The sequence below is a fragment of the Adiantum capillus-veneris genome, chromosome 2, assembly GCF_014529385.1.
Source record: "Adiantum capillus-veneris isolate H3 chromosome 2, ASM1452938v2, whole genome shotgun sequence".
NCBI lineage: Eukaryota > Viridiplantae > Streptophyta > Polypodiopsida > Polypodiales > Pteridaceae > Adiantum > Adiantum capillus-veneris.
The window spans coordinates 135,738,966-135,811,054 of NC_140932.1; the positions used below are offsets into that span (position 1 = coordinate 135,738,966).

At 42.4% G+C, this 72,089-nt stretch overlaps 1 protein-coding gene across 2 annotated transcripts; it reads right to left on the reverse strand.

Moving 5' to 3' along the window:
- Positions 1 to 24,255: 24,255 nt before the first annotated feature.
- LOC147463697 (serine/threonine-protein phosphatase PP1 isozyme 2-like) lies at positions 24,256 to 51,842 on the reverse strand. Of its 2 annotated transcripts, none has more exons than XM_086490290.1 (5): positions 51,686 to 51,842; positions 51,360 to 51,569; positions 25,237 to 25,796; positions 24,934 to 25,149; positions 24,256 to 24,684 (listed from the first exon to the last, which is right to left on the reverse strand). In XM_086490290.1, the coding sequence occupies exons 2-5, from the start codon at positions 51,535 to 51,537 to the stop codon at positions 24,670 to 24,672; spliced, it is 969 nt and encodes a 322-aa protein (XP_086346416.1). In that variant the 5' UTR covers positions 51,538 to 51,569; positions 51,686 to 51,842; the 3' UTR covers positions 24,256 to 24,669. The 2 variants fall into 2 exon arrangements, with proteins under 2 accessions (XP_086346416.1, XP_086346422.1); XM_086490296.1 differs by having other exon boundaries at positions 51,662 to 51,817.
- Between the last annotated feature and the right edge of the window lie 20,247 nt (positions 51,843 to 72,089).

Below are 72,089 nucleotides of genomic sequence, written 5' to 3' on the forward strand. Positions count from 1 at the left end.
TGCATGCTCTAGTATAGGTACCATGCATATAGATAGTAACTGCATATAGGTAGTATTAGATCAGGTATAATGTTGTATGTGAAGCCCCTAAGGTGTGCAATCTTTTGGTACTCTTGGAGCACCAATATAAACTCAAATATAGTTTACTATCACCATTGCAAGCACCATAGGTACAATATATACGAACTCCTCAACCACCAATATAAACTCATGGATCTCCTAGAATACTTGGAACAATGAAGAACACCTTCACCCTGGGTAGAAGCTAACATGAGGTCAAACAAGTACTTCAAGTATACATAAAAGCAAACAAAGGTGCATTGGGCCAAAGTGCATCGAATAGGTACTTCAACACTACCAATTTTGCTACATGTACCTTGTAGAAATATATTAGCTAGAAGATTACCTAGAGTACCTACATGTAGATGCTAGTAATACTACCATGTCAAAGGTGTTGGTGCTCAAAAGCACCAATGTGAACTCATAAGTTCTATAAGGGCCCTCCTAGACAACCAATTTACATTTAATGGTAGTTTAAAACCACCTTTGTAAATATTTACTTTTCATTGGGCAGGTGGAGGTTTATAGGAGATTCTAAATGCAATATTCACACATCAAGATCTCTCTCATATGTTTTGAGGCAGATAAGACAAAGCAAGATAGGAGTGCACAATGAAGGGTGTGGCTGCAAGTGTGATGTATGCTTCATAGAAGAGGTCCTACGAAATTGTGGAGCTATTGGGTACACACACAATAACATCAACAAATTGGATGAGATGGTATTATTTCCAAATCTAGATGAGTCTATGTTTCATAAGATGTCTTTCTTGAAGGGAGAATGTGATCAATGTGGATCGCAGCGGTTAGTGCTCTATCCAAAAAAAGAATCTAAAGATCCATTCCAAATTTTAGTAAATGTGTTTGAAGACGTCGCGTCATCCCATCAAGAGGGAAGGAAGGGCAAGGATCTACCAATCAAGGAAATGGGATGCGAGGACTTTACATCCTTCCTTAAAAAGCATCTAACCACCTACATCAAACACACTTTTATTGCCAGGTGGCAATCTCAACAAATCAAAGACTACATTCAAAGGTTTCCTAGAGACGTGGTAGTCTCTGTTATAGACTTTGCTGAAATTACTCTTTCAAGGAGAAAAATGAAATCCAATCAATGCATTGGTACTCTTCATAAGTCACAATCTTGGTGCACATCACCTATGTTCATAACAAGGTTGACGGGGCGTTAAAGTATATACATTTTTACATCTTTGATGACAAAGAGCCTGACACATTCTTTGTGTGGTGTTGCATGAAATTGCATAGTCTGTGGCTATAAGAGGAAGGATTCAACTCCTTGAAGAGACACTTGGTCTAATCAAACGGATGCGCTGCTCAATTCAAGGCATCCATGCCAATTTTTTGTGTCCAGGTATTCTAGATTCTCTGATCTCTTGAGCATGATTTCAATTTTTTTGTTTTTTCCTAGCCTTTGATACATGTCATTGATCTAGGTACTACTTTTTGAATGGCATTGAGATGCTATGGAGTTTCTTCACATCCAGCCATGGCAAAGGAGAGCATGATGGGGCTGGTGCAAATGTCAAAAGGGCTCTGACACATGTGCAATTGAAAACTTGATGCATGGGCACATGAAGTATGTCAAAGGAATCGGTTAGTTTCTTGAAACATAAATTTCAAGATGAAAACACTCAGTCAGAGGCGACCAAAGGAGAAATACAAAACAACACGAGCTCTAAGAGATTCTTGGGACAAAAACATTTTTCCAAATTCCTATTTGGTTAAGGGCTACTACTATGAGCTAGTTGATGGTACCGAGGATGTTTATTACATACCTCCTGACCAGCCAAAAGTGTTGTTGGCATTGCACTTGGTTTGATTCATCAAGATACCTTTGGAACCCTTGCATGGTGAACCACATAAGTTTAGATTATCTCTAGAGGTTTATATAAATGTGTACAACAGCATGCCAACAATGTTGTAGGTCTTTGTATCTTTGAGCCTAATAAACAATTGTTTTTCTGCAATTACTGTTTGCTGTACTTAAGTCCTCCAAACCTATCACAAATGTAGCCTCTTGATTCCTACTTTTCTCTTTCTGCAGTCCATGTGTGAGGTGTTTCTCTTTGTCCCACTGCCACTTCTCTTATGATATAAGAGTGCTAATTTTCAACATGCACATAAGGCACATGCAGTAGTGTTTTCATGTTGATAATGTTTGGGAGACTCTCTCTTTGTCTATAAAAGGGACTCAGAGACTCTTGGCTGTGTTTTTATGGTGGAAAATCCCTTGGTGGTGCTTGCATTTTTTAGCCCTTTTGCAAAGCATCATCTAGAAAATTGCAAAGGAGAGGAGGGTGTGTTTGTGTAGGAGGTTGCTTGGGGGGGTCCTTTCCTTGTGTGTGTTGTTAGTCTTTGTTCTGGACACTCTGACTTTACAGGCATATTTTAAAAAGGTTGACCTACATGACAACAAATTGTCTGTCTACCCATTTACTTAAAGTACCAACATGTGTACTTCAAAGTAATTTTAAACTTAATACAATTTAGATTTGAAACACCTGATTGCTTGTTCAAGTACTTAAATGGGGTATCCAGGTAGTCTCAAAGTACGAATCACAGGTTTTTAGTGCATTTTCCTATAATGTAGAAGTGTGTAGATTAGGTACTTAAAGTACCATTCATGGAATATATCTATAAATTAGGTACTTTAAGTATCATTGTTGGTAGTCTCCCAGTATTCTTCACATGTATCTGTCTATAGATAGGGTACCCTAAACTACCATTGTGAGTGGTTTCACACTTCCCTTTTGAAATACATGCATGCGCATCAAGTACACCAAGTACCTTAGTTGGTACCTGTATTGTTACTGGTGCTAGAATGCTAAAACACACCATGACTGTAATGACAAGAGTCCTCCAATGCTGACACATACCATGGTCTTAGAAGCCTTAACTTACCTGTCTGAAACACACCATCCACAGCCACAACCAAACACACATCACCCACAACATAAATTGGGTCCAAAGCACAAAAACTAGAGTCCAAAGCATGTTAAACTGACATAATGAAATAACTATAAATTCAACTTTTGTGTTGCCGATGAGTTATGGGTAATTGTACATTCGATTTCATATAACTGATCAAGATGGGCATAAAAGTGCATTGAAATTGAATACTTGACTATGAGCTATTGAGTTTCCAAATCAACGAAAAAAAATTTGAAAAGAATTTTGGATTTAGTCTGTTTCTTGCCAATCGTTTATGTGTATGGAGAACAAAATTGTGACAACCTATGTTGGTTTCATGATTTCCTAATGTAAGCAAGGGTTACATATTGTCTAGGGAGCCAATTCCGTAGCCTTGTATATCGCTCCGTCGAAGACTCTCTTTCTTACTCTCCCACTAGCTGGCCACGCTTGCCCATCTCCATCTCTTGCAGTAATACCCAAAGGCTCAAGATCAAACACACAAGCACAATCTCGAGTTCCACGGCGAGAATGCCCCCTAAGTGAGTTTTTTTTTTCTAAATGCTAATTCAAATGCTCACACACACATGCACGGCTTTTTCTCAGCCACTTGCCACACTGGTTTGGCTTGGCGCTCATAACACATGCACACCCTCTTTGTCGCAACTCGCCAACGGGTCTCGGCTACCATTTTTGGCTCGCACAGCCACGCAATGGCGTTTTTTGCAGTTGGCCCAACTCGCTATTATTACACACGCTCACAGCAGCCACCTCATGCTCACACTTTAGAAAATTAAAACACAGACACACACACGCCGGGTCACCCTGCTCTTGCCCACGTGCCCTGCCTGGCCGGAATTGGTGCCATGAAAACATGACACGCACAACAGGCCTGCTCCGGGCTCCACCGCGAGGCCTTCGCAAATCGGCCATTGCTAGAAAATAGCGTTGAACTCGCCGTCTTGGCCTGAGTTGGCTTGACTCAACATGCACACACACACACACACACACACACACACACACACACACACACACACACACACACACAGTTTGGCCCTAGCCTCAAAACACGATGCTGCACAGTCGGGCCCGTTACCTGGCTCTGTTGACCCTCTCAAACAGGACCACCACCATGCTGCAGGCTACTCCCAATTCTCTTAGCCTGCGCACATGCTAAGGGTCCCGGTGGCTTCCCGATCGGGTCATCAAGTTCACCGTCCGTCGGCATTATGCGCACATGCTCCAGCCACGACCGTGGTAAAGAAGGGCGATTACAAAAGTCAACTCTCCACACGAGTTGTCATCTGTCGCAGCCAATAAAACAGTTTCCCTCTAGGCAAACGGCTCTCGCCGCGGGTGACCGTTAAGGCAATAGGCGTGAAGTTCCGATGGCAATGGTGAGTCTCACGATGGCTAGGTGCAGGAGCGTGGCAGGCCTATGGTGGGGTCAGAGCTCTTTTTCGCCGGGAGAAGCCACCGCTGGTAGGCATGTGCGCATGCTATCTGCCTACAAAGCTGGAAATCACACACACCTCTCGCTTTGCTGGAAGCTCTGAATCCACCCGACTTTAGGCTTGGCTTCTAGCCTTGAGCACCCACACGAGCCCAGTTGCTCATACCTGCGGCCCGCTTGGCATTTTCAACACACACACCCTTTCCCTTTTTGCCTGCATCGAGACCAGTCACCAATTTTATCGGATTCACCAAGCCCCCAAATTTTTGCATGACCACCTGGTTGCAAATCCTCAATGCACATTTGAAGACCTTGAGCTCGCTTTCAAAGCTGCTTGCAATTCGCTTTGGCAAGCACATACAGCATCTCAGGTCGGCTGCCATGGAAAGATGGAATCTCTCCCACTCCAATTATGAGCTCCTACCTTCTTGCTACTTGGCGATGACATCCTGAAACTACTCGCCTGCGATCCAAACCACTTGAAGTGGGCAACACACTCCCACTCTGGTGGCCCCGCGTTGAGTCGGCCCGGTAGCTGCAGCTCGCAGTCATTTTCAGGAAATAAGAAAATTAAAATTAGAAAAATGAAAGCTTGCGTTCCCACCCTCGGCACTCACCCACCACACACATCACTCGTCCCTTTTCCCTCCATGTCTTCTTGTTCTCTGTGCTACTCACTCACACAAGCAGAACCGAATCCAACCAAAAAAAAAGAAAAAAACAAGAAAAAGAGAATCCGTAAAAATTTCCATTTTTGGGATTCTTGTAGGGAGGACTTCCGCCCATCTTTGACTTTCAGTAAAGGAAAGAGAAAACTTAGCTTGGCATTAAGCTAGGTACAATCTCACGATTGAGAGTGGAGAGTAAAATTTCACACTTAGAGTTGGTCTAAATTCTAAAAATTTAACATTTTTAGGCTTTGACTTGGATAATTGGAAGTGATGAAAATGGAGAACTTTTCTTTAAACCGGACACCTCCTCTCTCTATTTTTGTGTTTAATTGGTAACAGGAGGGCATATGCATTCAAATTTTGCGCATTCCATTATGAAGGTTGAACGTTTCGTATGAAAGCAAAGTTTTGTGATAGCTCAAGATGTTTTGATGCTTGGGTTGAATGAAATTTCTTCTCTTACACCAATGATTGAGATTTTGGCCAAAGGTACAACACCGGGTGTGATTCATAAAACAGAGTTCAAAATCCACTTCCCTGTCTTATGCTATGTAAACCATATATTCTATCAAGGACCAAAGGAGTGGGCTTCGATTCAGTGTGTGCTATGCTTGTGTAATCATGCGTAAATGAACTCTTATCCACAGATTTTTTGGCTTGTGCATAGTTTGATGCTCGAGTTCATTGGCATTTTCATTGCACTACATGAACATATCTTTTGGCAAGCATACAAGCTTCATTTGAAAGCTACATTGACACTAAGTTTATGCTTGGTCAAGAACGTGCACTAAAATTTAGACTTCTTGAATGATCAAAAGTGAGCATTAAAACTTTTGCGGTTGTGGATGATCATGCATTTTTAGTGCCTACTTTGAATGACAAAATGTTTAAAAGCACTAACAATTGAGCTTCATTTTGAAGGGTTTGGCAGGAGTGTGCTTTCATTGATCCAAGGAGGGGTCATCATTGCAAACTTTTGCAAAATTTGGCTACTTAGAGCCATTCCATTTCTTTGGACTAAAAGTTGTATATATGCTAGCTCATAGCTTGGTCTAAAATGTAAATGTTTTCATTTGAGCTAGTTTAGCCAACTTTTTGAGCTTTCAAGTACAAATTTCGCTATTAAGAGCCATTCATTTTCATTTCATCAAGTTGCAGTCATCTCTAGCTCATAGATTGCTCTAGAAATTGAAAATTTCATGTGAGCTAGTTGTTAGCCAACTTTTTCAATTCGGCTTTCAAGAGTCGCTTCATTTCATTTAAAAATTGCATTATTTTCAGCTCTTGGCTTGCTTTAAATCTTCACATTCATTTGAGCTAGAAATTAATGGAGTTTTGAATCATGCATGAGAGATGGTAAAAATTGTAAAATTTGGTTATGTAGAAGCTCATTTTATCTCTCATGGTTGTTATGTATGCATAAAATTGCTACTTTAGAGCATCATGTGCATAACCAAAGGCACTTTTTTCCCTTTGGCAAATTTGGGTATGCAAGACCCTAGCTTTAGGTCATTAATGTTTTTGTGTGCATTTGGCTTTCAATAATTGGCTTTTGTAGCTTGTGTTTACACTTAACTTCAAAAAGATTCTTTTGCAAATAAAAAGATCAAGAGGCTTCTCTACAAAGGGGATGCTTGCTCAAAGATGCACAAAGAGCATGAATAGGTGTAATCCTTCCATGATTTTGCTCTTTTTCATCTGTTCATTCTTATGCTTGGCTTAAGTGAAATTTTGCTTCTAAGCTATGGTTTTTTCATGTTCGAAAGCTATGCATCCTAAAGTTTCAACACTTTGCTTTGTGAAAATTAATTCATCAAAAAATTAGGTTAATTGGCCTTGACCTTAGGTTAATTTAGGTTCATTTCTCATTAGTCCTAGACTCTTAGTGATAGTCTTAATACTCCATTCATTTTTAGCATGACCTAGGGCTATGATTAGGCTTTAATCCTTTAGTCCAATTGCCATTAGCATCTCATGTTGGAAGAATAAAAAGGTGCTAAAAAAAGAATCATGAAGCAAAGAAGTGTCCAAAAAAGTAGCAAAAATGCTAGTAAGGCACATGAAAATAAAAATTCTATGTTATGTTGTGTCTATGAGAGGCCTAGCGCTTTATTGGCACTTGGTAGGCGAGGGGAATCACCTTGGCTCACTTGGTCAAGGCCCTAAATCGATGCCTTGAGTTGATAAGGGTTAGCCGTCGCCTTGGTAGACTAGTAGGCTTTTGGAACACCTTCTTAAGGGTTCAAGGAGCTAAGAGTCGCACCTAGACTTCCCTTAGGGTGGTAGCCTTGTGATGTGTTTTACTTTTTTCAATGAATGACAAAATCAAAACTTCCATGAGCTTCAAAAAAGCTTTGACAATGTACTAATAGATTAGGAGCTTTTTTATAGCCCATAGACATGATAGACTTGAATGATTTATTAAGATTGTTCACATAGTTTTTAGGCTAGTAAGTTTATGAGTTTGCATTAGCCTAGGGTCATAATTGATTGCTTGTGTTTCATGCATAAAACTAAAATTTCAAGTGGTTTAATCTTCACAATAGTTTAGGTGTTTTTTTTGCTTTATGTTGTCTAGTTTTTTTACCATGATTCACCCATTTTTTAGAAGCAAAAATTCACTTTACATGATTTCTCATTGTACTTCATGTTTTGTATCCTTTCTGGCCTCTGTTCTCATTACTTGTTCATATGTTTTGTAGCTCAATATTTCTTCCATGGACTTGCTTTCTACCATGTCACCGTGTCTTGCTTCACCGGCACATGAGGACGTGCGCCAAATTAGGAAGGGGGGAATGTTAGCAATGGCTAACATAAGCTACACCGAGCATGCATCAAGCGAGAGATATGCTATGGATGTCACAATATTTCCACTCACTTTGTATAAGTCTTGGGCTCACTTGGAGTTCCAAAGTTATATTTGGTAGTTTGAGGGCTCAAGCTTAAATCCATAGTAGAAGGGAAAGTGGTGAAAGCCCTTAAAAAGAAGCCTTTGTGTAAAGAGGCTTCATTCTTGAGTATCCACTCTTGAGGATCCACTTTTGAGAGCTCCCTCTCTCTAGAGTGTTCACTCTTTGGCCTAGCCTTGAGCTTAATGTCTATGCTTGAGAGGCTAGTGCTAACCATTGTAATTAGTGTAAGCTCTTCTTGATTAATCTAATTCTTATTTTCTCATTAGTCTCTTCTTCTCTACATTTCATCTTGTCATGAAGTAGTATTACACTTTCATTATTTCAGATTTGAGAGATGTATGTACTTCTTGATAGTAACCACTCTTATCTCTCTACGAGCAATTGATATGTGATATTTAGCATCATAAATTAGGGTGATTAAGTTGGGCCTTAATCTTCTAATTTGTGTGTGTGCCCTATTCTTTGCTTGTGTGTGTAGATAGGTTTTATGGAGCTCTAACACCATTCACCTCGTGTGTGTAAGCTATTGATGAAGTGCCTTAATCGACGTGTGGTAATTAGTGTGTGCTTATCATTAGTGTGTTTGGAGTTTCTAGTCTATGGCAAGTTGCGGACTTCGGTGGGCTTGATGTGTGTAGGAGATTAATTGATTAGTGATTAGAGTGATTTAGAGTTAGTGTTGCCATGGCTAATCTCTACTTGCAATGGAGAGGTGATCTCTTGAATCCTCTATTCCAATCATCTTAGGCTCGTGCTTCCATGCCCTAGCCGGGTTTTTGGATCCACGGATTTGATAATTGTGTGTGGGTTGCGATTAGGTCGTGCTACAATACCTCCCTACATCTTGCCCTCAAATTGGTGATGACAGGGCCAAGAATTTTGGATCTATAACTGAACAAGCCTGTATAGAATGCTTCTTCAAAACTATGCATGTAATAAGATGGTAGAAACATCACCCCAACATAGAATCCATGGAGCACTTCCTTTGGGGGTTGGCCCAATAGATCATAGCACGATCCCTTGTTACCTTCGAGGAATGACATCCATGCTGCATCTATTTGCTCTGCGTGGTGGAAAGTTTGCAAGCATGTGAGGAGCATTTTAGAAATTTTAACCAGCATGATGCAAGCCAAGTCTGAAATCCCTTTGAATAGTTGAATGGTCAAGGATAGTATATCCACCATATACCTCTCTATGGGCTGGTTATCATGTGTTGGTGGGAACCTGGGGTAGTTCAGCCAGGTGGGTCTCTTTTGCTGGATGATAGAATGTTGCTGCCAACTTTTGACTCTCAATACCGGGCACTACAGAGGATCTTGTTTGATATTTGATGGCATATTTGTATACAAGATGAGATACCTAGGGTGCCGGTTTAGCCGGATCTCCCGCCATTTTGGATGTGGGATTTTTGGATTGGCCTGGAAGTTCTTGAGCAATATGTCCTTTATTTGGAGAACTTCAAACTTTATGAGTGGGAAGGGGAGAGCATGTTGATGCCATGCTTCATTCATGTTGGTCGGTGTGAGAAGGTTGACATTGATCGAGTGCAGGATTCGATCTTTCCATTGCATTGCTTCTTTCTAGATATGGTCTCTGTTTCTTCTTCCACTTGCTTCTTTAATGTTGCTTCCTCCTCAGCAATTAGGCTTTTAGGTTGAGCTAAGGGTCCAGCTTCTTCATGAGAAATCTCTATTCCTAGGAGATTGGCCTCTTGAGCGGTATCTACTTCAAAGTCCATGAACTATAGGGCATCTTTATCTCCCATTGCGGACTCAGCTTGTTCTTGTCCTGTTACATGTGCCTTGGCAGCCTCTTGTGCTTTCCTCAACTCATCTTTGAGTTGCTTAATTTATTTTTGGGATCCCTCATCCCTGCTGCATAAAATAGAGGAAGAGTTCCCTTATTTGCATTTGCTCTAGCTTTAGCTCCATTTCGAGGTCTCCAATTTTCTGTTCCACCGCTTTATATGCCTCATCTGTTCCTAGTAGTGTGGACACTATAGGGTTGTCCTTGAGCTGATTTAGCAATGTATTTTGCCCTTGGTAGCAACCTTCTGACTGTGCCAGCTCAGTATTTCCAATATTTAGCTAGATTTGTAGTCGTTGTATTGTGGAATCTCTCTTGTAAAGAGTTGTTTGCTTTGTTAAACTGTTTCTCTTGCTGTTGATTATTTGTTTGAAGATCTTTCAAGTCCGTTGCGGACTTTTCAATTAATTTGGCAAGTTCCTCTTCTTTGAATTCCATGGATTCTTTCTATGACTCATTACAACTTTTCGCCATGTCGAGCCTTTCATTTGAGTGTTGCAGTTGTTGATAAAAATTGTGGAGTTGTTGGTGGCGAGCATAGATCTCATCTCTCAATTTGTCCACATGCGCATACTGGGCGTATTCATCTATGTCCTCCAGAATTTCCATGTTTCTTGAGTGGCTTGCTTCAGGTTGATCTACAGATGTTTCAAGAGCCTCGATTTTTGAATGGTTCATCTGGCTGATTTGTTTAGGTGTCTGGAATCTCTATTGGGAGGTCTTCATCTAGATTATCCACCTGTTCCTTTTCAGACTCCTTGGGCGGTTCAGCCTGTGTTTCTATGTTTCCAAAATTTGGAGTACCTTCCTTTGGTTATGGTTTCTCTCATTAAGGAGTGAAGTGTGAAACCCCTTCATCAGTGTTTGCTTGTTCTATTGGTGAGTCCTCTCTAGGAGGTGTATTCTCTTTTTCTTGTGCCTTGGACTGCTCTTGTTTTGACGTTTTTCTTGTTGATAGAGACGTTCTAAGCCCTCCATAGGGTTGTCTTTCATATTGTACATGGGATTTTTGGTTTGAAATTTAAACCTCTTGGGAGATGGTTTCCATTTCTCCTCAAAGTCCCCTTTAAGTCCCCTCTCTAGCTATTCCATCTCTCTTTCTACTATTACTGTTTTTTGGGTTGGTTCCCTCTATTGGTGCTGCAGGTCTTGGCCGCTTTTTGGGCTCATCGTCCTCTAGTTTAGCTTTTCCTTTTTCTCTCTTTTTCCTTTCCAAAGGAATATCCTCCTCCTCCTTTTCTTCTTCCTCTTTGTCTCTTTTCACAGCCTTTGCTACAGTAGCAATTTCTTGGCTTGGGACATTTAACTAATTTTGTACATAGTCTTGTGGCCACTGGTGGGGCTCTGGTCCGTACTTCTTCCTCTTCATCATGCTTGTTTAGTAGCCATAAGTTTTGCTCCGGGGCAGGTGGTAGGTGTTTTGTCTAGCCCGATAGCATGATAGGCTATCAGTGTTAGTACTTTTGGAGATCCAAAGAAAGTGATGTTTTTCGGATTTTTCACATGGGTAACAGTTGTGTAAATATAGTGGCATGGTTTACTTCAGTCGTCCCCTCTTTCTTTGATGTCTATGTAAATGTGGAATCCACGGCATGATTTGGAACCGTGTATTTGGGAGGTCACTTTGCAGAAGTGAAATGAAAGTGTTGGTGATAGAGCCTAAGTGCCCGCTCTATCTCTTTGTGCTTTAGGTCAGAGAATGAGGTTGATCTATTGGTGAAGATGTTGATTGTGGGCAGTTGTCAGTCTCTCATTGGTTTTCCGCCTATCTGTAGCTTTACTGATCTTCTGTGATGTTTACTTTATCGGAGATTCATTCAAGTCTAAAATGGTTGGCTTTCCTTCTTCTATGATGATGTGTAAGAGCTCATAAGCCCTCTTATAGTCCACATTGCCAATTTTCTCCCAAAGTGGCCTACTACCTCTTCTTTGGCAAGGTCTTGAGCTTTACTGATCTTCTGTGATGTTTACTTTATCGGAGAGTCATTCAAGTCTAAAATGGTTGGCCTTCCTTCTTTTGTGATGTTGTGTAAGAGCTCATAAGCCCTCTTATAGTCCACACTGCAAGGCCCCAGCTCTATGTAGTCTTTGAGGCCAATTTTCCCCCAAAGTGGACAATTGCCTCTTATTTGGCAAGGTCTTGAGCTTCCTTTGGCAACATTTGGACTTTCACTCTGGATCCTTGTGCACTTTTGAAGGTGCCATGGTAGACAATGACATGCTGACTCTCTAGTTGCTCCTTTGCAAGCCATGTGACATTTGCTTCTTTTACTTAGTATTCCTCTATCTGATATGGTGGAAGCTAGACTAACTTTTTCTTCATGGTCTTCTTCTTTGGAGTTCCTGGATTAGATGAGAGTGAACCTGGCAGATCATCATCCAATTTATTGGTCATACCAATTCCAACAAGTCCCAACCAAGTAGAAAAGCTAATAAGGCAAAAAAGAGCACTAAAAAAGCACAATTCTGGCAAACTTTATTTTAGCTACACCTAAGATGCAGATGGGTGTAAGTGCATGTAAATTTGTGCCAAAGTGAATGCATCGGAAGTGTATGAGTTGTAGGTGATATGCAAAACGTTTGATAGCTTTTGGACACTTGTGATGAGAGTTATGGACAAATGTGTGTCCACTTTATCGCTTTCAGAACTTTTGGTGAATGATGGAGTTATGTTGTTCCAAACTTGGTGAAACTTGCCAAGGTGCTTTATTTGACCCTTGTAAACATATCTATGTCCCTAAATGGCAAGTCAGGTCCTCCCTTTATCATTTCTATCTTAGGCGCACCTAAGATAGATATGACTGATTTTGGGCCAATTTGTACTCCTGGAAACTTGATCGGTTATGGAGTGTTGATTCTTGGTGTCTGGTGAATTTTGGTCTCACTTGACAGGCTAAAAGTCAATTTTGGTCACTTTTAGTCTCTTTGGTGCAGTAAAGTGCATTTGGAAGTATCTATGCATGAAAGAAGTGTACTAGTGTGATGTAGGCTTTGTGATGGGTAGGGGGGTCATGGCAATGTGAAAATGTGTGCAAAAAATACTTCTATCATAGCAAATAATCTTCGGTGCGCCTAAGATAAAGTTGTCAATTTAGTGTGACGTAGGCCCTAATCTTGCCTCATCTAGCTTCTACTAGGTTAATTATGAAGGTTGAAGCCCTTGGTTGTGTTTCTTGCACTTTGTGTCGTCCCCGATGAGGTTGAAAATCCTCTTTTGAGGCGAGCTTAACTTTGATTCATTAACCACTAGTTGTGTGCCCATTGAAGGTTGGTAAAGGTCCAATGTATTGTATAGAGTGCCCCCTTTGAGTTTGAGGTCAAATGAATCAATATTTTGCATTGTGATGCAAAATGTCACTTTGCAGTAAGGATATTGTCATTTTGCCCTATATTGATGATTGCGACTCCAATGCACCCCTAATTCTCCACAGTTTCCCAACATGATGGTCCCAACACATCTGTAAAAACTGGTCCAGATCTCCTTCCTTCATCTTCGGCGCACCGAAGATACTAAGTCAATTTTTCTGACATATTTTGCATCTTTGAGCTTAGCAATGTGTTTCCCCACTCATGATGAGCCCATGGTTCATTTTTGGTGCAATTTGGATGTCTGGTGTGGCCATTGTTGGTGTTTCTAATCATGAAAGTTCCCAGATTATCCTGTGTTGCCGTGCCCTCTACAGCTCTTGTGGTTGGCAATGTGATAATCAAAATGCTTCTAGACACAGTTAGAAACTTACCCCTCATGGATGGAGCGAGTAAGAGCTGGTAGGCGGTGCGTAGGAGAGTGTGAAAGGTCGTCGAATCCACAACTTGGAGCTCTCTCTCTAAAGGCTAGAATGCAAATGAGAGGGAAATACTAAAACGCTGCTAATATTATTATTTGGCCATATTTTTGTGGATTACTCCATTTTCATTATAATTTTGGCATGAAAACACACAATACAAGTAAAAACTGTACTATTTTTTTCTTTTTGACATGTATGTACAATATATACCCACACCTAGGGGTTATCATATTGCGTTTCCCATTCGCCTCGTTATTAGGGCATATCATCTAATTTTCTCAAAAATTTCCCATGTTAAAACACAATTACTAAACATTGCCCTTTTTCTCTTCCAGTTATACTCTTGGGTCCACATTCAGAATGTCCCCGTTCCCCCCCCTTGCTCCAATCCTTCGGGGCGACAAAGTACCATCCAGGATGTCCAATGCATGGGTTAGAAAGTCATGTCTATGCATGGCCCTGATTGGCCCTATAATGCTATTGATGTCAATGCAACTATGTTGTACAAAAGGTGGGTCTTGAGTATTGCACTCAAGGGTTTCCGATGGCAAGGTATCATGTGATTGAACTCTCTTGAAGAGTAAATCTTGTAGCAATTGAGCTCGTTCTTTTATTGTGTGATATTCACTATCCACTGTATGATGATTGAAAGTTGTGGTCACAATTGTAGCGGAGTGTTTGACTTGTGGTACCCATTTGTACCTAATGGAGGTTGACTTTAGTTGTGGAGGAGTCTTTGGTACCCATACATTGACTTATCTACTTCGGGCATTTGGGCTTCTGATCTTAGCTTTATTTTTCTACTTTGGTTGCCATACCCATTTCATCCTTGGTAAATGTGGTTTTTGTTGAGTATGTAGCCATGATGGGTTTACTATAGGTTTGTCGGCGATGTATATCAACTTTTTAGGCACCCAGATTTGTTGAGGTCGATTGATGTGCTAACTTTTGGGTATCCAAATTTGTTTGGTTTCATGCATGATAGGTTGATGAGAAGAAGTCCTTAGTGAATCAATAGTTGTAATTGTGTATGATGACTCTTGCTTCTTTGATTGGAAATCACCAAGAGCTTCTTTCCATTCCTATTGCTATATGAAAATGGTATCTTTAGTTGTCCTCCTTCAAGTGTGAGTTCCAAATTTTGGCCTCCTAATCTTGGATTTCTTTGTAGATCCTCATCCAAGGAACACCTAATATTAGGTCTTTGTTTATATGTTCATCCACTATACATATGAAAATATGCGGGCAAGAGAATCCATGAACCATAACATTCAAGTTGATTTTCCCTAGAGTTGGAGTGAATCTTTTGTTGCATCCCTTGACAATGGCTCGACAGTATTCAAGTGGTTGAGTAGTTTCTTTGCAATAAGTAGAATAGTTGACCTCATTGACTCATGCTCATGTATCTGCTAAAGCCTTGACTTTGTAATCCTCCTTGAGATTTACAATGATTCGCATATCAAGACCATCCATCCACTCATCATCAGTCTCGACCTCATCCTCTGCTTTAAAGGGTTGAATTTGGAGAGTACTGAGGGGTATAGCTTGAGGAACCGGTTGTCTTGCAGCTTTTTGTTTTAAAACTTGAATGTGCCCTTCCTCTTGGGCCTCCTCAATCACCTGCTATCATTTAAGCTTTCTTTCCTTGGCTGCATACATTCTTTGCAAAAGATCATTAGTCAAGGGAAGGTTATATTTGCGGAGTCGACATCCACTAATCCAATTTTCCATAATTTTCCCATCTAGGGTGACTAGTGTGAATGTACCACTTAATGAAACATCTTCAATGACAAAAGGACCATGTCCTTTTTTCTTGAACTTGGTATTTTTTGTTTCAACGAGTATACTAGGACTAAATCCCCCGGTTTCATGAGAGAAGTATCCCCCTGCTAGACCTGCGTGTTCCTGTTCTAAGATAGGAAGGTACTCCTGTTCATTGGCACACAGTCTAAGTTGTTGATCTTTCCCTCGTCAATAAAGCTGATTCTCAATCATTGTATAGTTGGTTGCCTTAGTTTCTATTGCCCTTCTTTGTCTTTTACTCATGTTTTTTGAGAATATTTTGTTAGTTAGATATTCTACCAGGTACCTACTCCATTGTGGTGTCACTAAAATCTAAAATAACGTGGCATGGGGTATGGAGGCTCTATCTTTACATTGAGAGCAATCATCCACATAATGATGAGCATCTCTCTTCATGGTAGACCAGTAAACTCCCAACCAAGTTAGCCAACATAAAGTTTGATCTCGTGCAAAATGTAGACCTACAACTATGGTATGAACTTGATTCAAGTAGGCTTCTTCTTCCTTAGGATTGATGCACAAGAGTAGGATTCCATCCTTGTTTTTGTGATACAACCTTCCAACGAGAAATTGATATAGGGTGAATTGCTCAATCAATCGTGGTGTAATAGGTATTGGAATTTGGGAATCTACGTGCACTATGGTCATTAAGGACACAAGATCTCCCAACCATCTTGGAACCATTTCCATAGAGAACAAATATGCATCTTGTAAGTCATCGTCTACCCCTTTGGGTGCTTCCCTGGTGGTGGGTTGTGACAAATGATCTGCTCTTTGGTGTGTAGTGCCTTTTTTTACTACAACTGTGAAGTCAAATTTGAGTAAAGATAATGAACCATCTTACTATCCTTCTTATATTGCACGATTTATTCACCAAATAGAGTAAGGCTTGATGGTCAATGAAAAAGACAAACTTGTTAGCTAGCAAGTAGTGTCAGAACTTCTTGACTAAATACACCATACCTAAACCTTCCCTTTTGGTTGTTGTATAGTTTATTTTTGTTAGGTTTAATTGTCGGCTAGCATAGGAGATAGGAAAATCCATGGTTCCTTTTCTTGGTTAAGCTAAGATGCAGTCAATAGAAAAACTCGAAGCATTTACATGCACATGGAACACTATGTTCCATTCTGGAGCTTTCAGTATTGGTGTTGTAGTCAAAGCTTGCTTAAGCCTTTGGAATGACTCCTCACATTTGTCAGTCCATTCAAAGTGAGTGACAAGGCTATATATGAGCTTAGCAATTACTGCATACATGTAGATAAATGTATGATAGTAACCACAATGTCCCATAAATGCATGAACTTCTTTGATTGATGTTGGCCTAGCCATTTCAACAATCATTGCCACCTTCTTTAGGTCTGTGGCTATACCATTTTTTGACACAATATGTCCAAGAATTTTGCCTTATCTAGTCATAGTAATGCATTTTTCAAGATTTAAGGAAAATCATATATAGACAGCATTTCTCAAAGACACGTTGTAAAAGTTCAAAGTGACTTTCTCATGTTGTGAGGTGCACACAAAGATCATACATGTATACTTCCAAGAAATTCCATAGATATTCCTTAAAAGAATGGCTCGTCAGCCTTTGAAATGTTGTTGGTGCATTGGTCAAACCAAAAGGCATGACTCAATAAGAAAAAATCCCCCATTCTTTGACGAAAGCCATTTTATGTTGATAGGATTTGGGGTCTATAGTCAATTGGTTGTATCCAGAGAAGCCATCCAAAAAGCTATAAGCTTCTCTACCAGCCATTCATTCTAGCACATAATCTGTTCTGGGAAGAGAGTAGTTATCACGTATAGTAGCGGCATTTACCTTCTTGAGGTTTACACACACTCTAAGTTTGCCATTATTTTTAAGAACTACAACAATTGATGATACCTTATTAGTGTGTTCTATTTCATAGATGAACTCAGTCCCTTTAAGTTTCTCAATCTCTTCTTTGATTTTTTGGCAAATGTCTCATTATGGGTGTATGGTCTTTGTCTGCTCGGCTTAGCATCATCCCTCATAGGGATAGTATGCTGGCATATGGCAGGATACACCCCTTTGAGATCTTTGTACGACCATGCAAAGACACCTCTATATTCTTTTAATGTTATGAGAATCTTTTCTTCCTCTTGCGACAGATCCATAGCTATGTATGCGGGTTTTGGATCTTCTCCAGGTTCTGCAAGGTCAATTCGCTTTGCATTTTCAGGCCCCTCATAAGATTTCCTTGGTTCTTTTGATTGTCACAAGGACTGCTCAACAATGATCCTATGATCTTGCAAAGTGTATTTTTTATAATAAGATGGAACATTAAATTTTTTTTTGGTTTGTCACTATCCGATTCCACCTCCATGGTCCACACTTCTTTCAAGGTCCATTTCAGCTCTTTGTATTATGCTTTACGCTCCGTTTTTGTCATCGAAGGTTCTTTTCCTTGGTCTTATCAGGCTTGAACGACTTTGGTTTTGTTTGGTTTTATCACTCTGAATGCTTCGTGTCTGGATATCTTCCAGTGATCTTGTCTTTTATGCAATCCACTACATCTACTTTCATCAAAAATTGAGTTTCGTTTTTCAGTGCAAGTTTTGCGATTTTCTTCCTTAAGTTTTTGTCTCGTTTTTTGCGATATCTTTGTTGGCGTCTTAGGTGTTGGTTTGGAAACTCAAAAATTTTCCTCCTCCTCCCCTAAGTAGAATTTTGGCTCTTACGTGCTCTTTTTCCAATTCTAGTTCCTCCGTTGTAATCGTTTTATCTTCCAACTCCTCCGTGGCATCATAGTATTGATCAGAGAAGACATGTTGCTCCTCGATCATTTTGATAAATACCATTTAGATTGGGACCATATCATAGCCCTCTTCATCCCAAAAGTGTGTAGGTGTAGATTTATTAATACACACATCCATTGTGGCCGAAATTTGGGTCCACTCAAAAGGTTTGAACAAATGTTCAAGGAATGGTTCAAGTACATAATCTGTATCAGAGTCCAATTGTTGTATAGGTGTCCTTAGGACATCCTTATAAGAATTTTCTTTATCTCGTGAATGGTCTTCCCAAGATGATTTCATATTTGAGTTTCTTTTCAAAGTCTACAATGGAAAAAGTGTGTTGGTAGTCAATCCCACAGGAATTGATTATCACATTCTCTAGTAACCCCATTGGTTTCTATATGTGTCCATAAACCAATTGCAGTTTCATTCGTGTTTGCGTGATTGTTGTATTTCCAGAGGCTTCCCAGACAACTTTGGTCACTATGGCAATGCCTGCTCTACTGTCTAAAATCGCCATGGTTGTTACATCATTGTATTGCACTAGAAGGGTAGTGTTTCCCTCATTCCCTTTACAGTATTCCCCTACCTTGTTCATAGGTACATAATTGACAAGCCTAGTTCGTGCCTCTTCGTTTTGAAATTTTTCCAAGTTCATTTGAGTTGTTCCCTTTAATACCATATTTTCCATGTTGGTTTGCGAATCTCCCCATAGGTGCGCATTCTCATCTAGGTAAGATAGTAATGTTTACAGCGTTCCAGCTTTTGTAAAGCCGAACTGCTCTGATCCCCAATCTCTATACAAGGACTGTTCATCTAGTTCTATGGGTGGTCTATCAAGAAGAAATTCTTCAATTGGTGCTGATTTAAATGTCAAACTCCCGTCTTTTTCCTCTCTAACTCTTTCCCACACATGGTTTGGCAAATATTCTTCGACTATAGGCACTTCGTCCCATCCTTCTTCACTATCAAGAACTATCAGTGTAGGTGTTTATGTGTCATTGTTCTCCCAGGTTTCCAATTCACCCTTTTCTTGAGCTTTTTCTCTCATGGCTTTGGTTTCAGGTTCTGCTAGTTTTCCTATGATTTTTAGCTGAGATTTCTACCTTTCCAGCATGGTTTGTGTGATTTGCACCAGGTTTTTGTAGGCTTCTAATTTGGTTGCTTCCATATCAGGAGCTGGATAGTTTTCCATTTGTCTTCTAGCTTTTAATCCAATTTGGAAAGCTTCCAAGGCTGCGTTGATTGGTTTGTAAATTTTATCGACCAAGACTGATCCAGCCAATTTTGGTGTAGGTTCCTTAAAATCTGTTGAAAGAGTCTGCATCTTTTCCTTAACCTCCTTCCGTATCTTTTCTTCAACTTCTATCCGTAGTTTTTGTCTCGAGTTCATGTTCGTATCATTTGCATCTTTCTTTCTTGGAGTTTTTGGAGGAATTGTTAGATTTCTTTGTTTCCCTTGGCTCGTGCTCTAGTTATCACTAAAACAGGAATTGTTGTTTCCCCTTTTGATGAACTACTTGGCACGACTTGAACTACATTTATAGCGGTTTTTCCCTTGTTCACTAGATTCCTAGGACAATCTTCAGGAAAGTGTCCACCATTGCGTCCACAAGCTCCACAATATGCCTCTATCGGTCTTACATTCTTATCTGGTTCAGGACATTCGTTTTTCAAATGGTCATCCGCTCCACAGTTATAACAATTTTCAATTTTTGGTTTGGGCATTGGCTTGATCATAGGTGGCCTAGCTCCTTGATTGGAATGAAGTAAACAGGTGTTGTATCCGCAGGTGCTTGGTACAGTGGCTCTACAGGTGCTAGTGTCGGTTGATTATACCACTCCTCTTCTACCCCCATTGTTACCGGACTCGTTTCAGGTATGGAGTAACAGGTACTACAGCATGTTCATCCATATGTCGCTCAGGCAACATATACTTGACTGATATAGCATTATTCCTCGGGAGTGGTGGTTGTTAACCTAATACTAGTTGTGGTCTTTCCATATTCATTGGTGATCTTTGCATTGGTGCCACATTCAGAGAGTACCTATACATGGGTTTCGCTTGTGGCCTCATGGGCACGTACTGGACATTTCCATCATATTTAGTCTTGTAGTAGCACTCGTTTGTCTCGTGATTTGTCCATTTTCCTTCAATGTCACACCATTTTAATAGTCTTTGTTGTCCTTGATTGGTCCCTGTCTCATGCCTCTCATTGGCATCCTTTGCATGTTGGTCATCATAGCATTCATGCATTTAAGCATGTCCTCTATGGCATTGGCAAAAGTTGCAACAATTGGTCCTACTTGTGCTAGTATTGTGGATGTAGTTTGCTCGCTCTGTGTATCTTTAGCTTTGATTTCCTCATTGAAGATATCGCACTTATCACTCAAGTCGTCACATCTAGACTACACACTTCCCAAGTCATGTGTTTCTTGCTATACAAAATAGCATGCAAATCTTTGTTTAATAGTCTTTCTAAAAATAGTGAGACAAGTATTTCATTTGTTGGAATCTCCAACTCCAGACATCTGTCTATATATTGTCTCATCTGACTCACGCTATCTTTGACAGTCTCTGCTTGTTTCTATTTGAAACTATAGATTTGTGCCATCGTACTATGCTTTATTTCCATTTTAGAACAAGCAACAACAAATCGCATTGCCAGAGTTGGTAGATTGGTTATCGACCCAGGAGGTATGGTCTGAAACCAGGTTAGAGCTTTGCCCTCTAAGGTCATCCCAAATCCCTCAACCTGTGTATGGCAGTCGGTTATGCGCTCAGCTCTCAAAACATGTCTGAAGCTCGCTAAATGGTCATATGGATCCCTTGATCCACTGAATTTTTTGACCCAATTTTCAAAGTATGCTGGTCTAACTCTACGGTTATGCTCAGCACCTGCTCTCTCTATCCTTGCTAGTGTTTCTCCCATTAGACCTTCAAACCAGCTGTTTGGCAAATGTGACTCATGTCGAATTCTCCTTGTACTAGTGTCACACATTCTTTCCCTGCTGTAGGTGTTTTTTGCATTACTACCCTTGGTCCCCCCCCATTGATTTGGTTGCCCTTGGTTGTGCTTCCTATCACAGAGTATCTAATAACCCAATTTCCCAAGCACTACAATTTGCCCCAGCTATAAAAATTTGTTCTGGCTATCTTAGGCGCGCCTAAGATGGCTACACCTTTGTGAGAGGGGAATTTCAATTTTTACCATATAGATGTACTCCCCACAGCTTGACAAATATTTTCCAAGTGTCAAAATGTCAAAGTTGTCTTTCTGGAGAGATATTTATCTTCGGTGCCCCAAAGATAAATCTCCACTGTTTCATTTTTTTTTTGCCCAATGTGACTTGGGTTGGTCTCTACTTATGATTTCAAAGCTTGTACAATGAGTTTCACAAAGCCTGAACAATTCACTAGTGTTTTGTCACCCCTTTTTGATCCTGTAGTCTGGTTTTTTAGTTTTCTTGGTGTTTTTACCCTTGCACACCTCCAAATTTGATCAAACTTGCTTATGAGCTATATTATGATCTAAATAAACTTTGTGAGTTGAAAATTTGGCAAACTACCCCTTCTGGAGAGAATTTGATCTTCGACGCGTGTAAGATAAATTTCTGTCAGATTTTGACCTTTTTCACTTTTTTTCTTTACAGATTGATTTTCCCACAAATTTTGAGATTTATCCACACCGTGGTTTCAAGTTTTAGCCTGATTTTACTTTTCTTTGTTAATTTTCTATGAAGTCTGCAGTTTTTTCCAATTTTGGGCTCGACCAAGTTTTTTTAATAATCCAAATGTTTCCAAAATAAAAAGGAGTAGTCTACTTAAGCTAGTCTACCACCTTGTAAGTTTAGTTGCCAAAATCAGTCCCCCTTTCTATCTTCGGCGCGCCTAAGATAGATCTGACTATGTTTGTGGTTTTCTCAGTGCACCTCAAATTAAATGCAATCCTGATGGTTTTCTACTTACCCTACTCCTACTGAACATGAAATAACAGTACTGAAAGTAAAAAGTTCAGTTTTTAGTCTGAAATACTCTCTACTTAAGTGATGCCCTTACCGACCTCTAACTCGTCTCAAGGACCCTCTTCCTAATCCGTCCTACTAACTAAAGCTCCCAAGGTCCTTACCGAGTATCCCTACTCTAAAGCACCTCCCGACCATGATAAAGTCAGGAAAGGTGTTACTCTAGCCAAACGTAGAGGAAGTAATGAAAATTCAAGTAAAATGCTTTGGATTTTTCTTTAGTTTAGGTTGCCTCGTCCCCGGCAACGACCCCAAAATGTCGGTCAACTGCCAAGCCTCACCAGTTTGAAGCTAGCAAAGCGAGAACCACATGCATAAAATTTGTCAATCCGTAAGACGTAGCTGCCCAACTGTGCATCGATGATACGTAGCTGACCCGGCTGATTTAGTTATCACAGATGCATGTTAATAGAGAATTGAAAAAAGAGGTTACGGTCTTATGTAAGGCAAATTGGAGCTACGTCTGTCCAATTTGAGGGGAGGGTACATGGAGTGCCGAGAAATTGGAGATTTGGGGTGTTCTTTAAAGTTTTTGGAAGTTGAATATTGGTTTAAGAATAATGTTTTTTATGTCTCTTGGTTCCATGATTTCCCGTGCAAGGTTTTTTTGATTGGCAAGTGCTTGTAATTCCTAATAGGCAAGGATTGATTTGGGAGATGGGAGTCACCTGGAGTTTGTGTTTAGAGGAGGAGTCTTATCTATAGAGATGTCCCACATTTTACCTCCCTAGACAATGGCATTTTTTAGCATATTTTAGGCACAAAAAGCAAATTACCTCGCATTAAGGTAGTCTATCTTTTGGATTATTATGTCAAGGTCTACTTATCTTTGGTAGCGACTATGTGCAATCTTCTCCCTCGCCTTATTAAAAGACTGCCGGCTATATCTACCATTGATGATCTAGAATAGACTTAATTTGTGACATGTACTCTTTTTCATGTTCTAATTTTGTAAAGCTCAATATTGGTTGAATGTCAAAAGTTAATGGAATGGTTAAGGAAATCAAAGTTTGTATTTGGAATGGCAATATTTGTATTTCTCATTCAATATGGAGCGGCAATCCTTGAAATTGAGTGTCAATTGAAAATTCGAGGGTGTCTTTCAAATCCTAACACTATTATTGAAACTCTGTGTTTTGGACAGCCGGAGTCCTCTTTATAATGATCCTCTACATTTGGGGTTGTTAGAGAATGGATCAAGTGCAAGTTACAACACAACAGGGTGTATTATAACTATTGCTGAAACTAAAATGGAGCTCATGGTCCCACCACATGCTTCTACAAACACATGTTGTCAAGGTGCAAGCTTAAAAACATTAAAACAATAGAACGCATTTTATACATTTAGTAATTGAATGAGCATGCATGTCACACACACACTCGCTCACACACGCACGCACTCACGCGAGGAAAAACATTATCCTGCATAGCAAGGCAAAGCATTCAGAGATTGACGCATAGAAGAAATCAAATATGGATGCATCTTCCTCAAAATACATTCGCTTCCCATTATGAAGGTGGCAAAACAATGTCACATTTATAATTGCCCTAACTACAACCTCTTGTTGCCACCACTTGTTCAGATACTCTCTGGGTTGACTATTTATCACCCTCCACTCCTCTAAATTCCAACCAGTCTATATTTTCTCTTCTTTGTATAGGCACGGTGAGCCTATACATTATGCTGTAGAAAAGAGCTGCTCTATGTAAGGCACAAATATCTCTACACGGTGAAGCTTGAAAATATCTTTTGACATTCTCGTCCTAATGAGAGTGCATGAACACCTGGGTAGAGAGACTCTCTGGTGCGACGTTTTCACGAGGATGAAGGTGCCATAAGCTTGCATTATCACTAATACGTTATTGGTGCGACTATGCCAAAATCAGCAGTCATATGCTGAATTGTATAGTTACATATAAGACAAATAATTGGTGCACATGTGAACATGCAAAAGGCACAACTATTTCTATAAAGTAACTGATAATTACGCATTGCTTGACCACTGCCTCTCTCAAAATTTATTCTTCAAGTACATGAACATAGATCTGGCAGTATCATTCTCATAAATTAAAAAACCTTCTTTTTGGCTAAAAGATAACGGAACTAAACAAATGCACAAGCTTTGTGTGGCAAGAGTGTTCATAAAATAGTAGAACCCTAGTCTTCAGCTCAAGAGAAAACTATGAATTCTCGGACAAGAGCTCGATTTTGTTGTAGAATGTTTCCAGAGAGTACAGATATGCTTCAAATTAGCGCATGAAAACCATACAACCATCCTGCCAAGCAAAGACCATAATATGTGCAATTCTTGTTACAATGATGCAGATCCAGGGGCTGCTCAAACCAGCTATGAAGTAAGACCCTTGGGTGTCAAAATTTTCTTGTAGAGCACAGCTATAAAGTAAGACCGTTGGTGCGGAAAGTCTCTTGAAAAAGAACACCCTCGTGTACCCACCGCAGCTAGCTTCTGCCACCCTGTAAACAAGGTTACCGGTCACGTTGGCATTGTAAACCAAAAAACAAAAAGAAAGGACCCATGTGAGGCTATTAAATGAAATAGCCCATTTTCAAACTAAAATCTCAATGCTTCAGATGCAAAAGTCAATGTATGCCTATCTCTTTTCTTCACTACCACTTGTTTCAGAAAGCCAAACAGGAAAGAGCTCATTAGCTACTTTGAACTCCTGCATATATTTGCTAAATATGTCAATAACTTGCAACCACCTTCTTTGGTGGTGTTCCTGTCCTAGCTCCACTTGCCCTGCCAATGCCCATTCTGCCTTTCCTTTCGGCTGGCTTCAGAATCTGGAACGAACACATTAGGGACTCGTCCACGCTCATCATGGCACCCGCATTGTCGAACTCCCCACAATAATTTGGGGCAGAAAAGATGGTCACCAGAGACCTGTTTGCAAAGAACTCGTACCCTTCTTCAACCACCTATAAACAAAATCACGTCCATTAGCATTGCTGATAGTGACTTCCATATTATCAAGGACTAGCGAGCCCTAGAATATTTGTGTACACCTGATGAGCCCGGCAAATTAAATCCAAATCATGCACCCGCAGAAATTCAGCTACTTTATCTGTTCCAAATGTGTGTGAAACACCTCTATCATTATCCCCCCAGCCAATGATGTCCTTCTCCGGATCCGACCAAAGCAAATCGCACAAAAGCCCCGATTCTGGAATGTCAGTCGGTCGTCCAATGCTTCGAACTTGATCTAAATTCTTCAGATCTGGAGAAAGTCCTCCATGCATACAGAAAATCTTGTCATCAATAAGAGCAGCCACTGGCAAGCAATTGAAACAGTCGGTGAATGTCTTCCAGAGGCGAACATTGAACCGCCTCTTGCACTCGTCATAGAAGCCATAAATACGATTGATTGACGCACACTCATGGTTGCCTCTGAGCAAGAAGAAATTTTCTGGGTACTTTATCTTGTAAGCAAGCATGAGACATATAGTCTCTAGACTCTGTTTTCCACGATCAACATAGTCCCCCAAGAACAAGTAATTTGCATGTGGTGGAAAACCACCATATTCGAAAAGCCTGAGTAGATCAGAATATTGACCATGAATGTCACCTGCCCATATTTACTGACATCACATGTTCAGATGCGTCATCAAAAGAAATCAGGAAAACAAAAGAGAGCACACACAAACAAACAGTAGTACAACATTCAAGAGTAGACCCTTCACAAGAAAGTGAGCAAAACTTTTGGAGCACTCTTATACAACATTCTTTTTAGGACAACTAAAGAGAAACTTTTACAAATTTTCCTTTGCAAATAGCTTCAATCTCTTCCCTATCACTTCCATACTGACCCACCCTGTAAAATCACATCAGATATAAGAAAAGTGACTGATAGGATTTTCTCCGCTTCTTAACAGCGAGCATTCTGACAAAACACATTTAACTGGATTGTGCAAGCGAAAAGATGCATATTGCAGATTAGCTAAACAACCCTAAAGACCATTGGAGATTAGCTAGACAACTTATCACGCTTGTAACATGCAGATAAGGTATCAATGACCTCAAAACAAATTAGAATCTGGCAAGGTCGACAATAGGGTTCCTAGACAAAGCTACCATGGCAGGGACACTTATCAAGTCAGTAATCAATCCAACTGAAGGAGTCCAAAAGTATAAGACCGTCCATCAGAACGGTCAGGTCAGAACACCTTCCATCAGAGCAGTACTGAGCAGGAGTCCACCGTCAGAGAGAGTATCAAAAGATGTGCTAGTCCTGTGAGGTATCACAAGTGGGATAGCTTGAACTGTGGCTCTTTTCTAGGAAGTTTTGGCAGATTCTTCAAAGACCTTTCCGTCTGCATTATGTGTAAACGATCCTTGCATGTGCCATGAGTTGTCTAATGGCAAACACTTTGCCAATACAATATTCTCAAAGAGGAAAAGATGGAGCGGATGGACGGGCGTGGCTGAAAAACAGCGGCAACACATGCAAAACCTCTCATCTTCAATGATGGAGAGTAGCAACCTCCAAATCTGACACACCCGCACAAAAACGCACAGGCAGAGAGAGAGAACTAGCAAGAGAGAAAAGCGCTAGCAGATGAGAGACACTGACTGAGAGTATGACCCGTGATTTTGGCTCTATACATTGGTGGTATGACACGATGTTATAGCTGTGTCCTATACATACGATTCCTGCCACATTGCTCGACTTCCCCGGACACCCTATGACTAAGAAACATAGGGGCTGAACTTAGAAGAAATAGAAAATAAGCCCCTAGGTAATGGCACGAGGCATCACGGAAGAGATCTCTACATACTAGCATAGTGGTCTCGTACGGTCCCGTACGTTTTGTACACGTACGATGATGTGCGGTACTAAACGAACTAAAATATATTAAGATGTACGACGACGTTACGTACGTTCAAAATAAAAAAACAAAGAATTCTTACATCTAAGGCTTAGGCCCTTGGGTTTAAACTTTACACTTAAAGAAACTTGACGTTATGAGATCTTCAATGGGAGCTTGAGAGGGAGAGACCCAATGGAGAGAAGATGGCGAGGCAAGACTCTAGTCTCTAGAGCTTGTCACTTGAAAGCTAGAACATGGAAGCATTGAGCATTGAGAGCTTGAGAGCAATGAGCATTGAGAGCTTGGAAGTGTTAGAGAAAAAGATGGAGAGGCATTGCTTAAATAGGAAGAGGCTAGAGCATGAGAGAGAGAGCATGGATGATGACTCTTGATGAGAGAGGGAGAGCGTGGGGGAGAGGGAGAGCATAAGAGAAGTGGAGCCCTAGCACATAGAATCCAATGTTTGAATGTGGCTTAAGTGCTTGAATTGGCGCTCCAAAACGGCCCCAAAAGTTGCCCTCAATGGATTATGGCCCTTAGTCAACAGGCAAGAGCTGCCTATGGCTATAAACAGCCATTTAAAATTTTTTGGGCTGCTCAGTATAATCCACTCACAATTGTGAGTTTTGCTTTATTTTATTTTTTTTATTATTTTTTAAAAAAAAAACGTACTAAACGTACGGGACGGTACGTGACCTGCAGTACGGAACGAGACGTTCCGTATGTCGTACGAAAACTACCCTGCTACATAGAAAATCCTCTCTTCCAATCTTACACACAAAAGAGGTGTGTTCTCGGGTTCCTTCTCATAAATCAGCCCCGTCTATGATGTTTAAGGGCTGAAAACAAAGAAAAACAGCAGCTTGTCGCGATTGAAACACGCTCCATAAGCACTTCTTCGCGAGGGAACTTGCACACTGGGTGCTGGCGACATCTGGTACACTTGGGACAGCCATGGGCATCACCGGCAACGTCTTCTTTGTGGCTGAAATCTGCAGCAGCATCTCCTCCTTGCAAAAATTGGTCTTCCCTCTGGGAGAGGGCGTGTGATGCTTTTATAGCTCCCTAGCCACGGCAAAGATAGCAGAGCATTGCTGCCTACGTAAAGATCGTGCCCATTTTATTTTTTATTTTTATTTTTTGGCACTGTTCTGCCAGAAAGAGAGAGAGATCGAGAAAAAAAACGCTGGCTGATTTGTTGCTTTTGGGCGGCCGGCGTATTTTAGAAATAGTCTGAATCTGCCCAAAAACTCGATAAAACCTTATAAGTTAAAAACAATGCTTCCACAACACTTCCCAGGCGTCCCTGGATGCAATCACATGCACAGTTGCAATGCAGACATAGACTTCCTCGCGAGAAAGCATCTTCTTTCCCGAAAAGCAATCCCGCTTTCTCAGAAAGCATCTCTGAGAAAGCATCTATTTTTCCTCAAAGTTTCCTCTGAACCCATCTTCATTCAAGTGCTTGCTTTTCCTTGTGCACAATTCCAACATGGTTGGGAATTTCCTCTCGACTATGGATATTCCCTTTCCGACGCACCCGCCACCCACCTTGTGACGCATCAGGAATACACATCACCTAGTCCTTTCCTACCGAACGTACGGTACAATCTCCTTCACGATGCTCTATGTCACCCATCCTCGAGATGTCCGTTCCCGGATGGTCGGATACTTCTTTACAATGCTCTCTGTCACCCACTCGATGTGACGCATCAGAAGTACCCGTTCCTGGTGGCCTTACAGATATTCCCGTTCTCAGTGCTCCCGTCATTACTCTGAATGACGCACTAGGAATATTTTCTACTCGGATGTCTCCAGTGAGAAAAAAGCCTCTCACTTAAAATTCCAATAATTCATTTAGAATTATTTTTCCTAGTGTTCCAAGCGAGAAAACTCTCTCACTTATAAATCCAATAATTCATTTAGAATTATTTTTATGTCAAATAAAGCCAATTTAGCAACATCCCTCTCACTTATAAACAGTTGTTCTCAACTATAGAGGTCCAACTGAACTAGTCCTTTCTCAAAAGAGAACTTAAAAACTAAATTAAACAAAAATTCAATAATTCAGTATTTACCTTACCGGTTCATGTCGTTCCTCTAGTACCTCGAGGATATCCTTCACCAATCATCAAACTTACAAGCCATGTAAGAACTCGTCATTCACATCCTTCCACAACAGATCGGAAGTTTCCTTATCTTAGAGCAAAACCCGCTCACCAAATAATAGGATTTCAGTCCTTGGATTCCTCAAGCACAGGTCGTAGCCGTCGCTTATTCCTTCCCTCGTAAAGAGAGTGTTCATTCACTTGTGCAAAAAGCACTACCATAGCTTCCATTAATTGGTTTAAGCTTCAAGCTTAGCGAAAGCTTTTTACTCTGCTTGAAATCTCGGAAAGATTCCTTTCTTTTTGCCGTCCTACCCGCAATAGCAAGTAATTTGTTGAAGAACTACCGGATACCAGATCAATACTTGACCTTCCGGCTAGTTGAGCAAACCAATTCATCTCATAAAACAATGTTTCAATCTTGATCCTACTTTCATAAATACTCGAGAGTGATTGTCCTGGCTAGACACATGCATATCTCGTGCATAAAAGCAATACGCAATTTATGAGTTCCTCAAAGATTTTACTTTGATCAAAGACCTGCCCTCTCACTTAAAGTTTGAGGGTCTTCTATTCAAAAACTTAGGAGTTAGATTGAATTCCCTTACTCCAAACTTTCTCTGGATAGCAACGTATCCTTCGAGGAGAGGTAACAAAAATTCGTTGTTTCGCTGTTCCATGGTTCCCGTCCCACTGCGCGGATTAGATTTTATATAGACTAAGGTGTACACTTTCAGGTTTTATTGTTGACTCCACCATCTGCTGCAAAGTATCTTGCAGATGCGTCTACAAAATTCAGGCAAAAGTCCGTCGTTGAATTTCTTCATCTTTCCTTCCTTAGAGAGGTTCAAGAGTGGAGCTATCTTGGCAAGAGTGAACCACTACTTGCTTTGACTCGCTCATGTTTCTATTGGGAAAACCGATTCCAATCTTCTTGGATGCCTTCCTCAAAACGTCGAGGAAAAAAAAATTGCCAGAAAATTCAGCCTTGAATTGAATCCAAGTCTTGTTGTAAGTTCCTTGCAGAGCTTTGGTATACCACAAAGTATTTGCAATTCCCCTTGAGGTGTTTGGTCACATGCCTCACCTTCGACGCTTCTGAGAAATTGCCATTTGCAAAGGCAACTTCAAACTATCAAATTAAAGTGGTAGCTTTCGGGGCATCTTCCCTTCGTCAAAAGTATCAAACTCGACTGCCTTCTTCATATCCTTCCCGGAATGACGGGATTTCTTGGCTATGGTTCTGGATTGGTTTTCTTGGATATTTTCTGAGTTCTGAAGTATCTTGAGCATTCCGCTCCTCGGATTCTCTAGATTCTTAAGCATCATGCTCTTGTCGCCTTCTCAGAGAATCCCAAGACTTGTGTCAACTTCTTGCAAAGAGAATATTTTTAAGAACTCTACGAGCTTTTTCCTGCAAGACTTAGGGTCCTACCTGCTAATTTCTCTCTTGGATTATCATGGCTTCTTCCCGTATCTTCCCAGAGTTGTCCTCCTTTACACAGAAAGAGAGGATCCCATGCTCTGATACCCCTGTCACAAACGGGAGCGCATAGCAATATAGAATATACTCGGGTAGATAGAATTTATCACTTAATACTGAAGCCAAAGCATATAGAGAGAAATAGAGAGAGAGAGAGAGATAGACAGTGAGAAGATCGACACAGTACTGGTCCCCCCCCTCGTAATAGTATCTTTATTACTGAGGAGAAGTCTATACAAGCACTTGAACCGACCGTATTACCACGTTCGTTCTAGAATAAAAATTCTTGGTTCCTGGAAGCCTCGACTTCCTATTCCTAGGGCAAAACCCTATTCCAAGGAACTTTCGTTCCTTATTCCAAATCCTCAAGAATCAAGGTTCTCGCCTCTGGATGTCACCTTCCAGACTCGGGGGATGGCATCCATGCAACTCTTTTCCAACTCTGTTTCCAGAGTCCTCTTCCTACAGAATAACTCTGCTTTCCCGGACATGGAGTCCTTCCCTTGGGAATTTCAACTTCCGAATCACATCTTGAGAGTCTACCACTCTCGGATCCGTGGATCTACTTCCCAAACTCAGGTACGAAACCCTTGAGCTGATCTGGCTCTAATTCCTCAGAGAGCTTTCTCCTGCAGAGGCTCATGCCTTCCTCTGGTCCTACTCCCTCCTCCTACTCCCTCACTAAGAGGAAGTACACCTGCAAACAAATACTTAGAGATCATAACATGAAAATTGTTACCTTCAAAGTCTGGACGCTCGAAACACAACTCGGTTCTCGAAAAGCAATTCCCCGGAAGAGATCTCTACATAGAAAATCCTCTCTCCCAATTCTACACACAAAAGAGGTGTGTTCTCGGGTTCCTTCTCGTAAATCAGCCGCGTCTACGACGTTTATGGGCTGAACAGAGAAAAACAGCAGCTTGTCGTGATGGAAACACGCTCCATAAGCACTTCTTCACGAGGGAACTCGCGCACTGGGTCATGGCGACATCTGGTACACTTGGGACAGCCATGGGCATCACCGGCAACGTCTTCTTTGCGGTTGAAATCTGCAGCAGCATCTCCTTGCAAAAACTGGTCTTCCCTCTGGGAGGGGGCGTGTGATGCTTTTATAGCTCCCTAGCCACGGCAAAGATAGCAAAGCACTGCTGCCCGGGTAGAGACCGCAGCTGGGTTTTTTTTTTTTCTTTTGGCACTATTCTACCAGAAAGAGAGAGAGAGAGAGAGAGAGAAAAAAAAACGTTGGCTGATCTGTTGCTTAATTTATTACTTATTAAGTCGGCGGCCGGCGTATTTTAGAAATAGTATAAATCTGCTCAAAAACTCAATAAAACCTCATAAGTTAAAAACAATGCTTTCATAGCACTTCCCATGCATCCCTGGATGCAATCACATGCACAGTTGCAATGCAGACATAGACTAACTCGCGGGAAAGCATCTGCTTTCCCAAAAAGTAATTCCCCTTTCTCAAAAAGCATTTGTTTTTCCTCGAAGTTTCCTCATAACCCATCTTCATTCAAGTGCTTGCTTTTCCTTGTACACAATTCTAACACAATTCGGAATTTCCTCTCGACTATGGATATTCCCTTTCCAATGCACCCGCCACCCACCTTGTGACGCATCAGGACTACCCATCACCTAGTCCTTTCCTACCGAACTTACGGTACAATCTCCTTCGCGATGCTCTATGTCACCCATCCTTTGACGCATCAGAGATGTCTGTTCCCGAATGGTCGGATACTTCTTTCCGATGCTCCCAGTCACCCATCCGATGTGACGCATCAGAATTACCCGTTCTTGGTCCCGTTCTCAGTGCTCCCGTCATTACTCTGAATCACGCACTAGGAATATTCTGTACTCCGATGTCTCCAATGAGAAAAACCCTCTCACTTAAAATTCCAATAATTCAATTAGAATTATTTTTCCTAGTGTTCCAAGCGAGAAAACCCTCTCACTTACAAATCCAATAATTCATTTAGAATTATTTTTCTGTCAGATAAAGCCAATTTAGCAACACCGATGTTTGGTGGTACACATGCAGACAGGTTGTCAAATGAGGTAACTTAAATTTGTTTATGTTCCAAATATATAAATAAAGGGACAGCGCTACAGATATGTGGGGGCGTACCGATGACTCTTCATGAGTCTTTTCGAGGGGATGTCCCTCTTCGAGTTCAATCTTGCATCCCTTCACGCGAAAGGGTACGGTGCTAGCAGCCTGCCCCCACTTTTCTCCTGTGCTCGCACCCCTTCCCAAGAGGCATGACCTTTGGCGCTCCTTTTCTACACTGCTGGCTGTATTGAAGCATCACCTGCTGATGAAACGTCAACTGCTGTACCTGTTGGCTGAAGCATCAACTAATTCCAGCCTGAAGCGTCACAAAAAAGCACCCACCCTAAAGCATCAGATGAAATGTCAACTTCTTTCGCTGGTTTTACGTGAGTAGCACGCAGCATACGTAATTAAAATCCAGGCCCGATTTTCACATTAAAATCTGACCGCCCCTATTTTCACATTAAAATCTGACCGCCTAGCACCATATTATTAAACCCAATGTGAAGCACCTCTTGAGTACACCTCTTGGCCAATTTACACTTCCGTAAAAAACCCACCAGCTCAAAATGAATTCCAGCGTTCGTATACAGCCAGAGCCACACTCTCCCACTCTCACGCACTGGCCTTGTGTGCACTTTGCACGCACGGGACGTTTCGCTGTCATGGCCGACGACGACTTCCATGTTCCGATCCCTTTTCTCTTCTACATAGACAAGATTCCCGATGAAATTCTGCCGGAACACAAAGTGATCATTATACCTGATACTCCGGAACCCGAAGATACTGTCATTACCAATTCCCTGACTCCAAAGCCGACAACTATTCCACACACACTTTCTGCTCTCGGAGCGCCAGTCCCAGAACCTGTTCTCGAACAATAACCTGCACCTACTCGAGTTCCCTTTGAGGAGTAACCATGCCGACTTCTCAAGACGGAGAAGGTCAATCAGATGATGTGCTTACTCTTATCAAGGAGCAGATGGCCACACTTTCCACGAGCCTCGCATCACTTCACACCCGCTAAGAAAGCTGAAGATTCACAAAGATTCTGGTTCTTGTGTGACAACCAACAAGCTCATAACCCCTTCTTTGGCCGTGATCCAGGCTGAAATAGTTGCCTATCACTGCCCTTGCAAAACGAAGTCTTTGTCTCTGAACAGATACCAAATACAGTGGTGAATGATAATTCTTCAAACTTGAAGACTTCAATCCTTACCTTCAACGGTGCAAAGGGATAAAACAAATACAGACTCTTTAGCACGACTTCAGTCGCTGCAATTGTATCTTTGGACACAACTTGTTTTATTGATAAACCTTTACAGATGGATATACCTCCAAATACTACTCTGTCTCAGTCTACGACATCCCTTCAAGAGGATTTTATTCTTTTAAACAAATCAATGGAATACCTTGCCGATTTCCAACCGGTGGTCCTCACTCAACAGAAACTCAAGTCAATTTACTGATAGTTTCACTTGAAGCAGATAAAGATTTAATCTTTTCTTAAACAAAGCTCGAAGTTACAAATGACTTTGACAAAAGCACTAATCAAGTTGCAGATGTGATACTGATACTTTTGACAAAAATGAGACAAGTTGCAGATATGATCAATTTTCAGTTTGGCAAAATAGTTATGGTCAATAACAGTGCCATGACATGGGACTTAACAGTAAGAGCTTTGGATGCAGAAGAAGCAAGCAGAAATATATTTTCCTTCTCTCAAAATTCCTATAACTACCCCTGGGTTTTATTTTAAATGGGAGGGTTGTGACGTATTCTGTCTTTGTATTACCTTCTTCACTTGATTCTTTTGCAGATACGAAGACATATCAAATCAGAGACTCCTACTCTCGAAAGGATGTGTCTTTTTGCCCAAGAGTCACACCTGTTCGAAGAATAGCCATGCCTCTTCAACGAATGGCTGCACCCTTACGCCGAAAGGTCACAACTCTAAATCAGCAGGACACGACTATTGGCCTAAAGTCATGTCTCTTGACATATGGTCATGTCTTTTCATCGTGTCTCTTCAGTTTCTATATAAGAACACTCTTGTAACAGATTTCAATCAATCAACACACATTCAGTCTCTTGAGTCTTTGTCTCTAGTTCTAGTTCTAGTTCTAGTTCAGTTTCAGTTTTTATCTGAGTTCTGTTATGAATAAACACAGATAGTAAGAGTGTTCTTCACAATCACACACTTAGTTCACATTGAACACCGTGTTTCAATCATTCAATCTAGCCATCTCATTTCATACAGAAGTCTTGATACACCTAGATCATTGTGCACTATCCAGTCATCTCATCTAGATAGACATCTTGATGGACTAGAACCTTATTCAATTCACATTCAATTCACTTAGCCATCATATCCAGATCTCGTTGATCTATAACAAATGTCTAGATGCACTAAGTTCAAATCATTCATCAGACAAAAGGTTGCAGACATTTCATCTTTCTCTACATGTCTTTAACAATACACACATGAAAGAGCACATGTGTTCATCATTGCTTGGGTATACAATTTAAGCAGTGTGATGGTGGTATTGCCTTCTGTCAGAAAAGTTACATAGAGACATTGATATGTAAGTTTGGACTTGAGGATTGCAAACCTATTGCCACTCCCATGGAAACAGGTTTGAAATTGAGTCTTCATGATGCTGGTGATCCTGCAGATGTCACCCTTCACCAAAATGTTGTTGGATGTTGTAACAGACTTGGACACTCCAAGTCGAGAATCTACCGCGACACCACAATAAATCACTTCAAAACAGTTCACAGTTCACAATTGATTCAACACTCGCCCGGCGGAGTTCCGTGCCTAAAGATATTGGCCCAAAGATATTGGCGCCCCTTTCGGTATTTCTTTTTGTATTAATCTGCAACTCAAAGTACAAGCGAGTGGGAGGCTCACTCTCAAACTCTACGTCCAGATGCTCAGCAAAGTGGGAGGCCTGCCCACTTATTTAAAGGTTACAAGGGATGCTAAAAAGCAGAGCCCAAAAGCTTTCAAAATCAAAAGCCTTTAAAGCAAGGCCCTCTCTCTCTCTCTCTCTTGCATAAAATAAAGTAGGCCATTGCGTAGCTTTTTCTCACGCATTGCGTAGCCAAAACTTGTCCCCCATGCATCTGCTTTTCCGTACGTTACCACGTGGGCATCTCCGTACACTATGCCACAAAATCCGGCTGGGTCCGTACGTTGCCTGCCACGTGAGTACTACAGCGGGGTGTGTGTTGTTACCATATACATGTGGTAGTGATGTGTGTGAACACACTAGGACCACCAGGGCATTTTTTCCCTCTTTAGGAGGTTTTTTCCCCGTGCATTGTATATACGCCCATCACTCTAGGGCTCTCTATCTTTTCCATTGCACACTAAGTTATACACTCTCTATTGTGTGCCTTGAGCTTCCTTCGTCTTCTCCAAGCTGTGTGTTTCTCTGCAACCCTAATTCCAACCAACAATTGGTATCAGAGCAGGTCACGTCCTCCCGAGCTTAATCGCCAGCTGCTCCAGTACACGCCTGCTCACTTTCTCCGATTTCAGTGAGCTTTGGGAAACGTTCCCAGGTCAACAAATATTTTGGGTGAGCTCGAAGAGCTCGGTCTACTCAGAATTTTGATTTGGGCTCATTTCAGCCTCTGTTTCCACTACAGGCAGTACTGCACAGGCCATTTCGTCATTTTGTGCAAAATTTTTGTCAGTGCCGTTTTCTGCATAACAGGTGCCTTATAGTCTTCTACAGTTTGTGCTATATAGCACGTGTTGTTCCCGCTCCGTTTCTCCTATTTTCGGGCAGTTTTCACATCAGGTGCAACATTTACCATGGCTGACAACAACAACACAAATGTGTTCAAGATGTTTGCTGCTGAGGACAGGTTGGATGGGGACAACTACCCTATGTGGGCTTATATGATGCAACATTTGCTTGTGTCAAAAGGGCGTCTGGAACATTGTGCAGGGCATTGATGTACGTCCTGGTTCTGAGGATGTAGGCGATGTTGAGGATGTTGTAGGTCTTGCTGCAAGGATTGCAGCTGTTAGAGTTGTTTTGCCTACGGCAGAACAAGCTCGTTGGGATGTTAAGGATGCGCAGGCTCATGCATTGATTGCGTTGTCTGTGAAGCGCACCATTGTTCCTCACATCCGTTCAGCAAAATCTGCAAAACAGGCTTGGGATATTCTAGTAGGTCTTTATGCAAGCCGCAATGAGGCTAAAATTGCTTTGCTGCGTAAAGAGCTGGAGTCAAAGATTATTCATGAGGAAGATGATATGGACACATTCCTTGCTAGTGTCAAGGATATCAATGAGCAACTTATTTCTGCAGGTGAAGTCATTTCAGACAGTTCCCTTGTGCAGACTGTTCTTGATGCCTTACCAGATTCCTACCAGACTTTTGCTAGTACTTGGAGACTGATGACCCAAGGAAATCCTGAAGTTGTCAAGTTTGATGCATTATGCACATTGCTGTTGCAAGAGTCACTTTCTAGAAAAAACAGGACTAGACAGCGTGCAGTTGAACGGGCTTTTATTGCTTTTCAAAGAAAGGGTGGTAATAGCAATGCAGCCACTTCTTATGGTTCTGCTACGAGTGGCAAAACTTCTGTTCCTAATGCTTCTGCTGGCAACACTTCGTCTAGCAATTCTGGTGATAAGGGCAAAAAGAAGATGTGTTGCCATTATTGTAAAGCTAATGATCACTTGATCAAGTCATGTCCTAGGTTGAAGGCCAAAGAGGCTAAGAAGAAAGAGGGTGGTTCCACTGCAAATGCTGGTTCCACTACAAATGCAGCCATTGTTGAGTCTTCTGTGAAAGGAGACTGTGATGCTGATGTCGATGCAGAATGGGCTTTTAGCGCAGAGTGCACTTACAATCCTGCTGTACATGATGCATGCTTGTCAGTTGCTGCAGATTCACATGTGTGGTATTTTGACAGTGGTGCTACAAAGCACGTTACCTCACATCGTGAATTGTTTACCTCTCTCGAGTCTGTCCCCCATGGGAATTCAGTCACTTGTGCCAACAATGCCTCTTATCCAGTTCAGGGAGTTGGAAAGATTGTGCTTACTGCTACTAATGGCAGTTCTTTCACACTTGTTGATGCACTTTATGTACCCGGGATCAAGAAGAATCTCTTGTCTGTATCCGCACTTGCTAGACTTGGACTTGTAGTCAAATTTGTGGATGACAGATGTACAGTTCATGATCTTAGTTTTGGTGATGAAATTGTTGCATCTGCCTTTTGAACCGTGGGCAGTATAAGCTCACTTTGTATGACAAGTGTGTAGTCCCAGTGTGACATGAAACGTTTCGTGGTTTCGATCGTTTCGAGGTTTCGAGGTTTTGAAACGTTTCGTTTCATAGCGTCAAAAACATGAAACGGGTTTCATAAACGACATTAAATTATATATTAATAAAATATGATAAATACGTATACAATGTAGCACACATGACTCTAGACTTTAATGTACACAAGAGAGAGAGAGAGAGACGTGCTCACTGCTCAGTGATCACTGCTTAGAAGCGACTTCAAGCGAGCACGATCAAAGAGATGTTCAGTATTGATGAAAGTTAAAACACAGCCACTAGTTTCATGAATCATAACTGATGCATCATTGATTCATTTAGCAAAGTACTTCTATTGAACAAAGTTCAAACTTAATTCAATGTCACAAACCATAAGTTTTAGGGACCACAATCATCTGTTAACTGGAGCTAAACCTCAAAAAAAAAAAAAAAAACCCAATTTTAAACGTTTCATAAAAAATGCGTGTCCGTTTCATGTGTTTCGGCAAAACGTTTCATAGGTTTCGGGGTTTCGAGGTTTCATCTGCATGAAACGCGTTTTTATGTCACACTGGTGTGCACAAAATTTTGCAAATGCTGTTGCAGATTCAAGGGCTATTTCAGATGCAAAACTTTGGCATGCACGTTTTGGTCATCTGAATTTTGTCAGTTTGCTGCGTTTGTAGAAATCTGATATGGTTGCTTCTTTGCCACCTCTTGAAGCACCTATCAAACATGTTTGTGAAGGCTGTATTTTGGGTAAGATGCAGCGTTCTAAGTTTCCAAAGGATGGTTCAGTTCGGGCCACATGCAAGTTGCAACTTGTGCATAGTGATGTTTGTGGGCCCATGCAAACTCCGTCCTTGGGCAATTACCTGTACTTCGTGACTTTCATTGATGATTACTCCAGGCATGCATGGGTATTTCCGCTTAAAGCGAAGTCCGAAGTTTTTTTGTGCTTCAAACAATTTCTGGCTATGGCTGAAAATGTCTCGAAATGTACTATGGGCACCCTCCGTTCCGATCGAGGGGGGGAGTATATGTCTCATGAATTTAATGCATTTCTGGCTAGTCGTGGGATAAAACACCAATGTACAGTGCCTTATACGCCTCAGCAAAATGGTGTTGCTGAGAGGAAAAACAGGTCACTGACTGAAATGGCACGATGTATGGTCAAAAGTCAAGCTTTGCCGCATTCTTTTTGGCTTGAGGCCATCATGTGTGCCACTTATGTACTTAACAGGTGTCCTACGAAAGCTTTGCAGTCTATTACTCAATATGAAGCATGGCATGATAGAAAGCCTTCTATTGAGCACATGCGTGTTTTTGGCTGTTTGGCATATGCTTTGGTGCCACAAGTGCAGCGCAGAAAATTGGATGATAAGGCTGTCAAATGTATTTTTGTTGGTTACAGTGCTGAAAGCAAAGGTTACAGGTTGTATCATCCACAAACAAAACGTATTCTGGTTTCTCGGGATGTAGTGTTTGTGGAAGATTTTGTTCAGCCCTTGCTGTCATGTACTAGAGACAGTAATGTAAGCTCACAGGACATTTATGACACTTTGTTGCCTCTTTTCAGTGGTGGAAATACGACTGTAAGTTCCAATGAGGCAAATGTACAGCCTATGGGGGTTTCTGAAAATGTTACGGATCAGCCTATTACTGATGCAGATGTACATGATGTACTTGATGAGGAAAGGGCTGAAAATGAGCAGGCTAGAGGTATGCCAAAATGGCTGGTACACACTTTGCGTGACAGTAAATTGGATGCACCTTTGTCTAGTCGTACTCGTTCAGGCTCTCGCCATGCATCTTATGCATCAGATTGTTATGCTTTGGCTGTGTCTAGCTTACATGATGTTGAGGAGCCTCTGTCTTTTGATGAAGCACAGAATTCAGAAAATTGGATGGCTACCATGCAATCAGAATATGATGCACTTTTAGAAAATGACACATGGACTTTATGTGATTTGCCTCCTGGCAAAAAGGCCATTGGTACGAAGTGGGTTTACAAGTTGAAACGCAAGCCGGATGGTGAGATTGATCGCCATAAGGCTCGACTTGTTGCAAAGGGTTATGCACAGCAAAAAGGCATTGATTATGAAGAGACTTTTGCTCCCACTTGTCGTATGACTACTGTGCGTTTTCTATGTGCATTGGCAGCTCATTTTGGTTGGGATGTACATCAATCAGACATTGTTACTGCTTTCTTGAATGGTGACATATTTGAGGAAGTTTATGTAACGCAGCCTCGCCGTTTTGTCATAAAAGGACAAGAGGACAAAGTGTGCAGATGTAAGAAGGCTTTGTATGGGTTGAAGCAATCTCCTCGTGCTTGGTATGAGAAAGCTGACACTCATTTGGTCAAACAAGGCTTTCGTAACAATCCAACAGAAAGCGCATTGTATGTACAGCGTGAGGGTGATGTACTTCTCATTGTGGTTCTTTATGTGGATGATTTGCTGATCACTGGACCAAATGAGAGACATATTGCTGAATTTAAGGCTGATTTGAATGCTACTTTCAAGATGAAAGATTTGGGGCTGTTGCATCATTATTTGGGTATACAGTTTAAGCAATGTGATGGTGGTATTGCCTTGTGTCAAAAAAGTTACATAGAGGCAATGCTATGTAAGTTTAAACTTGAGGATTGCAAACCTAATGCCACTCCCATGGAAACAGGTTTGAAGTTGAGTCTACATGATGCTGGTGATCCCGCTGATGTCACTCTTTACCAAACTGCTGTTGGCTGCCTCATTTATGTATGCAACACGAGGCCAGATATTCAGTTTGCAGTCTCACAAGTCAGCAGATTTATGCATAGCCCAGGGTCTAAGCATTGGCATGTTGTCAAGAGGATTTTCCACTACCTTAGTGGCACTTTACATCTTGGCTTGTTTTATCCCAAGCGGGGATCATTGCCGCCAGACTAACATGCTTTTTCGGACTCAGATTGGGCTGGTTGTTTTGACACGAGAGTGTCCACAAGTGGTTTTTGTTTCATGTTTGGCAGTTCATGTATATCATGGTTGAGCAAGAAGCAACCTGCTGTGGCCACTTCGAGTTGTGAGGCTGAGTACAGGGCAGTCTTCACAGCTACGGTTGAGAGTGTATGGCTCAGACACCTTATGGCTGATTTGGGTGTTGGACAGGACACTGCCAACACTATCTACACTGACAGTCAGAGCGCATTGGCAGTTGCGAGGAACCCAGTTTTTCATGCTCGCACAAAGCACATTAAGGTGCATTACCACTATGTCAGGGAGAGGCTCTCAGCAGGAGAGATCAACTTGGTTTATGTGCCAACACAGGACAACCTTGCAGATCTTTTCACAAAGGCATTGTCCCGTGAGAAGCTTGAAGCTTTCCGCAAAGCTTTGGGCTTACTCCCCTTTGTGAACTGATCATGTCCTCAAGGCATGGCACTTCCCTTTACTCATGTGCCAGCTCTCGTTCACCGCATCACTCCAGGGGGGATTTGTTACCATATACATGTGGTAGTGATGTGTGTGAACACACTAGGACCACCGGGGCATTTTTTCCCACTTTAGGAGGTTTTTTCCCCCGTGCATTGTATATACGTCCATCACTCTAGGGCTATCTATCTTTTCCATTGCACACTAAGTTATACACTCTCTATTGTGTGCCTTGAGCTTCCTTCGTCTTCTCCAAGCTGTGTGTGTTTCTCTGCAACCCTAATTCCAACATGTGTGTGTTGGACTGTTTTCAGAAGAAGGCCAAGACAACCACGTCATCATTACAGCAGGGGAGGGCGGGTATCTGTGTACCGGGTAGCAGCCATGTCACCAATTTGTGACATACCCCCCTCTTGAAAGCATTGTAATCGCCCTCGATTACGCCTGCAAAACAGACAGAAGCCATAAACTGTCTTAGCAGACACTGACTGTTAATACCGACGCACTAGGAACACACATCTAGTACATGTACCAATCGACAGTCACATCACAGGACATCACTTGACATCACATGACAAATTACATTCAACATTCATTCGGATCTCAGACCAATGCAACCATGTCTATCGAGATCATTCAGACCAAAATGCTGCAGTCATTTCGTCTATCAATTCCTGCACTTAAACAAGTCAAGAACAAATCATTTTCATATTTTCTGGAATTCCATTTCATAAAGTCATACAACAGAATACTGTCACCTCTCAGTATCCTTGAAGCTCAAAGAGACATCAGTGACTCTAGTATTCAAAAAAAACTCGAGGCATCTGTTTACAAAGGAGCGAAGTACGGTTGCATTGTCAGGGGTATTTGGGACATGAGGACTTCTACATAATGCCTTTGAAAGGTTGTGATGTTCACTTGGGAATTCCCTGGTACCACAAGAACAACGTCGTGGTCAACTATCAGGCAAGGAAAGCGATTTTGACCACAGAAAAGGGCAAAACCATTGTACTCAATGTAAAACTTAAGGGCGAGTCTGTCCCTATTGTATCGGCTTCCGCCATTTCAAAATTGATGAAATCCGATCTATTTGCTCGATCTTTTTGAAAGAGTTGAGTGATGAGAATAGAACAAATATGTCTGAACTTGATAAAGAACGCAAAGATTTTCTCCACACTCATGCCGATTGCTTCTCAGAGGGCCTGCTAGGCGAGTTACCACCCGCTCGTCCTGAAGATCATACCATTGATCTGATACCTGGAAGCACACCACCGAACCGGCCACCTTACCGTGTGAGCCGAGCCCAGACCGAAGAAATTATGAACCAAGTGAAAGACCTCTTGGAAAAGGGTCTTGTCCAGCCTAGTACTTCACCGTGCTGCTCTCCAATGTTGTTGGTTTTAAAGAAAGACGGATCATGGAGAATGTGCATCAATTATAGAGCACTCAACAAAATCACCATCGAGAACAGATTTCCGATTCCTAGAATGATCGACTTCAGGGATCCTCGTGCTTTAGCAGAATCGACTTGAAAATTTGATATCATCAGATCCGAATCTAGCCGGGAGATGTCTACGGTGATGCCTTTTGGCTTAACCAATGCTCCTGCGACATTTAACCGGATGATGGACAGGATTTTTCGAGAGTACATACTATTTGTTGGCACTTTCTTTGACGACATCATTGTTTTCTCCAAGGATGAGGCAGAACATAGAGTACATATGCTTCAAGTCTTTCAGGCATTACGAGATCACGAGTAAGTGATTAATGCGAAGAAAAGTGAATTTTTCTTACCAGAGATACACGTTTTGGGACACATTGTCTCAGCAGAGGAGTGCAAATGGATCCGGCCAAGATAGAGACTATCCGTGATTGGCCCGTTTTGAAGAATGTCCATGAAGTTAGAAGCTTCTTGGGATTGTGTTCGTACTACAGGCGGTTCATTAGAAAGTTTGCAGAGGTTGCTTCCCCTTTGCATATCTTCACACAGAAAGGAGTCCCTTTCTCGTAGGGACCCACAAAGGTGACTACCTTTCAGGCTTTGAAAGAGAAATTGACTACGGGACCAGTTTTGACTTTGTCGCACTTGCACAAGTTATTTGAAGTATATTGTGATGCTTGTGGTCGTAGTCTGGTGCAGTCTTAATCCAAGAAGGCCATGTCATTGCTTACGAGAGCCGATTGTTCTCAAGGCCAGAATTGACAGCAAAGATTTATGAGAAAGAGCTTTTGGCGGTTATCCATGCTCTTACTCAATGGCGGCACTACCTACTCGGAGCGGATTTTACTGTCTTTACAGACCATCAGAGTTTACGCTACTTCTTGTCACAGAAGCAGCTATCGGAAAAGCAAATGCGGTGGGCGAACATCTTGTCACAGTTTCACTTCCAGATTGTCCATGTGCAAGGACAAAAGAATTTGGTGGCGGATGCTTTGTCTCGGAAGCCGTTGGTTCTGGCTATTTCCCGATTCATCATAGAAGCTTCGAGGATATGGTCGATCAATATGCCACAGATACAGATTTTGCAGACATTTTCACACGGATACGGGATGGGGAGACAGTAGCGGGATATTCCATTCGGGATGGCTACTTGATGAGGAAAACCATGTTGTGCGTTACACAGCCATTGAGGGAAAAGGTCATGACCGAATTCCATTGCCCGCCTTTTACGGGTCACCACGGCATTGCTACCACCTTGAAAGGAATAGAGAGGTACTTCTTTTGGCCGAGGCTCAAGAAGGATGTGGATGAGTTTGTGGGTAGTTGCTTGGTATGCCAGAAGGTCAAGTTTGACAGACATAAAGCACAGGGATTGTTACAGCCTTTGCCCATACCCACCCGCCCCTGAGAAAGTATTACAATGGATTTCATTTTTTATCTCTTGAGAACATAGAGTAGTCACGATGGTATCTGGAATGTTATTGACAGATTTAGCAAGCAAGCTCATTTCTTTCCAGTGAAGAAAGCAGTCAAGCGGGATCATTTAGCGAGACTATTTGTGGCCCAGATCTTCAGATTACATAGCATGCCCGAGACGATTGTCTCCGACAGGGACCCAGATTCACGAGTTTGTTTTGGAAGGCAATTTGGGAGAACATTGGCACCCGGTTGCAGTTTTCGTCATCTTTCCACCCGCAAACTGACGGGCAATCTAAGATTGTCAATTTAGTGGTTTTAGATTTATTGAAGCCTTATATCTCGGATCAGAAGACTCAATGGGAAAAGTATCTACCTTTGGTGGAATTTGCCTACAACAACACGATACACTCTTCGACGGGGAAGGCGCCATTTGAGATTATTGAAGGTGTTGCGAAGGTTCCACCCTTCCTAAGCACGAAAGATAAGGATTTTGAAGGTGATGAGTACACGCGTGACTTGGACACGGCTTTTGCCAAGGTCCGCGAGGCTTTGCAGAAATCTCAAGAAGGACAGAAAAAGGCAGCAAATCGCCATCGTTGCGATTTGAAATTGAAGGAGAATGATTGGGTGCTCTTACGTTTTGAGAAGGCACGCCTGAGAAAGAAAAAGGGAAAGGAGAGGCTTTTTCCAAAGCTTAGTATGCGATACTACGGACCTTTCCAGATCTCCGAAAAGATCAATGATGTCTCCTTCCGACTGAAACTACATGACACATGGAGGATTCACAATGCTTTTCATGTCGGTCTCCTGAAGCCTTTTAAGGTGATGTACCCGAAATGAGGAGCCTGATGAGCAACCCGAAGTGGAAGAAAACGAGAAGATCCTTATTCCTGAACAGATATTGGCACATAAGGACAGAAAGAATAAGGGTAAAGTGAGAAGGCGGTTTTTGGTTAAATTCAAGAACTATTCTACATTGGATGCGAAGTGGATGGAGGAGGAGGACCTAGCAAATACCAGAGTTACCCGGAACGCGGAACTAGAACGGCGACGGGCCTCCCTGCGGAACGGGGGAACGGGAATGGGCCCGGAACGGGAACGGCGCGGAACGGCAGGCTAAAAAAACACCCAAATATTTTTTTTTTTAGCGTTATGTGTTTGAATACAAGTAGTATTAGAGTCCTTTGACTCTAATACCCACAAAAAACACGATTCGAAGACCATTTAACCTTATTATGACTTGATTGGGATGTGAGGCGCCCAGAGTACATAGCCAGATGAACAACATAGCCAGATGAACAACAATGAGCAAACACAATGCCCATAGTACATACACAATGCTCTCAAATAATTGCAAGAGTAGTAGTCAGAGATAACACTTTGGAATTAATTATGGCTAACATAGTAACAAGCCTCAAGGGCCGCCAGCGGCCAAGGTGCTACAAAAAAACCAAAGGGGGGCAAAGTTCAAACCAGACTTCAGTGACCACAATACCAAAAGACTGAAGGTGACAAATACCATAAAGATGCTAGTAGCTACAAATGGCAAAGAGGGCAAGGCTCAAGCAGCCATACAAAAAGGTGGATAAATGGCAAAGACTCAAGACTCAAGAGCCACTAGCCTGAGAGGCCTCCCAATCCGTAGTAGCCGGTTGTAAATCATGCACATCCTCCCATTCCTCATCATCGAGGTCTAGGTCCGGCTCGATCTCAGCCACAGATGAAGTACCTGGTGTTGGTGGATGTGCATCTCCACCCGCCTAAGAAGCCTCTTGCTCCATCTCCCACTGTGTAAAAGGATCTGTCTGTTTGTCTGTACTCTTGCAAAGCATTTTCAAATTTGCGCTGACGAAGACAAGATCATTAGCCTTCTCCACTCCAAGCCGATTCCTCTTCTTGGAAGCAATGTGGCTAAAGGTACTCCACAATTGCTCCAAGCATGAGGTGCTAACTGACTGGCTGAGAATACGGATCGCCAATCTCTGAAGCTCAGGGCCATCATAGCCATAGTCCTCCCACCAAAGCACTGAACCTATTTTCCTGCGATCAATCTGAGCATCTGGACTGCCAAATGACCCTCGCATCTCTCTGTACTGTCTCAGCTGATCTCTGACAATGCGTCGCCCATCTCTGTCTAGAACCATCTTGTTTAAGATCTCTGTAAATTGGTTCATGACTTCCCTATCTGTCTCTTGCCCTGCACCTTGGAACTCATGATCCACCATGTACGCTGCCCCGTGTAAAGGAGAGGCATATGAATTCCACCTCGAGCTGCAAAGCGCATGGATCTCCTCATATCGCTCTGCGTTCGGCTCAAGCTGTGCAAGCTGCTCAATCGTGCGGTCCATTGCCTCATAAATCTTGCCAATGCAAGGATCCATGCCATCCAGAACTCGAAGCAAATGAACCACCGGTTTTACGTGTGCATCTAGACTCTTGAGCTCCTTCCAGAACTCAAGATCCTCTGCCTTATCCTTGCACAAAATCCCTGCAACTGTCTTTGCATAGGGGGAGGTGGTGAACTCATCACTGATGAAGACCTGTCGGACCGCATTTTGACATTCAGACAGCCTGCGTACAAGAAGAAAGTTGAATGCGAAGCGGGTATCTGAATACTTTAGAAGCACTTTGCCGCCCGACCTCTTGAGGTACTCACTCCGAACCAAGTTGTGATTGTTGATGAAAGTAACCATCTTCACTGCATCAGCAATGACTGGAGCAATCCAGTCTAGCTTGCCGATGTCTTTCAGAAGGTTGTTCAAGCAGTGTGCCATGCAAAAGCACACTGTCACATGCGGATAGTGGCCCTCTATGATAGCTGCTGCTGCCCTGTTTGATGCCTCCCCATCTGTGACAAAGGCCACCACGTGTTGCTCACCGATGGTTTCTATGGCCGCTGTCCACTCTGCAGAGAGGACATCGGCGGACTTGCCACTCTCAGTGGCATCATGAGAGTGCACAAAGTACATCTCTCCACTGGAGTATGCGACGAGACCATGGATAGATCTCTTCCTTGTATCGCTCCACCCGTCAGCAATGAGGGAAACGCCATGTTTTGCCCAAAGACGCTGAATGTTGAGGGTTGCTTGCTCCACGATAGCCTTCTCTCGATCGAGCAAGGTGGTTCGGAGAGCCTCTGAAGATGGCGGCACATAGCCGGTGCCATACTCTCCTATCTGGTGCACCATGACTTTCCAATACTCCGACCTATTTCGATCAAACATAGAAGAGGTTAGTATCAAAAAAGTGGAAACGACGATAACAGAAGAAATGAGAGAGAAGATTGATGAATCATAAAACAATGTACATACCTCGCTGCGACAAATGGGATATGGTCGTGATAGAAGAATCGGGCCACGGCCGCATCCACCTCTTCTTTCTTCTTTGGGTCCCAAGAGGTGGTAAGGGTCTTTTGGCGACGAATTGGACCTTTTGAAGATGCACCAACACCTACACCGGGTAGAGAGGAAGAAGGGAAAATGAGGGTCTTTGGATCAATACCTTTGCGTGCTGGCTTGGCTTTATGGTTGAATTGCCGATCCTTTTCCTCGAGCTCCTTCCTCTTCTCGATGGTTACGTTGGCACAAAATTTCACCTCATGTCCCGGCACTCGAAGAAAGTGTGCCCTCACTTTGTCATGCCCCCCTTTCCGCGTGTAAGAGCATAGCTTGCATCCCCATGCACGAGAACCTCCCGCCGCCGACAAGGTGCCCTCCGAGGTCACTTCATCCCACCACGACCATTCCTTCGCCTTTTGAGTGTTGCCCGCATGAACGGAGGGGGTTGAACGAGAAGAAGAGGCCATGGATGATGGATTATCCGTGAAAGAGAGAGCTTGATCTTGAACTTTGAGAGAGAGAGAGAGGGATTGAGAGAGAGAGGCTTGCCGCTTGATTCCGTGAGAGCTTGAGCCTTGAGCCTTGAAAGTTGAGGGTTAGAACTTAGAAGTTAGCCCAAGAGAGAGAGAGGTTGAGAGCTTGAGCCTTGAGGCATGCCGCGGCGCCACACTATGGCTTAAGAGTTGAGAGCAAGCTAGGGAGAATGAGCTTGGCTTGAGAGTTGAGAGCAAGGCTCAAGCAAGGGAGAATGGGCCTTGAGGCTTGATGAGTGTGTGAAGAATGGGGGAGGAGGGGGGCATTATATACTTTTTTGACTGCTGAAAATGGCCGTTGGCTGCCTAACAGTCATTTTTTTCAATTTCAAAAACTGCCGTTTATGGCCGTTGGGGCCGTTCCGGTCCGTTCCGTCCCGTTCCAGCCCGTTCCGGTCGTTCCGTTCCGGTGACAGTTTCCGGCCGGAACGCCGTTCCGTTCCGACGCGTTCCAGAAAATCCCAAAAGGCCGGAACGCCGTTCCGGCGTTCCAAGGCCCGAAATGTCCGTTCCCTGGTAACTATGGCAAATACTCCTCAGATTGTGAAACTTTACCTTGAAGCTTTTGGTTTAGCATAGTCTACTCCAAATGGAACCCCAAATTCAGCTTGGCTGGAGATCTGGTGTAGTGGGTTTGCACAAGAGGGGAGTAAGTTTGCCAATGACAGTGTAATGGCTACGTCCCTACGGGTGCCGCTAGAACTGCCTCTGCAAGTGGTCCCATCCGATCGGGAGTGATCTCGACCTGTGCCGCCAATTCTCATGAAATGAAGTTGGCCTTGGCTCCTCCATCAAAGAAGACCAGGGCTGGTCTTTCACTTTGCCCCAAGCTGGGCAAAGTTCTATACTCTCGTCCATCGTGCTAGGGTCAGTACTCACGCAATCTGGAACCAGTCCTGTTTTCATCTTGCCTTTTCGTCCACATTCTTCAGCTGCTCTCGAACTCTCGGGCCTTTCATCGTTTCCTTGTCGTTTTGTTCTTTCTGTGACTTTTTAGGGCACTTCGCGGAGATATGCCCAGTTTCCCCGCATCCAAAGCACTTCCCCTCCTTGATGTAGAGAGCTCTCTCTTGAGGAGTCACTTTGGGTCGTGCATCCGTTTCTTTCTTTTCTGGGTTGATCTTCCTCTTTCTACTTTCATTTTTTGAAGTCTCTTCGGCCCTTTGCGTCATGAGTTCATCTGTTAAATAATGTGGGGCCATCATCTAGAGCCACTTTGGACCCTCAGATACAACAGACAGTTGGTGCCCAGGTCGTCATTTCGTTGGATCTACATTGAAGGTAACGTCATCATAGCATGAGTATCAAGGTACATATCTTGTACATCGTTTGTGCAAGTCAGAAGCAAATACCACTCCAGTTACAACATGGGGGGCTCTTGAGAGGGTTGATCAAGACCCAATCGCGGTGTGATGTTCTTCTCTCTCGCTATCCCCACCAACATAACCTTCAATTTCTCTCACCAAGGAAGTTTAGTAAGCAAAGACTCAAAGAACTAAGCAATGGTAGCACCACCAGGCAAGGAGGGAGTAGTTGGATTTACTATGACATCTGATATTCTATCGAGTTTATCATCCGTCGCACTTGACATCAAAAGTTAGTCAAGTTGCCATCTAATCTTTACATTGAAAATGCACCAATGGACAATGCCATCATATAAACCATGCTTCCTAAGGTAAAAACACTCAAAATCCTCTTTATGGTGAAATCTACAAAGTTTTCTACTCACTTTTCTACTAAATCCTATTCTCTATTCTTGATACGCACAATCTATAACCCTTGTTCCCATTCTGGCCCTTCAATTCCAAAGCCTTAATTCCGGGTGAATCGAGATTTTCTAACACCATACACAACAAGAGCCGGAATAAGCGTTAAAAATGCACAAGCAGGTCCTGGAATGTGTTATCGCCAAAAGTTGTGTAAGTCATGGGCACACAATCAATGATCAATGAGCTCGTGCAAAAGGAGTAGATAAAGTTAAAGATTGAGGGGGAGTAGACACAGCGAAGACCTAGGTGCTAAAGGCATAGACCCAGCGAAACACTTACAAAGATGAATCCAAGATCCACGTGATCATTAAATTAGTAAAGCAGCTACATATTTAGAGCCTTGACAAACGGCAGGCCCAAATGGCCATCGAAGAGTAACAAGCATACCTACAAGTGACTGCATTACAAGAGAAAGAAAGCTCCACCATCCCATTATGTGAACCCAATCCAATCCACTGGACACAACCCAAAGTACTCTCCAAGGACCAATACTAGTCTACCACCTTGACTGTCCCACCTAGTGAGCTTCGTGCTTACTCTAATGAAGACAAAATTCATTCCTTCCTAATTGCCATACTATCTAGATACTCCTTGAAAGTATATCTTCCAAATCTATATGGCCAAGTAGTAAGATAACACTAATGCAAGTTACAAATTCACTTGTCGTGTCGCAGCTAGATACTTGACTAGCTTTGTTTTGTGAATGGAAACCAGTGATGAAGCAATCACTAAAATCAGCGCTTACTTCTATGCAAGGAGGTGGCAAAGCCAACTTCTATAAATATTCATGCCGATAAGTGCTCCATTACGGGAGCAATCACTTCTACCAAGGACAGAGCAATTTAACATAAACCAACATTGGTAAATTTCCCTACACTAGTTGAATTTTTTATTTTAACCTAAAGTTGAACACCTTCCAAATAGATGTTTGCAATGATACAGGAGTACTGAATAGAAATAAGTTCAAGAAATTCGCAATAGCCAGTATACAAGTATGGAGATTGAATATTATATGCCTCTCAAAATTATGCAGTCTAAACTACTGTAGAGCTGTGGCTGGACTGATTTTTCATGTTGCAACTTAAGCCCCTAGATAATGAAGACAATGCGGTCCACATAAACCCCACAGAGGTACCTTTAATGCTTTCAACAGAACAAATAGCGACATGGACAATTGTGTCCACATTCAGAACATCCAAGAAGTCATCATTCACATGGGAGTCTGCTGGTTCTGTTTGTGTTAGACTGTATTTCACTGTAGCGTTGGCAATTGAAGCCGCACTGGACACAAGCCGATAGTCTATGGCCAGGGAAGCTGAAGTATGCTCAAGGTAGTTCAAGAATTCTTCTCAACAAAAAGCTCAAAAATGAGATCATAACGGTTAATTCTCCATCAACATGCATTTATCATCTCAAGGCTACCCACCCTAAGCCATCGCGTGCCCTTGCACACAAGAGTGACAAAAATTACCGCATATTTTAATCGGTGCTTCCAGCTCCAACAAGTTGGGCTGCTGCAGAAAAATCTCTTTGGAGTGCTGACAAAGCTGTTTGATCTCTGCTTCAGAGAGCTGCACAAGTTTTCCCGGTCTCCCAGACCGTACCTCCAGAAGCCTTGAGATAATGTTATCTACACTGGCAGGGTCCATGAAAAGACTCGCTTCAAGCTCCGTGGAGAGTCCTGCAAGAAGCGTTATAAAACTTCAATGAGAATGACAAGAGTCTCCCAAATGTGTGTGTCTGAAGGAATATCGATCTGAGCGACAAACCCACAAAGCATAGCAGGAGAAACGAGACCTCCGAAGCCCAAAGAGCGATGGTGGCTTCAATGTCTGAGGCTTTCCGACTTCCACTATCGAAAGCTGATTGCTCGTAGTAGAAGTAGACACATCGTGTGCGTGCATGTGAGGAAAGCGCACTAGGCGTATGGCATTGATATTTTGCCGGCGTTGTTGGCTTCTTCCAAAGTCTTTGGGTCCCGTTTTGGTCTATGCACAAAATGACAAGAACTCACTCCATTTCTCTCAACTCACAATTGTGAGTATGGCCAAAAAAAAAAAAAAAAATCACTCCAATTTTCTGTAAGGTTCAACCTAGGTGGGTTTGGGTTTTAGAGTGCTCCCCCATAGGACCTTTGAACGAGCCTTTGGAGGGCCCTCAAATTGCGACGCAAGTGCTCCATACAAGATCGTGCAGCAAGTTGACCAGCTAATTACAGCGACCATTTAGGTGGGGCTGCTTCTACATATATAAAAAGCCCTCTAGAGTAGCTATCTATAGTCTACGAAGCAAAGACAAGCTCAACTCATTGGGTATTGCTTGCACGCTATTGAAGGGCCCTCACCCATACATGTTCACAAAGAGGGGGGGGGGGGGGGGGGGCTCCTAGAGCTTTGCTTCCAACCTCCTCCTGCTTGGAATCAAAGCCCATTTCACAAAGTACTCTCTAGGCCCCTATGATACTGGGACACCCGGCCCCTCTTGTTGTATGTAACCAGCCAAATTGTTGTGACACCCAGATTTTTATTTACAAGTTGCCCTTACTCTTTCAATGAACTATGGTTGACAAGTGATAAGGCCTCCAATTTCGACCCTGTTGTCAAGGTCCAAATCCTCTCATGCATCTTCCCTCCGTGACTATTGCAGACGGTCACTACTCTTGAGAGCGGCCAAGGGGATGCAGCTGCCCCCTTGTTTGATTTGTGCTAGAAACCAACTTTTCCTTTTTTTGCAACAAATGTAGGGCTGCCACTTTGGCACGGCCAGTCCTTCCTCGCCCTAGTGTGGCACCCCTTAATATGCAGACCCCAACCATAGGTTCATTACAATGGACTACAAAATACGTGCACTTGTTCACGTTTGTTAACACCTCAAACATTTCAAGCGCCAACAAGTTATAGCTACATTTAATAATATGTTACAATGTAGAGGTGTATCTTGTATCTATACTATAGATAAAAGGGGAGGGGTTTCCGCCCCCCCCCCCCCCCCCCCCCCCCCCCCCTCCCCCCCCGCCACATGGCGCAAACTAAGTAGTCCGGCCAGTGTGCCCTGCAATGCAGCAAGCCCAGAGATCGAGCGATGTTGGTCTCGGCGCCGTCAAGTGCAAACGCAGAGAGAGAGTGTGGCCTACAGCGCCCGGTAGGCTGTAGCACAGTACGCACAGAGAGAGTAGGAGGGCACGTGGCAGCTCCTCCGGCCCTCCAAGTCCGGTTGAGGAGAGAGAGGGACATGACGGTGTTCACTGTGCAAGGTAGCGTTGAGCGCACCAGGACACTTGAGAGAGAGAGAGAGAGAGGCATCGCGCTAAACAGAGAGAGAGAATTATGGGAAGCCGAACCGGTCCAAGCTCAGAGAGAGAGAGAGAGAGAGAGAGAGAGAGAGAAGAGAGAGAGAGAGAGAGAGAGAGAGAGAGAGAGAGAGAGAGAGAGAGAGAGAGAGAACGCCATCTCTGGCTGCGGCTACTGAGTTTGGCATCTCGCGCTAGAGAGAGAGAGAGAGAGAGAGAGAGAGAGAGAGAGAGAGAGAGAGAGAGAGAGAGAGAGAGAGAGAGAGAGAGAGAGAGGGAAACTTACCAAAATAACCCTCTAATTTGTGGAAATTTCAAAATACCCTTCCAATTGAAAACAGCACGATATTAAGCTGATACACATTTTTGGCCCGTATAGGAGGAGAGAGAGAGACAAAGGGTACTGATGAGATGCGTGCATTTTTTTGGTGCGTGCTCCCTGTAGCTCGACGATCGCACAGGCATACAACGGAGACACATTTTTGGCCCGTACAGGAGGGGAGAGAGAGAGAGAGAGAGAGAGAGAGAGAGAGAGAGAGAGAGAGAGAGAGAGGGTACTGCTGAGACAAGAGTGCAAATTTTCGGTGCGTGCTCCCTGTAGCTCGACGATCGCACATGCATGCAACGGGATTCCGAGAGAGAGAGAGAGAGAGAGAGAGAGAGAGAGAGAGAGAGAGAGAGAGAGAGAGAGAGAGAGAGAGAGAGAGGGGCTTCTCCTCAGTGAATGCCCAACCAAGGATGCACGGCCATTCTGCCCCCCCCCCCCCCCCAAACACGTGGCAAGATTTCCTATGTCCGGTCCAGTGTTGAGCGAGTGTGCTCTGCATCCCGGCCACATAGTAAACGAATGTCGCGCGTGCGCAGGTCTCGGGAGTTGGAGTTCAGGCTGTGAGCTGTGCGTCCGCCGCGACAATTGAGGGGGGGAGAGCATTGAACAGGGCCTGCGGTGGTCAGGATGCGCTCACTGAGGTGGCTTGCATGTAGTGTCGTCTCTTTGCGTATGAGAGAGAGAGAGAGAGAGAGAGAGAGAGAGAGAGAGAGAGAGAGAGAGAGAGAGAGAGAGAGAGAGAGAGAGAATCGTGACAGTGCTTTGATGGAGAGAGAGAGAGAGAGAGAGAGAGAGAGAGAAAGAGCCTCAGGCCAGTGCTTTGAGAGAGAGATGGAGCCTCAGGCCAGTGAGATGGGCCGAATGTGAGCAGCAGCAGCGATGAAGAGCTTGACTAGCACCCACAACTCGCGGTCGGATTCATGTAGACTACCGAGGACGGATCTGTTCTGCCCTGAATGAATGGAAGAGAAAGTAGTGAGAGTAGGAGTGCAGCAGCATTCGTCAGCAGCGGTTGGCTGCTGGCGAGACGCGTTATCAGCATCTTCATCGTCCGAAAGAAATATGAAGGTAAGATGGGGGCCAAGGAGAGCTGCTGTGCGTCTGGGTCTACGGACTCAGCTTTGCGGAGGAGCTCCAAGGGAGAGAGAGAGAGAGAGAGAGAGAGAGAGAGAGAGAGAGAGAGAGAGAGAGAGAGAGAGAGCTCTATTTTGGGGAGGAATTTCTCCTTTCTCCCTTGTCCTCAACCGCCATTTTTCAAATTGAAAACGGCACGATATTAAGCTGAGACACATTTTTCCCGAACACTGTATGAACGTCTTCATGCTTTAGGATAGGTTCCCCCCCCCCCCCCCCCCCCCCCCCCCGCGCCACATGGCGCAAGCTAAGCAGTCCGGCCAGTGTGCCCTGCAATGCAGCAAACCCAGACAGCGAGCGATGTTGGTCTCGGCACCGTCAAGTGCAAACGCAGAGAGAGAGAGAGAGTGTGGCCTGCAGCGCCTGGTAGGCTGTAGCATAGTACGCACAGAGAGAGCAAGAGGGCACCTGGCAGCTCCTCCGGCCCTCCAAGTCCGGCTAGGTATTTGCGAGGTATTTTGTGACAAATCACATGCTAAGCACTCAAAAAGGATCTCAATTTTCAAAAAGGAAAAGATTAGAAAATCTTGAACAATCCAACAAAAATAGATAAAAGGGTATTTTGGGAATTTTTGAAATTTTAGGGGTATTTTGGGAATTTCCACAAATTAGAGGGGTAGTCTGAAGAAACCAGTGATCTCCCTCTGTGAGTGTCTCCTAGTGTCTGGTCTCCTCAAGTGCATCTCCCTATGTCTGTGCAACTCCAATAAAAATAGTCCAACGGTATCTCTGATCTTGGTATCTCATTACTTTGGACAGTGGTCCCAAACCCTCTTTGAATAGGCAGTGGAAGCAAGGGGTTTGAGGGTAATAGGAGCCATGCCGCCGCCAAAGGCGGTGCCGTTTTATACTAGTAGTTTTAAATTTTGCAGGCAATGTGGAAACTTACGGTTACTTTGTAGCAATTATAGAGCATTGTTGAAGCTATGTATATAAGAATATCAAGAGGCGAGTTCACACAAGTAGTAGGGTACGAGGGCCAATAATTGTAGGAAAACCGTCGAGGCCTAAAATAACTTTATTAGAATCACGACTTTCACAACATCCAACGTCGCTTGGTGGATGGTTTTACAAGAACGAACCCGAAAGCTTTTTGGGTGAGTGCAAGTTAAAATCGACGTGGTGTCCATGTCTCTGAATAAGCCCCTTGCCCATCTTGCATCGAACCCCCCTTTTTTTACACGCAAAAATAAATTCTCTATTGTCGCCCATGCTTTCAGAGGCGCCCTCGCAGCCCAAATTTTTGCAACAACACGATCTTTGCCTCATTGAGCTTCTACGCTGCTGCAGAGAAGCCAAAATCGTGTAGCAAGCACAATTTTTGTTCAGCACCCGCCTAAGGGTCGTTAATTGGGGGTTTTACCCTACCCACCTTTAAAGAGACATAAAGAACAAGCTAGACACACATATTTCCATACATATATTCATATATACGTGTATCTAATGAAAGGGCAAATTGGGAGAGAGATACAATACGAATGGAGAGGTTTTTGACCATAGAGGACATCGAGGAGATCCGACACGGATCGATGTTGGATTTACTTTGAGCTAGAGGATTATCCCCTTCTCTCAGTAGCTTAAGTTTCTTGCACCCCTCATTATTTTGTACCTTTGTATTGACTAAAGAGTCTCTAGTCTTTCCCCCACATTCACTTTCACCAGAGCATTTTGTTTAGGATGTTAGTCTTTCTTTAAGCACACAGACTTTGTATTAATTCACCTTATTTTGGCTTTTCTAGACGTTAATATATCACTTCTTTCTCTCTCTCTCTCTCTCTCTCTCTCTAATAGAGCACTTAGAGAGAGAGAGCGCCCTATTAGCGTTCTAGAGAGAGAGAGCTCTTTACACTTAGAGAGAGAGAGATAGCTCTATTAGCGATGTAGAGAGAGCTCTCTCTCTCTCTCTCTCTCTCTCTCTCTCTCTCTCTAATAGAGCGCACTTAGAGAGCGAGAGAGAGATAGCTCTATTAGCGCTCTAGAGAGAGAGAGAGAGGAGAGGCAAAGAAGAAGAAGAAGAAGAGAACTTTTACCGACATAGGAATCTTTTGGAGAGAGAAAGACAAAAGATTTAAGAAATACGTTTTTAGAAAATGGACCTTACTCTGACATTAGCTTCTAAATCAACTCCTCACAATTCATACAAATAGAGGTAGAAACATTGCCTCCTCCTCCACATTTCCTACTATGCATTCACAAAAGTAAATATGATTCACGATATTTTGTTATGCACACCCTTCTACAATGGCCTCTTCGTTGTCTTTGGCTAGATTCTTTGAAGTGACCTTAGCTTATGATTATAATGTGTGCAGTAAAGGTTTGCCTTAGCTTAGCCTAGAGCAGTTGAAATTCAAATTAGATGGTTCTAAATAGAGGAAGAAAAGAAAGGAAATAGTTCAAAAACCCTACATGTTTGCAAAATTCTAATAGTACCTCCGGTTTGCATCTTAACAAAGAGGGAATTTGGCAGACAAAGAGAAAATAATTTCGTCACATTGACGCTAGTTGAGATCAAAACAATGAAATTATCTCAAACTAAATTTAGTACCAAAATAGGTAGTGCAAACGTTTGAATTAAGTGGAATCATAGAAGATGCTTTGTAAATTAACTAAGAAAAGAGGGGTCAAAAAAAAATCTTGCTTTGCACGTGTAGTTAAAGAATAGATATTTAAGGTCTCTTGGGATAGTTTCTTGCGATGTTAAAATTCTCTTTTTCTTCTTATTCTTCTCTCTCTCTCTCTCTCTCTCTCTCTCTCTCTGCTCTCTCATTGGTCTCTATGATTCTGCACCACTAGGGCTCTCTCTCTCTCTCTCTCTCTCTCTCTCTCTCTCTCTCTCGCATGCTCTTCACAACTTTGTGGATGAAGTTGGGCATGGATAGAAAAATGAGTTTCATAAACATTGTTTGGTTACTATATTGGTCTTTGCTGAAATTGACCCTTGAGTGCTACTCACCACTTATGTCTACATTTGCTACTAATCATTCAAATGAATATAATCATGCAACAACTATTCAAAGCATCTCTTTCCCTTTGCCCCATGAATAGGTAGGATGAACAAAATTTTATTGGCACAGAAAGGTGTGTGAGTGACCATGTTTTCTTCATACAAAAAAAAACTAAAATTATTTGGCTCCCAAAATAAAAGTCATATTCATGTGCAAGATTTGAACCCTACAATATTGCTCAAGTCAAACATGCATTTAAGCATCTCAGCTACACTTATTTGCCATCTTATGAACTATAGACTCTAGTACTAGTTTGGCAACCACATATTTCTCTCTCTAAAATGTGCTTTTTGATTCTACCCATTCCCTCTCTATATCTTTTGTGACCCTTTATTTGCTATGTCCCTTCACTTTCCAGCAATTATAACTTAAGCTTATAACTTCAGCTCTTTTTCAAAAGTGTTATCACCCTTTGAATAAAAAAGTTTGTGTGGCTAGTCTCCTAAACTATGCATAATACACACCATCAAATTTAGTTGTTGGGAGTTTGAGTGGTGGTAGTCAGTTGCTAGTTGTTGCTGCATGTAGCCACAAAGGCTTTATAGCATTGCATAGTTTCTTAAGTTTTAATTGAGAAGGGAAACTTTGTTTTTGTACATGCAAATCTCTATCGAGTCTCTCTCTCTCCCCTTGTTCAGCTCGTGCTTCATCTCTATCCCCTCTTGGTTTCTCCAACATGGTATCAAAGCAAGGCTTTGAGTTTCAACCTGCATAGCTTGCTTTCTCAACTTCAAGAGATGTGCAGGATAGTCTACCTATAGGAAGGATCAAGAAGAAGTTGATCTACATAGAAACTTTCAACGCCATCAAAGGGGTGGCCCTGATGTGCTGGTGAAGTCTCGGCACAATGATAGGCCCCAATTTTCCTTTCATCTTTAGCTACAAGCACAACTGACAGAGCACATGTTCATCACATCGCTACATAGAGTTTTTCTTCATTGTTCTATTTTTCCCTTTCACACTTAATTAAGCAAAGCCCCCTCTATTTTGGTCCTTTAGTAATGAGGTCTTCACACCCATATTCGGGCATTACCAGTCTTATCTGCAAGCATTTACAGAGTTTCGCAACTTGAACATCTAGATTTTGTTGCAAAGATATTATTTTAAGCTTTTCAAGATAGCTTTAAATTCTAGACGAGCTTATATTCTTTTACAATTGTGCAAGGTGAAGCATTATGTTGTGCAAGTTTATTTAGAGCTACAATCGGAACCACCGGTCTTCTCAAGAATGGAAGCTGTAGTTCGATAATTCTCACTCAAATTTTGAAGCCTAGTTTGTAAAACTTGCCAAAATCGTAAGTTTTCTCAAAATCTTATTCAAAATTATTGAAAGAGATTTTTTCTATAAAGCTTTCAAATTCAACTTATTCATTATTTATGGCATATCGAACATGGAAATTTTCTTAGAGAAGAAGAAGGTGGATTCCTTCACACGCAATTACTCCCTTATGGTATTGGCTTCATATAGGACATGGGGACGTGTTAATCATTTCTATGGTTCGTCTTAGTTTAGGACAACTTTTGGTGAATAAAACCTTGTTAGTTGTTGTCAATAAAATTTATTTAGTTGCAATGGGTTTCAGACACTACCCATGTCATTCACGAGGTAAGACCGCCTTATTAGTCTGTTTATGTCTTGTTTTTGGGTCACTTTTTGTTAGGAGTGTCTTGTTGTTCTATCGATTCATCCTTATCTTGTGCACTGATGTTGCCTATGTGGTTGAGTCTATGTATGTTTTCCATTTTGGAAGTCTTCAGGAGAAGCACACACACCTTATGTTGTTGTCCAAGGGGGGCTTCTACCCTTGTTTTAGAAGGCTTGTCAGACTCATCCACATGTTGACATGTTTTTGTCAAATTTTCAAGTTGTCAATCATCAGCTTTATTCAGGGAAAGTTGGAAATAAAACCTATGTGTGGCTAATCCCCTAAACTATGCAAACTACACACCGTCAAATTCAGTGATTGGGAGTTTGAGTAGTCGTAGTTATTGTTGCATGTAACCACAAAGGCTTTATAACATTGTATGCTTTCTTAATTTTTAATTGAGAAGAGAAAATTTATATTTGTACATGAAAATCTCTACCATCTCTCTCTCTCTCTCTCTCTCTCTCTCTCTCTCTCTCTCTCAGCTCGTGCTCCACCACCATCCCCTCTTGGTTTGTCCAACATCTTTCTCTTTGTACCTTTTGTTTTGTCACATGTATTTCAAATCTTTGTTCCTCTAAGTGTTCAATGGTGGTATTAGTAAACTATGCTTTTCATCTGCATTTATCAAATGCCACAACAAGATTTGCATCCATGCTAGACTGAGACGTATAAACTTGCAAACAAGATTGCCATGAAACTGCACCACCGGTGAATGTAAAGACATAACGATTTGGAAGCCTTCTTTTGTCTGCATTCCCTATCGACCACCAGTCAATGTAAATACATAACTAGTTGGAGACCTTCTTTTGTCCACGTTCCCTACATAATATGCATCTATGTAGCCAACTACACATGCATCTTTGCCTCCATAGCAAATGCACAACTCTTTTTTACCACTCAAGTATCTCATCACACCCTTTGCTGCCTCCCAATGCTTCTTGCGAGGATTCACTATAAATCTACTAACAACTCCCATTGCAAATGCAATGTCTAAACGAGTCCCAATCATGGCGTGCATCAAAGAACCAACAGCAGATGCATAACAAATCTTGGCCATTTCAACCTTTTCCTTGTCAGATTTGGGACAATCCTCTTGGCTCACTTTGATGAGAGTTGCAATGGAGAGCCCATATTGTGGCTGGGAGAGGAAAGTGTGTAGGTCTAAGTCATGGCTAAAAATGTGAGAGAAGCAAGTTCGGATGTGACCAAAAGTTGAGCATTGTAGTAGTGTGTGGTACTCAGACTCTCAAACTTGTAGTGAGCATAATGTGCACAATCGATTTGACTCTTCTCCATTGCCCCAATGCCCTATCTCGCATCAAAGGGAGTAGGAGCTAGGCCAAATGGTTGCGATAGTGCGTATTGCTGACAAGGGGATAGGCTCAAGCATGTAAGTGTGAGTACCGTTTCCTCTTTTAGCGAAGAACATGGTTTTGTAGTTGGGGGCAGTATGGGTGGTGTAATGTATGAAGCATGACCCACCGGATTTCTCCTAAGCCGTAATACATTGACATTGTAGAAAGCTTCATTCACTTGGGAGTCAATTGAAGCATCATGTAGCAAGTGTAATGCATCCCATCTCCCAAATCACTTCTTTATGTCTTGCATCCATCTCATGCTCAAGATCTTGCTTTTATGCATCCTTGAACTTTTTTGCTTGCTTCCCATGCAATTGTAGGAAGTCAATGTGAGGGGTTTTGACGCATCTTTACTCCACAACACTTTTCATGCCCACAACCTCAATCGGAAGAGATTCCGACTCAAGAAGTAAGAGCATATATGGTATTTGTGTCTTAACTTGGAGAAAGTTTGTAAGAAAATACTTTTGGAAATTCTCAAACTTTTCCAAGTAGACTTTGAGATGCTCCCGCCCCACACTTCGACTCCATAAAGAAGAACCGGTGTCACCAATGCGTCAAAAAGGTACTTCTTGAGAACCAAACACTTGATGTTTCCCGGATTACACATGTTCTCAAATGCATAATATGCTCTCTTTCACGCTTCCGAATGACACATAGCACATTCATGTCATTTATGTTTGGACAGAACCTCAAGGCCAAGGTGCTTAAAACTCCCAACAACTTCAAGTGTCTCATTGTTGTACACAATGCATGGCTTCTCCTTATGGTTGGTTTTCACAAGCATAACCTTTGTCTTGGACTCATTCACAATCAGTCCACTATGCAAGCAAAAGTTCTCATGGAGAGGGATTCCAAAGACCGAGCAAGATTATTCAGCGAATAAAAAACCGAGCAAATCCAACGCTTCAAAGAGAACAAGTAATGTAACATTATCAACTTTGTGTACATTTTGTTAATACTAAGTGTTGCTTGAGATTTCCAAAAGGTAAAAAATACAATTAAATTATTGATATAGTACAATCATCAAGACCAACAAAGTCAGAAAAGTTGTGTAGTGTACAAGATGCTAATGGAGCACCATAATAGATGTACATGGCTATGATAGAAAGATCTTTATGTAATCTAAGGTTTTTGTTTAGGGCCACATCCCTTGTCAAGAAGATCTTTATTTTATCTAAGTTGAATGTTACTTTCAATTGAGTACTCTCCAAGCCCACCTCCCTCATGAAAGGAAGCTCAATAATTTTTGAAAGTTCCATGGCCAACTGGGGCAAACTCATCGGCTACCAATGCATGTATGTTTATTGACGGTTGAGTTTCTTTGGTGATGCTTGCTATGTATTTGAGCGAGATCAATGGTGGGCAACAAGCGTGTAGGTTATGGCACATAAGTGAGAGAAGATACCCACCATCGCCAATCTTTTTGTGTGAAAGACATGCCTTTGAAATTAGTTATCATGAAGCACAAAATATACAATGATGTTGTTGTGATGATTACATTAAAGGACACTCCCTTACACGGCTAGAAAAATGCATTTTCCCTAGCTAGTGAAAATAACGAAAAACTTGAAATTCTTTACTTCGTTAGCGAAGTGTCAATGTTCCGCTCCTTGGCCCCTCAGCACCCCACGTGGTTGTTTTATAAGTCAAAATTGAAAGCTGTAATTTTGACTGTGATTACTCTAAAACTTGTGTAAATTTTCCAGTTAAAGGCAAGTTCAAAATCTCACCGCCGAGATTTTATTTCAGCCGATTAAAACAAACTTGATTTGGTTTTTCTATAACAGTGCTCCCTTGTGAGGAGAGATCTATGTCTTTTTGAGATTACATAATATTATCATTCCTGATATTATAAGTTAATTTTGGTGTATGGAGGACACCTGTGAGTGTATCAGACAATGCAAACTAGACATATAAATGTAGCGAGGAAGTCTAGGTACAAGTACTAGTGGATTTAATCTATCCAAACATGTAAATTCAGTAGATCGCAATCAACATAAATATGAAGCAAAACATAAATATAAAGCTCTGCCTAATTTTTAGTGCCTGAACCTCCGTCGATTTTTTCATCATCTGCAGGAGCAACAACGATCATCGGCACTTGAAGCCAGTCAAACACGGCTGCAAGAGAAGCGGCCATGCCCTCCATGGCACCCACGCTTTGCAGGATGGCACACAGGCTGCGTGCTGGAACCATACCCGTATAGGTCCAATCAATCCCAGCCCAGAGCCCACTGCAATCCCACTTGCTCCAAATCCTGCCATCTCCACCGCTTATGGCACTAGTAGCGGCGGCATCGCAATCATCTCTACTATTGATGATGTTGTTACCTTTGCCGCCTTGCTACCCAGCCTCTCATTGCTTCTAGACGGTCTCTCTCTCTCTCTCTCTCTCTTTCTCATATGCATACTGTGGTCCGCCAAATCAAAGGGATTTTAAGGAATCAAAAAACCCCCCAAATCAGTGCGCGGCATCGCACACTGATTTGGAGGGGTTTCTACTCTTGTTCCCTACCTGGCTCAAGTGAAACATTGACGGAGTCTTCATCAATATCTAATCAAAAAACTGACACTCAACATGTGGGTGCTCTATTACGTCAGTAATAGTACTGAATTTGTTCAAAAGATTCTCTCAAATATTCCAACTTTAGGAAAAGCAAAGCTTCATGCACAAATGATGGCGAAGCAAACATGTGGACCTTGCATAGGCGTGCACAAGGACAAGCCCCCCTCCCTTCTTCGTGGGGCCTTCATATCGACCAACCCTTCTCTCTCGCAGGCCTTCAAATTCCATTGACTCTTGACTACTCCTCGCAATTTGATATTGAACTCTCTCACCCATATCAAAGCCTTGAGCAAGGCCACATGTCGCCATCCCTCTGCATCTAGTGGAGTAGCATAGAGCCTTGTCTTGCACAACCCTTTGCAACTATTGAAATGATTTTTTTGCCATTGCAATTCTAGCAATGCTCGGGAGTATGGCAGGAATTGTAGCCAAAGCTAGGGCCTCATAGAGAGAGAGAGAGAGAGAGAGAGAGGGGGGGGGGGGGGGGGGGGGGGGGGGGGGGGGGGGGGGGGGGCCACGCTTTGGGAATTCAAAGAGAGCGCATTTGAAGAAAGGATAGAGACGAAAATCTAGTTTTGACTCCAAAAAGAGAATCTAGATAGAGAGAGGGATGCCATGAAGCCAAGCCATTATTTGGGAATTCAAAGAAAGAGCATCTACAGAAAGGATAGAGACAAGAATCTAGTTTTGACTCCAAATAGAGAATGGTGTTGGCTTCTCAACATTAGACTGGGTTCACACAAGCTGTGGATGCCATGTGAATTCCTTAGTATCCATTATCACAAAGCCGTTTGGACTTGGCTATTCACAAGAAGCGGTGGAGGTGGGTTGCCAACCACGTAACAAAAGTAATGAGCCCCCCCCCCCCCCCCCCCCCCCCCCCCCCTACCCCCCCTAAAGTCTTCTGACCGCTTCCCCCCCATGTTTGGCAACCACGTCCAAAAGTAATGATTTTTGTCCCCCCCCCCCCCCCCCCCCCCCCCCCTCTAAAGTCTTATGACTGCTGCCCTTTCCCAAGAACTTCTTCCACCCTCCTATTAGCTGTGCAACGAATCGTATTGCCAAGCATGTGTGTGTATCTTGTCACCCTCTCCACTTCAACTTCTTTCCACTTGGAATCAAGTTTTATTGCTCTCCAATCAGAAAAAAGTCTTAGTGCACCCAGCCACCTAGGCATACAAGTTGGGCATTGAAAAAGTGACACCTTGCTCTAGTCACTTGAGATATTTTCAACGAGCATCCACCTATTGCATCCACACTCTTGAGTGAGAAATAGTGATAAAGAGCAGGGCATGTTAAAGGGCTACTCTTGTTTCATCTGTTATGGAAGCACCTTTAGCGCTTTTCAGGTTTCTCATGCATTTGTCTCTACACCTATTTGGGTATTGAAAACATGTATATACTCAAAGCCACCCACACTCGTGCCCACTATTCTGGGGATTATAGCAGAGGCACTATGAGTGTTGAGATGTCGAGCTCTACACCTTGAGCTGGCATCCACTACGGGTCTTGGCCGCTTACGGCATTTACTCACTGGCGCGTTAGGTGACCAACACGGAGGATCTCTGCCAGTGATTCTACAGCTGGACTACACTTATAGTGCCAGCCTAGTACACTTCTAGCGAGTTCACACTTAGTGACCGCATGTACATATGTGCTACTTTTCAGGTTTAGCACTTAGTCATTTTTGTACTCTCTTTTCTGTGAAGAAAAAGAAGAAGCTTTCCATCTCTGTGTGCTTTGTGCTTGTCTTGTGTAGCTCTCTTGCATCCTCATTCTTTACATGATATCAGAGCCTGGTGCAGGCAAGAGAGGCTAATAGATCAAGAGCATCACAATCATGTTCGCAATCCACGAGTTTCTGAACAAGTCTCCAAAGTGTAGTATACAGAGATTTACTGTACAAGTACAGTGGTTGTATGTACGCTTGATTGTGGACACTCGTTGAGTGTAGAAAGCGTTATAGGTACCACGATAGCAAGTTCAGCAGATTTGCAGGTTTTTGCAGATTGTAGCTATTTTGTCTTAGTGCTTCAAGATGTCTGACAGTTTCAGTCAAATTGTTACTAAGAAGCTTGAGAAAAATAACTACCCTGCATGGAAGTTCAGAATAACAAATTTCCTAAAAGGAAAAGGTTATTGGGACTATGTAGAAGGAGACAATGAAAAGGAACCAGAGATTCCCGAGGCAAATGCTACAGCAGAACAAAGGAAAGCTTTGAGGGACTGGCAACAAGGCTAGAGCAAAGTGATGTATTGGCTTTCTATGAGCATCACAGATGGAATGATGGGCTATCTACAGGATGCTGAAACCCCCGCCATTGCATGGAGAAACTTAGGCAGAGTGTTCGAGGTGAACACGAAGGCCAGGAAGCTTCAACTAAAGTCGGAGATAAATCAGGTTAAGAGGAACAACCTCTCAATCAATGATTATGCCTTGAAGATCAAGAGTATCATTGAGGCTCTTGGATCTATTAAAGTCTCAGTGGAAGACGATGACATTGTCCGTGCATGCTTGGATGGTCTAGGAGATGAGTATGTACATTTTAGGTCTTCTATGAATACAAGAGACGACATCCCCGTGTTCCAAGATTTGATTTCTATGCTTATTCTTGAGGAGAAGAACCTTGACACATCTTCTTCTCATGGTAGAAATAATTCTGAACAGGCCTTCTATTCTAACTCCAACAGAGGTAGAGGTAGAGGTCGTGGTCGAGGTCCAAGGGGTTGCAGGGGCCAATTTCTGGAAGGTCAATCAAATCAAAACAATACAGGTGGCAGGGGAAACCAGTCTCAAGGCAGGGGGAGTCAAAGAGGTCGTGGTGCAGGATCAAGCAGGCAGCAACATACTCCAGATAGCAGAGAATGTTGGACTTGTGGTGAAAGAGGTCACATGTCACGTGACTGTCCAAAGGGAAAAGCAAGTGGAAAGAGAGAACAGGGCAACTATGCATCTACTAGTAGAGATGCAGATGACAGCAAAAACGAGCGCATGTTTGTTATGCAGCATGTAATGAATACAATGACTGTAGAGAATTCCACCCAAGATGATGTTTGGTATGTGGATTCAGGTGCCTCTAATCACATGACGTCTCGTGGAGAGTGGTTTAGAGATATGCGCAAACCAGATGTGTCAGGCTATGTGCAGACAGGAGATGACACAACTCACCCCATTGCTCATGTAGGGGACATACCTCTAAATACGAAGAGTGGGAAATCAAAGTACTTAGCAGATGTACTTCATGTCCCAAACATTACAAAGAATCTTGTTTCTGTTGGACAAATGGTTGAGCAGGGTTTGCAGGTTTGCTTCAATCCAAATGGCTGTTATGTAGAAGATTTCCAGAATGGCTGTAAGCTGATCACAGAGGGCAAATGTGTGGGCAGAATGTTTACGCTGAATGTAGACATGCCTGAGGTAAAAGCTGCATTATTTGCACAGGGCACAGGTGTTGTGGCTGATGTTGACATTTGGCACAAACGCATTGGCCATGTCAATGAGCAGAGATTGCGCAGCATGCAATCAAAACAGATTGTAAAAGGTTTGACCAAATTCAAGGTGGATGGTATGCATAAATTGTGTGCAGCATGCCGGTTTGGAAAACAGTCAAAGGGCTCATTTCCACATGAGCGCAATGTATGTAAAAAGCCACTTGAGGTGGTGCACACAGATGTTTGGGGTCCAACCGATACTGCAAGTATACATGGTTGCAGATATTATGTCTCTTTCATTGATGACCATACAAGGAAAGTATGGGTCTACTTCATGCGTAACAAAAGTGAAGTGTTTGGTCACTTTCAAGACTTCAAAGTCATGATTGAGAAGGAGACAGATATGCAAATCAAGACATTGAGGTCAGATGGAGGGGCAGAGTACTTCTCCAATGATTTTTCAGATTTTCTGCGAATGCATGGTATACGCAGGCAGTTTACATGCAGATATACTCCACAACAGAATGGGGTCGCAGAAAGGAAAAACAGGCACATTGCAAAGGTTGCACGTGCATTGATGAATGAGAAGAACATGCCTCATCATTTCTAGGCTGAAGCCGTAAATACAGCTGTGTACATTATGAACAGGACACCTACAACTGCGATGCATGATGTAACACCTGAGGCAAAGTTTACAGGTACAAAGCCTGATTTGGCACACTTGAAAGTGTTTGGCTGCATAGCCTACGTGCATGTACCAGATGAGTTGCGTAGGAAATTGGATCCTAAAGCAGAGAAATGTATTCTTGTGGGATATTCCCTTGAACAAAAGGGGTACAGGTGCTACAATCCTACTACACGAGAATTACGAGTGAGCAGAGATGTAGTCTTTGATGAGATGAGCAGCTGGTACAGTAATGCACATGGCACTATTGGGGCTGATGTCAAAGATGATGTGGTTGTACAAAATGTGAGGCCACAGTCACAGGTTTTGAGTGGACCACAAGAGTCCTCTTCTCGTGGCTCTGTTGAGAAACCATGGAATGGTAGACTACGTACGCAGGTTACTCCACCAACAGGTTCAAGGAATGTATCACGAAAAGGAAAGGAAAAGGTTGATGAACCTCCCTTTATGGCTGATGCATCATCAAGTTTTTCACATGTAGACATGGATTCAGATGGTTCTGAACAAAGTCTTGATGAGGAATTTGGAATTCCGGCTGTCAGGACACCTGGTGTAAGGAAAGTATAAGAAGATGCTAGAGGGCAAAGGAGTGACCCAGGACCGCGCATATCTAATAGAGTCAGAAATCCAGTTCAAAAATTGACTTATGATGGGTATCTAGCGCATCACCAAGCCTACATGGCTAAGGTGATACAGGATGTGGAGCCCACATGTTTTGAGGATGCAGTTGAAAATGTGCATTGGGATGATGCAATGAATGAAGAGATGGCTGCATTGGAAGCAAACGACACATGGGAGTTGGTGCCATTGCCAAGTGGCAAGAAAGCTATTGGCTGTAAATGGGTGTATAAAACCAAGCATAAGGCTGGTGGTAACATTGAGCGTCACAAGGCAAGGCTGGTCGCAAAGGGTTATGCACAGACGTATGGCATAGACTATGAGGAGACCTTTACTCCAGTGGCAAAGATGACGACTGTGAGAGCTGTCATAGCAGTGGCTGCATCTAGAGGATGGATTATGCATCAAATGGATGTAAAGAATGCCTTCTTGAATGGTGAGTTGCAAGAGGAAGTGTATATGGATCAACCACCTGGTTATGTCGATCCAGGTTACCCAGATTATGTATGCAGACTTCTCAAAGCTTTGTATGGTTTGAAGCAGGGCTCTAAAGCATGGTATGACAGGATTGCCAAGTATCTTGTCAGTATTGGTTTTAGGAGAGCTCATGCTGATCATTCACTCTATGTACGTGAGATTGATGTGGGGATTGTGGTCATTACCATATATGTAGATGACCTTATTATTGTTGGTGACAATGCTATGGAGATTGACCATGTGAAGGGTCTTCTCAAACAAGAGTTTGAAATGAAAGATTTAGGCGAGTTGCGCTACTTTCTTGGCATTGAGGTGATCAGGACTCCAGAGGGTGTATGGCTATCACAGAGACAGTATGCTTTGGACATGTTGTCAAAGTATGGTATGGCTGATTGTAAGCCAATTTCTATTCCCTTGGATGTGAATGCAAAGCTGAGTGCAGAGAAGGGAGATGTTGTTGAGGATGTCAACATATACAGGAAGATTGTGGGTAGTCTAATCTACTTGACTATCACGAGGCCAGACTTGAGCTACACAGTAGGCTTGGAGAGTCAGTTCATGTAGCTTTCGAGGAAGCCACATTTGGATGGAGTACGACGCACACTTAGGTATGTGCAAGGTACTCTTGACTACGCATTGTTCTATGCAACAGATGCACCATTAGCATTGTATGGGTATACAAATGCAGATTGGGCAGGTAGCATTGTTGATAGGAGATCTACGAGTGGCTTCATGTTCTCTTTTGAGAGTGCTGCTATTACTTGGAGCAGCAAAAAGCAGCCTACGGTTGCTTTATCGAGCACAGAGGCCGAGTACAGAGGTGCAGTAGTTGCGGCGTGCGAGGTAGCTTGGCTACGCACATTACTTGAGGACTTGGGAGTGCAGGTGGACCAACAGATTGTCATTCATTGTGACAACCTCAGCAGCATGCAGTTGGCTAGGAACCCAATGTTCCATGCCAGGACCAAACACATAGAGGTCCATTACCACTACATTCGAGAGCGAGTGTTGGCGGGCGACATCGACTTGGTCTACATCAGCACAGAGGATCAGATAGCGGATATCTTTACCAAGGCCCTCGGAGCTGAGAAGCTTCGACTTTTTCGGACTATGCTTGGACTCTGCGACATGCAGAGCCCGAGGGGGAGTGTTGAGATGTCGAGCTCTACACCTTGAGCTGGCATCCACTACGGGTCTTGGCCGCTTACGGCATTTACTCACTGGCGCGTTAGGTGACCAACACGGAGGATCTCTGCCAGTGATTCTACAGCTTGACTACACTTATAGTGCCAGCCTAGTACGCTTCTAGCGAGTTCACACTTAGTGACAGCATGTACATATGTGCTACTTTTCAGGTTTAGCACTTAGTCATTTTTGTACTCTCTTTTCTGTGAAGAAGAAGAAGAAGCTTTCCATCTCTGTGTGCTTTGTGCTTGTCTTGTGTAGCTCTCTTGCATCCTCATTCTTTACAATGAGTACCTCAAGCATGCACAGAGTCTTGCCAAGTTCATCATTCTTGCTTCTTATACTACCAACATCATTTTCCTTGAATTCCTTCACATCACCAGTGCCTTTCATGCTATAATTTTTTTCGTCTCATATTTTTTATTTAGGTGATGCCATGATAACCTACTAAATTTGTCAATTATTTTTGAGTTATAATGCCTACTAGTAAGATGAATTGCAGACCTACCTCTCTCTCTCTCTTTTTTCTAACATAAATGTCTCACTCTCCCAAACATAAAGATTAGGCTAGCGGAGAATAAGTGGCTTTTGAAAGCACCTCTATGATCACCTTTCTGGCATTAAATCTATATTGCTTGCCTTTATTTCCTTTGGTAGATCTGCTCGACATTTACTTTGCTCAGTGCTCGATAAAACTCCTCAAGGACAACCATAAGCTTTTGTGCATCCTCTAAAGTGTGTGCTAGAAGCACTACATCATCCACATACAACAAAAGCATGATTACCGCATTGCAAATAGTGACCTCTTCAATGCCTTCTTCTTGCATAAAGTCCTGTACCATTTGTTCCAATTGATTGATGCATAGACCAAAGAGACTAGGTGACAACGGACATCCTTGTTTAACCCCAATAGTGCTTGCAATTTTTTTTGAAATTCCTCTTCCCATGCGCAATTGTCACATCACCTTCTCATAAATTCGAGAAATCGCAAGCATAAAATCACTTGGCACTTGGAGTTCTTCCATCCTTCTCCACAAATTGTTATGTGAAATCATATCAATTGCTTTCTTAAAGTCCACAAAGCAACAGTATAATCGCTTGCCTTTCAATCGACTTTCCTCCATGAGAAAATGAAGAGTGGCAAGATGATCAATGGTGTTATGGCATTGACAAAAACCCACTTGTCTTTTGCAGGCTTGCCATTCTCTTCAGCCCATTCACTCAATTTTATCTCCATTATGCACCCAAACAACTTTTCCATGAGAAACTCAATCATTTTAGTCTGGTAGTTATTTACATCCCCTCCTTTATGCAAAGGTTTGACCCAATTTGTACTCCAATCATAAGGCATACCATGTTGAAGTGCAAGGTTGAACATATCACACATCCATTCATGTGTAAAATCTCCCATCCATTTAATCATTTCTGGCTTGATTCCTTGAAGATCTCTCGCTTTGTGAGTGGCCAAATTTTTTGAGCCCACTACATACATCCTCAATAGTAAAAAAAGAGGTCATACATGAAAGTGTAATTTTTCTAGCATTTGTTTGCTCATATAGTTGCCTACAATGTGTGTACATATCCATAAGACCCAAGTTACCAAAATTCTCAACCCGTTTGCCCCTCAAGTTTCTCCAAAATCTTCCACATGCATGTGCCTTTTCTTGGACTTGAAACAATTGTTGCTTTACTTCCCATCTTCTTCTCTTCTTTTGAATCAATGCCTTGTATGTATGCAAATGACTTTGACAGTTTTCTTTGTCCATAGTTTCATCAAGCTTTATCAAGGACTCTCAAGCATCTTGGAATTCTTTATCGAACCACCCTTTGCGTGATCTATATTTGTTGATACCATGGACATGCTTTATGGCAAAGCATTCTTCGGAACAAGAATAAATAACTTTTTTGAAAGCTTCCCATTTAGTTTCCAATGGTGTGTCATATTAAATCTTTGTCATCCATAACTTTTTCTCAACCATTTCAATATACATAGGTGTCTGTTTGAAATCCATACATAGTGATAGCTTATCTTCCCTTTGGCTGAGATTATCATGCTTAGTTTCTTCTCCACATGCAAGGTCAGTACATAAGGTCCGATGGTCTGATTTTGGGGTCCATTGGCCAAGCATAAAACTCTTTCTGCGACACATGATGGCTTCGAAGAGTAGCATATAGTCAATCACACTATCCCCATTATGTTTTCTACATGTAACCATTGGTTCCACTCCACAGAGATACACCATTGGCAATGAGCATACTCGTGCTATTACACATGTGTAAAAGTAACTTTCCGTAGTGATCCGGCTCTTTCTTATCCATTGAAGTATGATCGTACAAGTGAACTTCCTCCAACTCCCTTGATATGTATGGCATATCAAATTGTTGAGTATCATGTTTCAATGTTTTTGTGAGAGCATTCATATCCCCAAAGACAATAACATCACCTTCACCTTTAAAATAAGCAATATCCTT

Excerpts from the sequence above, each read along its gene's own strand:
- LOC147463697 (XM_086490290.1), bottom strand. The coding sequence starts at position 51,537 with ATGGACCCTGCCAGTGTAGATAACATTATCTCAAGGCTTCTGGAGGTA. Across the intron at positions 25,797-51,359 it reads AGCACCGATTAAAATATGCG|GTGACATTCATGGTCAATAT; the intron begins GTAATTTTTGTC and ends AAATATGGGCAG. Across the intron at positions 25,150-25,236 it reads TAATTTGCCGGGCTCATCAG|GTGGTTGAAGAAGGGTACGA; the intron begins GTGTACACAAAT and ends TTTTGTTTATAG.